This window comes from Dioscorea cayenensis, chromosome 1, assembly GCF_009730915.1.
Source record: "Dioscorea cayenensis subsp. rotundata cultivar TDr96_F1 chromosome 1, TDr96_F1_v2_PseudoChromosome.rev07_lg8_w22 25.fasta, whole genome shotgun sequence".
Lineage (NCBI taxonomy): Eukaryota > Viridiplantae > Streptophyta > Magnoliopsida > Dioscoreales > Dioscoreaceae > Dioscorea > Dioscorea cayenensis.
In genome coordinates this window covers 28,364,090-28,436,178 of record NC_052471.1, presented here as the reverse complement: position 1 = coordinate 28,436,178, position 72,089 = coordinate 28,364,090, and the positions used below count along the sequence as shown (strand labels likewise).

At 35.9% G+C, this 72,089-nt stretch overlaps 2 protein-coding genes and 1 non-coding gene across 3 annotated transcripts; 1 reads left to right on the top strand and 2 right to left on the bottom strand.

Moving 5' to 3' along the window:
• The first annotated feature begins 21,673 nt into the window (after positions 1-21,673).
• Positions 21,674-22,627, top strand: LOC120258329. The gene has a single exon (XM_039265707.1). The coding sequence runs from the start codon at positions 21,674-21,676 to the stop codon at positions 22,625-22,627; it is 954 nt and encodes a 317-aa protein (XP_039121641.1).
• Positions 22,628-35,942: 13,315 nt separating this feature from the next.
• On the bottom strand, positions 35,943-36,026 carry TRNAL-CAA. The gene has a single exon. It is a non-coding gene; the product is annotated as a tRNA-Leu (tRNA).
• Positions 36,027-36,323: 297 nt separating this feature from the next.
• On the bottom strand, positions 36,324-49,803 carry LOC120258990 (ATP-dependent helicase BRM). The gene is made up of 14 exons (XM_039266504.1): positions 49,365-49,803; positions 46,127-47,506; positions 44,613-45,953; positions 44,425-44,537; positions 44,102-44,189; positions 43,895-43,981; positions 43,509-43,601; positions 43,318-43,401; positions 42,270-42,473; positions 40,875-41,120; positions 39,204-40,793; positions 38,584-39,105; positions 37,688-37,924; positions 36,324-37,071 (listed from the first exon to the last, which is right to left on the bottom strand). Exons 1-14 carry the CDS (start codon positions 49,530-49,532, stop codon positions 36,361-36,363), a joined length of 6,864 nt encoding a protein of 2,287 aa, XP_039122438.1. The 5' UTR covers positions 49,533-49,803; the 3' UTR covers positions 36,324-36,360.
• Between the last annotated feature and the right edge of the window lie 22,286 nt (positions 49,804-72,089).

Sequence of the window (72,089 nt, the reverse complement as noted above, 5' to 3'; positions counted from 1 at the left end):
ATTGCACCATTGTCTTGCCCCTCTGATAGGATGAATGAAATGTGAATATATATGCAATTGTGTCTCCCTGTGGTAGCATGCACTGACATACTGTTCTGGTCTTTCTTGAGTAATGAACATTACTGCAACTGCATGATTACAAGGAATTCCACTAAGATCCCATTTCTTACATGAACAACTTTTCAACTCTATGTCCACCACATGTTGATCTGCTAGCCTACAAGAGACTTGATACTTTGGCCCACCAGCATGCCTAGCCCAACACTTACTTGATTCGTCAATCATTTTGTCAAGCTTTCTCTGAATTTTAGGTCACAAAAGTCCAGTGTACTTTTCAGCTGCTTCCTTCTTTATTGCAATCCTCTGCATCAATTGTGTCCTTATAGTCTCCATCATAGTTAAAATGGGTTTTCCCCTTGCTTCCAAGATGTATTTGTTGAAGCATTCGCACAAATTATTGAGCAGCATGTCACATTTGGTCCATGTGGAGAAGTGTGACTTAGACCAATGTCTTGGGTCCTTACCTTCCATCCATTTATAAGCAACTTCTGATAAACATCTCATTTCAGCCATTGCATCCTCAAACTCCTTCAAATATGTTGCTCTGGCAGCTCTCCACAGGCAATCTTTCAATGCTTTTCCTTTGGTGTTAGGTTGGGACTTGAAATTAGTGTACAAATGGCTCACACAATTCCTATGCTCAGCATTTGGCACCAATTCTGCTAGAGCATCAATTAGTCCCTACAAAGAATCAAGTTAAATAAAGGACATTGCAACGATGTATTTGACTAAAAATTTTTTTAAAAAAAATCATAAATCATACTACCTTCTGTTTATCTGACATGAACGACCAACTATATGAGTTGACTATCTCTAGATCTTGTATTAGCATATCAATGAACCATCACCAAGAATTAAAGTTCTCACTCTCAACAGCAGCAAATGCAATGGGGTACATGCAGTCATTTGCATCAATCCCCACTGCCACCATTAAGTGTCCTCTATAGTAACCCTTCAGAAAACATGCATCCAAGCTAATTATAGGCCTGCACCCAGCTTTAAACCCACTCTTGCATGCTTGTAGGCAAACATATATGCGTAGGAATAGTCTAGACTCCAACAAACAAATTGTTGTGGTGCCTGCATTAGTTTGCCTAAGCTCTTCCAAGTAGTCATAGATCCTTGCATATTGTTCCTTTGCATTCCCAAAGACCAACTCAAGTGCTAGCACCTTAGCCCTATAACACTTGCTTAATGGAACTAGTAGATTAAATTCAGTCCTCACATCTTGTTGCAAAGAACTGATAGAATAATTTTGGTAATTGGAAAACTTATGCAAGTAATGGGAAGCCATCCACCTAGAAGTGACATTCCTATTCCTCATCTCCTTCAAGCATGTATGCTCACCAACATAGGTTTTAATCTGCCAAGTGTTATCCGTTTTATCTTTTGAATTAAATTTTGACCCCCATAACACCCATGGACAGTCTTTTTTGCATATAGCTTTAACTCTTCTTCTGTCATTTCTTACAAACTTCAAGTTATACCTATTCATCCTTCCATATTGTTTCACTGCTTCCTTAAGTGACTCTCTCCTAGAAAATAACATTCCTTTCTCTAACTTAGGGTTGTTGATATCTGTTTGGTTATTAAACTCCAAAAACCTTCTACTTGACTTGTGTCCTGCATCATCAGAATCATGCACACTATGTAATGAATCTGAATGCTCATAGTCTGAGTCTTCATTGACTTCTACACCTTCTGCACCTTCAATCTCTATAGCACAATTTAAACCAGAACCAGAACCTAAGTTGCAATTCACACCACCCATATCCCTCTCTATCCCTAAATCAACAATAACTTCAAACACTTGGGTCATCATCATCATCCATATCATAATCACTCTCATTAAAATCAGAGTCTGAACTATCTGTATGAAACCCTACATTCACCTCATCTGCTTCAAAGTCAGAGTTACTATTACTAGACATTGAATTTTCAAAATTTTGTTGATCCAAGGCATCAAATTCCACCTGCAACAATTGAACACTAAAATAATGCTCAACAGCCCAACAAGATAAATTCCACATCTTAGTAGAGAATTTAAAAACTTCATGCAACATCATAACAAAATCAAGTTTCCAAAAGTAATAGTATTACTTCAATAACAAACAGAAACTATAATCTTTTTGACCTTGTTCAATAAACCTTTAAATTTAAAAATAGCATATTGTTAAGGCCATGAGGTTGGTAAATGAAATTGAGGGCATGTGACACTTATTAAAAGTTTTTGTTCAAAGGCTAAATTTTCCCCTATTTTCCCATGGCACATATTAAATCTTACACTTATCCAATATATAATTAAGCAATGCAAACAAAAGCTCATTTCCTTCAAAAGACCATTTTGCATATATTTAAAGAATCAATCCACATAAGCGCAATTCCTTATTAATGCTTAAACATCAAGCCACATAAGTGACTGAAATGGAAACACTTACTATAAACAGCAAATACACAATGTGAGCATGAGAATTAAAACCATTTGCATCAAACATATATTTATCAAAAAGACAATATATATATATATATATATATATATATATCATTAACATACAGGAACCATAGTTTGGATATCATGTTTATATCATACATAGCTAGCAAGTGTAGATAATAATACAAATAAATAATAAAGATCACAACAATCATGTGAGCCTTGAAATGCAAAAAATAAAATAAAATAAAATAAAATAAATTCTTCACCATTTTAAGTAAAAGTTTGTTCAAATTTGCAAGACAGTAAAACACATCATATAATGTTGTTCACAAAATTTACATCCTTATTAACAAACAAACAAATCCAATATAACAGAAAATCAACTAATTGCAATTTTCCATCAAGATCTTATGTAACAGAAAAACCCATAGCAATGATAACAATTTCGTGTGGTATATAAACATAAAATAAAACATCAATAATTCTACATAACCCTCAATCAAAACCAGGCCCAGTAAGCCATGTGGAAATTCATCTTTCCAACCTTACACACTTTCAAACCCACAAAGATATATATATATATATATATATATATATATATATATACATAGCCATTACAAGAATGGAAAATTAAATAGAAAGCAGAAAGAAGAATTGAAATGGGGGCACCGACCTGATCTTTCTCCTTCCCTGCATGGCCACATCTCATGTGATCCCTTTGTCTGTTGTTTGGTTCCATGGCTTGTGACAAAGATGATGAAAGGGATTTTAGAGGGATTAAGCTTTCGACTGGGCAAATAGGAGTTCCAGGATGAAGAGGAGGGAAAATGGTTGGAAGATAAGTTTTTTTGTGAGGGTTTCTTGGCGTCATTAGGCTTCTTGAAAATGGTGGTTCTCTAAGAGGCTAGGGTTTTTGGATGAGAAAGAGTGGTGGTTCTATGAGAGGCTAGGGTTTTCCGATGAGAAAGAGTACTGGTGGTTCTCAAGGAGGCTAGGGTTTTGGGATGAGAAGATAGGGTTTTCGAATGAGAAAAGGTGGTGGTTCTCTGTGAGGCTAGGGTTTTTAGATGTGAAAGAGTGGTGGTTCTCTGAGAGGTTAGGGATTTCAGATGAGAAAGAGGGGTTTTTTCGGTGAAGGTTTGTTGGGTCTTGTCACGAGGGAGAAAGGTCTTGTCACGAAGACAAACCATCTTGTCATGAGGAAAAAGAAGTGTTTTTTTGGCGCGAAACATAGAAGGGGTTACCAGGTGGCATGCTAATAGGGTTTTTATGTGTGATGTGGCATACTGATGTGGCAAGGGATGTGACATGGCAGGCCACGTGAGCACACCGTTAATAGAGTTAGCTCAAGTGACCTAATTGAACGTGAATCTAAAGTTAGGGTAGCTAATTGAAATTTTTGATAGTTCAGTGACTCAAATAGGAGTGACCGAATAGTTGGGTGACTATTTTAATAATTTACCCATATATTTTTGTGAACCGTGCATGTGAGTATACATGCCTACCGCTCTATTGCATGCTTCTTATCCTATCTCCTATATTATATATATATATTTGGAGCTCTAACTACTTCAAAGTTAACTCACACATAAGATCCATTTTATAACAATGCCCAGTAAACATCATTCACCCGAGAATAAAAATGGACTTTGAAATATGAATACATGGTCAACAACATTAGGAACTCACACTTCAGCTTTCTGAGTAACAATATGTAATAGTCAAGCACAAATACAAGGGTAATACTAGGTATTAAATGAAATTAAATGGTGGCTCTCCTACTTGGCCTCTTTGAGAGCAAAGAACACCGTGTATCTTACTATGGAGCACATCGGTGATATTTAAACCCATTTTGAGAAGGTTTGTCCGAATATCACTCACTCCCCTTCCTTCTAGAATTTTTGCTTTAAAGCTCTTTTGTTTTCATTAGTTCAGTTCAACATCAACAGGCAATTCATGATATTCATTTATATATATAATGGGTCCATCCATGAGATGCCAAGCCTTGGACTGCATGAAATGATCCAAAGCATGGGTCTCAGTTAGGCACAATTTTATAAACAAATCTTGGTATTTTTGATAATATATTATTTCAAAATTTTGCCTTTGCTCCGATCTTGTAATTCACTGAACACTTCAGCGTCTCAATTTTATCATCAAGAAACTTGTCCAGCGCTTGTCCGACTTTCGCTTGATGAGAAGGTTGCCATCAGTCAAGCTCTTGCCCACCATCAAGCTCTTCTTAATATGCACCATGAGATCATTAATGGTGTAGATCCCGACGTCCTGGAGCTTCTTGATATCTCCGACCTTGATACCTTGAGAAATCCAACTTGAAGTAGTCATCCTCATCAAAGAAGTTTATATGAGCAATCGTGTTCATGATTACAAAGATAGGATCTTGCATTGGTATCTTCATCTTTATCCATGTTATCTTTTTCAACATCTTTAATTCATCTCTTTCCTTCTTTAGCTTTGCTGTAACATGACATGCGGCATCATATTAACATAGAGCATGACTTAGCCTTTGTCGCGCAGATATGAGGCATGACATACAACATCGTACTGATATAAAGCATTAAGCATGACATGCAGTATCATGCTGGCAGCTTGCAAATGTCTTGGCTTTGATATTTTTTCTTCTTGACTGGTATAAGGTAATCCAATGTGAGCTCCTCCTTCATAATTGAGCCCTTCCTATACTCTTTGATATGCTGGTCGACCAAATGGCTGTTAAACTGCAACCTAGACTTCTTCGAAACCACCGGATCATCAAGTACCTTGTCGGACGGCGTGCATATTGTTGTAATCAATGTGTTAGGGTTTCAGCTTCGATGCAGCAGCAGTGAAGGAGATGACTTGTAGTGCAGAACGAGTGATGGGTTGGCTTTGGGTTTTGGCTTCGGTTTTGGCTTTAGCTTCAACGTCGCAGCAACGGCGGACAACATCGGCAGCAACAACGTCAGCATTGGAAGCAGGCAAGGGTGGCAGCGGCGACGTTGGCTCGCTCCTTCCTTCTTCTTTCCTTCTTGATTCGACTGACTTCTCTTGGTTCCTCATCTCTTTCTCTCTGGGAACGACAGCAACGGCGGTGGCGGTGATGGCCGCGACAATGCAGGGAGTGACCTCTTCTCTTTCTTCTTCTTTCTTCTCTCCATCCTTATCTCTTTGGCCGAGTTCCGTTCATCGTCCTTCTCTAGTTGGTCCTTCTCCATCTTCGCGGGTTTATCATCAAGAGTGACTGTAGGCGGCAAGCAAGAATAACAACAGCAGCCGTGTCGGCGATGGCGGCAGCTTCTCAGGCTTCTCTGTCTTCACAGCTTCACATCAAGAGCAGCAGGGATATGTATGGAGGTACAGGGAAGAGAAATCTAAGTGTTTCTTCTTCTTTCTTTTGGCTCCTTCGGCTCCTTCTTCGGCCGGTTCTCCTCTCCTTTGTTTCCCTTCTTCTTCTTCTTCTATCGAGAAAGCCCGGTCCTTTTTTAAAATTCTCCCCCCTTGCCCTTCTTTTAAAACGTGCAATTGCCCTCGTCGTAGACGATCGTGCTGGCGGTTGTTCAAACCGTGAAGCCGATGTGGATGGCGATCATCCCACGTTCTTTTTTCTTCTTCTTTTTTTATTCTTTTTTTTATTATTTTATTATCTTATATATGTATATATATATATATATATATCTATATGATTTGATTTTGATTGATTTTTTATATATATTATATTTTTTTAATTGAATTTTGTTTATTTAAATTATTTTATATTATCTGATTTAATTCAATTTATTTATTGATTTATTTGTTTAATTTTATTATATATTATATATATTATCCGATTTTTTTTACTTAATTAATTTGATTTAATTTAATTTATTTTGTTTTATTTTATTATATATATATATATATATATATATATATATATGTTTGCCTTGGTTTATTTTATTTTAATTTATTTTATTATATATACGATTTGATTTGATTTGATTTATTTTATTTTATCTTTGATCTTATATGATTATTTTATCTTATTTAAATTTTTTTTGTTGATTTAAATTTTATTTTATTATATATATATATATATATATATATTTGCCTCGTGATTTGTATTCACGGTTGATCCACGGTTGATCTTGCTATTGTGCTCGCCTCAAGATTGGTGTTATAGGCCAGTCTTGAACTTTGGATCGCCTCGAGATCGGTGCTCTTGGCTGATTCGGATATTTGAATATATATATATATTAGATCGCCTCAAGATCTGTGCTCTCGACTGATCTTGGGATTTGTATATTTAGATCACCTCGAGATTGGTGCTCTCGGCAGATCTTGATATTTGAATATTTTGGATCGCCTTGAGATCAGTGCTCTTAGCTTATCCGGAGATTTGAATATTTAGATCGCCTCGAGATCGGTGCTCTCGGCAAATCTTGATATTTGAATATTTTGGATCGCCTCGAGATCGGTGCTCTTGGCTTATCCGGAGATTTGAATATTTAGATCACCTCGAGATCGGTGCTCTCGACAGATCTTGATATTTGAATATTTTGGATAGTCTCGAGATCGGTGCTCTTGGCTTATCTAGTGATTTGACTATATATATATATATATATATATATATATATATTTAGATTGCCTCGAGATATGTGCTCTAGGCTGATCTTTGGATTTTTTTTAACATTTAGATCGCCTCAGGATATTAATTCTTGGGTGATCTTGAATATATCCAACTATTATGAAATTTATTCATCTTATCCACATGTTGTCCTAATTTGATTATGATCGGGTCGCATTTTTGTTTTAAAATTTTAATTTGATTTGAATTAGGACATGCGTAATTTTTTTATATAAACACTCAGTTATATCAAATAAACTCATCGTAGTCATTATAATATTCAACAATTTTCATTCATCCAAAAGGTATATATTCCAGCAGGTTCAAATTTAACGACCTTAACTCAAAGTCACAACAAGATTTTCAAAGAATTTAAGACAACATGCCCAAAGCCATTCTCATCTTAAATGTAACCTATAGAAGCTAAATTAACACCATATCAAACCAACCAAAACATTGATTTAAAAATACGATAAAACCATAAAATACTTTCATTAAATGATTAAAAACATTTAAATATCTTAATAGAATTATGCATTCAGCATAACCCACTCACAAACTTAGAAGACCAGATTTCCCCAAAGGGGTGCTACTCCTTCGTTGGCTTCTTCTCTCGAGTCGAGCTTTCACAACCTAACTAACATACACACGCTTGCACGTGCGCGCACACCCACAACAAAACCCAACCAACAAGAAGAATGAGCAACAAGGAAATAAGAAGAAGAGATGCATAAAGAAGAAAACCCTAAACCTATATGCAATGTAACTCTATAGAAGCTTGGATTAAACTTGAGTCTAATGAATTACAAGGAATTCCCATGATATCAACTACATTCCAAACCAAGGAAATACAAGAAAGGAGCAAGATTCACCCAAGCTAAAGTATTGATATAGTATACCCGATCTCAAGCACAATGGAGGTTCATCAATCCAACAAGATTGAAGGAAATGGATTACTCAACCTCTACTCAAGCTCTTAATATCCATAAACGAGAATGACAACCAAAAATCTCACCAATTTCAATAAATATAAACCCTGAATCTAGCATTCAAGAAATGAAATACAAGTAGAAGAAATTGAATGACTTAGCTTGAAACAATGATCCTACCTCTCACAAATAAGGATAAAGCAATAACTCAAGCTCCTCAAGCTCATCAATTACAATCCTAGTTTAATTCTACCAAGGATGAAGAATAAGAAGTAAAACAAGAAAAAGGAGGATGACATTATTTCATCAAGCCCTAAGGAGAAAGAGAAAGAGCACCACTAGAGCTTCTTCCAAGGATGAGGATGGAGGGATTCAAATAGAGATCTCTCATTCACGGGGAGAAGCTAAGAAGATGAGAAGGAAAACAAGGAAGAAAGATAAAAAGGTTTAGGGGGTGTGAAATTTGCAAAAATACCCTTGTGACAACAAGAAAGAAGGATGTAAGAAAATTCCACATAGGCTCTACTGTTTTGCACAAGCTATGTGGATCTTGGCTCAACAAAAGGCTTATGGCTGGAATTGGCATAGGCTGTGCAATTTGGCAGAGGTTGTGTAGACTCACACAAGCTGTGTGGATTTCAACTTGACAAAAGACTTCTGGCTTGAATTGGCATAGGCTATGCTGTTTAGTATAAATTGTGTGGATTTCAGCTTGACAAAATATTTCTATGCTAGAGATGGCACAGGTTGTGTCGATTTGCATGAGTTGTGCCGATCTCAGTTCAACAAAAGATTTTTAGGCTGGAGATGGCATAGATAGTGCCAATTCACATAGGCTATGCCAAAATACAGTTATATATATTATTCTACAATTGACAACTTCCCAGACCAAACAAAGTCCTACTGAGCACACTCGTAGTAGAGGATAAAACCAAAGAAAGATTCTTAGTATCACAGTAATCATTGACATTCCCAACTTGCTTCATGGCAAGCTAGGATTACAGCATGATTTGATGAAGTAGCTGTAAGAGTTTGCTTTGTGAAACACCATGAGATAGTTGTACTATTATAAGATAATATATATCTACTCTGAGATCGCCCTTTATGAGGATTAGACAGTTATGCGTCATCAGCGAAGCCTGTTAGATTAGATGAATATTGTTGTGGATAAAATAAACCTAGATTTGTAGTTCCTCGTAAATAACATAGAACATCCTTTACTCCTTTACCCATATCTATCGGCATTTAAGAGATGAATGAACGATTAGAATTAATTTGATCCAACAATCCAAAATATATTGATAGGTGGAATAGTAACAATGCAGGCGACTGCTACAGTATGTCAGCTACTACAATAGAATATGGATGCCTGTTGCAGTAATGTGGATTGATAAAGTAGCCATAAACTGTTTCTATAGTATTCATAACATCCTGCAGTTAGTTTTTTTTAAATAGATATTTTAGTAGACATGTTTTAATTAAATTTCATGGATTAAATAAATCTAATCATCTTATACAAATTTATATAATTTATTTAATATATTAATTAATTTACAAATATGATTGATTTTAATTTGAGTAATGCTATATCTTCCTACTAGACTTCCCCAATTGCTGAACAGAATGAGATGGCTGTTGATATGTAATCCAACTACTCCAAATATTCTCTTTCCTAATCAGCAGCATTTAAAATAAATAAAACAAAAATTGTTCGACGAATTGAAGCCCCAAATCTCGCCAGCTCCCAGTTCCCCTCTCACCATCCCGGCTCCTCTCTCATCGTCGTCATTTCGGCTCACACCTTCATCGTTGCCGTCTCGGCTAACACCGTTGTCGTCACATCCCAGCTGTCACTATCGCCGTATAACACCATCGTCATTCCGGTCCTATCTACCCTACGCCATCGCCGTCGCTATCGCCTATCTCCTTCTTCCAATGGCTTTGTCTACAAGCAGCATGGGCCCCCGGATTAAGTCCTCAGGTTCAATTTCACCTCCTTTTCATTGAAAACCTTGTGATTGTTTATGATTTTATTGCATTGATGTTCTATTGCTTGATTCCTGCTAGGATGGTTGAACTCCCGTCTGTCCTAGTGAAAGAGATTGTGCTCCTATTAATCCCTCTGATATCAATTGGATTGAAAGTATTACACTCTTATTTTCATTTTTTTTCTTAATTGTTTAAAATATTAGAGAAATTGTTGTAGGTTTTCAATCCTATATGCATATGAATCGATGACGTAATGCTTGTTTTATGTATAACCAGATGCTTTTTCATATGAATTGATACTAGTTGTTTTAAAAAAAAAAATCATACTTGACCCAAGGTGATGATGTCTATTGAAACGAAGAAGGTGGTTTCAATATTAGTGTTGTTGATAATGAAAATTATTTTAATACTATTGTAACATGCAATTAAATTGTTAGAGAAAACTGTATGTTTTATAAGGCCACAAGAAGGTGGTTGATAGAGGGAGTAGAATTCTAGCCCATATTCCATTGAGTGTTTTTAAAGTTTCTCATGTAGCTATGTTTGTGGGAAATGTTAGAGTTTGTAACCTAAAGTCTTCTTAGACCTGACCCAAAAATTCAACTTCAGCTTACAGTAGTAAAGGGTTCAACATGATAGTCTTGACATCATAAATAGGCCACCATTGATCCATTAAGGTGTAGATATGATAGTGTGGATCTAATCATTAAATATAGACAAAGAAATCATACCAAAGGAGCAGATGGATCTAATCTAATTTTGAATTTTCTACATAAATTCACAAGTTATTAGTTATTCTTTTCTGTTTATTATTTATTTATTTCAATAAACTATGTTGTCAAAGATTAAAAGAGTGATAGTTTGGCTTTGTGTTGGAAGTCTAAAACATGGATCTTATATTTTATTCTCTTCTTTAATAGTTATGATAGTATATTTAATTATACTACACTTATTTTATAAGTTTTTTTAAATCAATATAGATCTAAATCAACAATAATATGGCGGAATTGGAACATGTGTCTTCTTAACCGAGCAAAAATGGGACGGAAGCTGGATCTTCTAGTTTGGAAACATTAAACAAAGAGAGAAAAAATATTACAGCCAGAGGATTCGCAACATGAAAAATTGTTCCAAAGGCAAGAATAATACTCAATTCCGAAGTAGAAGTTTACAATCTCTACATTGAGTTTGCTTGGCAAGAAGGTTTCGGCATTACAAAACGAAGCACAAGATTGGGAGAAGATGGAAAATTAAAATATTATACACTTTCACGTGTAAGAGGTGGCAAAAGGATATCCACCGCCAAAAATGCTTTCAACCCAAGGTTATCCACCAAAATGAATTGTCAAGCCAAGATCGGTAATGATGGATGATGTACTATATCCCGTGTTAATTTGGAGCATAATTATGTACTTAGTCCACATAAATCTCATTTTCAAAAGTACAATAAAAAAATCGACAGATATGTGAAAAGGAGGCTTGAATTAAATGATCAAGCGGGTATAGGTTTGAGCAAGAATTTTCATTCTTCAGCTGTTGAAAGTGGCGGTTATGAGAACTTAACATACACTGAGAAGGACTGTAGCAACTATATTATAAAAGCAAGGTAGCTTAGGCTCAGAGTTGGGGATGCCGAAGCACTTCAGAATTATTTCTCTCTTATGCACCAAAGAAATTCAAATTTTTTTTATATGATTGATATGGATGAGGAAGGTCATTTGAGAAATATTTTTTTGGGCAGATACAAGGTCCAAAGCAGCTTACGAGGCTTTTGGTGATGTGGTATCATCTGACACAACATACTTAACAAATAAGTATGACATGCCTTTTGCTCCTTTCATTGGTGTAAACCATCATGGGTAAACCATATTATTTGGATGTGGTTTGTTATCATAGGAAGATATAGTGATTTCCTTAACATTTGGTTGAAGATGATAAAAGACTACAACATTGAAAAAAAATGAATGGCTAATTTTTTATATCAAAATCAGCAAACCTGGGCTCCGGTTTATGTCAAAGGAGTTTTTTGGGTAGGAATGTATACGACTCAAAAAAGTGAAAGCATAAATGCTTTTTTAATGGTTATGTTGGCCTTACAATATCATTAAAGCAATTTGTGGAGCAATATGACAATGTATTGAAAAATAAGATCGAAAAGAAAAACAAGGTTGATTTTTCTTCTTTTAACACATGCTTTCCAATGTTTACAGATTGTTATTGTGGTATTTCAGTTTTCTTTCTTATGTAGAGTGGTGCATTTTAGTCTTTCCTTGTTTGTTGATTCGATGTCTTGGTGGAATTCTTTTTATTTTTTTAGTTCGGGCCTTCTTGCCAAGAGTTTCTGTGCGTCTTTCGAGCATTTTAAAGGGGCGTGGGCTGTACACATGATGCTTGTGTGGCCACCTGTGTGACTGCACAAGGGGCCGTACACCCTAGCAAAGGGGTGTGAAGCTTGGTGTGTGGGCTGCACACCAGGACACACATCCCAGGCAGTGAGGTGTGTAGCCACTGTAGGGGCCGCACACCAGGCCGTGCATGCATGGTTTTGGTCTTTTTAAGCTCGTTTTGATGCCTTTTCTTGTGCTTTCTTCTCCCTAAATCTCGCCTATTCTTCTCCTTATATCCTTGGCCATTCTTGGGAGCCTAAAGGTTGGTTTTGGAGGATTTTCTCGGGCTTGTTTGTGGATCTTAGAGTTTGATCTCCTCTTGGTTCAAAGTAAGCTTCCATCCTTCCTTGTTCTTTGGATGGTTGAAGGTAGCGTTGGTTTGTGGGTTCGAGTTTGAGCTTGATCCTTGTTCTTTTCCTAGTTTATTATTGGTGGATCTTGAGAGGAGTGTTTGCCTTGCTTTGTTTGGTTTTTATCTATTGTAATCCTTGGATCTCCTTCTCCCTTGATTTCGGAGTAACTATAGCACCGGTGAGTTCTCCCCTTGTTTCCTTGGTTCCTTTGGTTTAGAAGGAAGCTTAAACCCTAGAGTTGATTACGGTTGGTTGGTAGAAGAGACCTAGGGTTTCTTCCTTGACTTTTGTGCTAACATTTGTTGGTGTTCGTTGTGCTTTGGCAAGGAGAAGAAGCGTTGGTCCGAGGCAAAGGATTAGCTGAGGACTAGCTTGCAAGGAAGAGGAATCACCAATCTTGTGGGTGGGATTGTTAAGCATAGCTTTATTTGAAGAATACCGATAGCTAGATGTGTACATATATATATATATATATATATATATGCATATATATTATGGCTTAAATAAATCCTTATTGGTTTATACTTGTTTTGCATTTTGTTGAATGATAGTTATTATTATTAAAGGTCTTGAATGTCTTATTGGGTGTTTGAATGTTCATGTTTGACTTGTGATTGAAATCCTTCAAGTAGTTTGTGAATTTTTGTTTTGTAAAACTTGGGATTTGTTGTGGAATTCTTTGATTTTGCGTAATCTAAGATTGAACTCATCTTGGGTTGTCTAAAGGAAAGAATTTCCATGTTGTTGCTCGTGTTGGATTTCTGGTGTAAATCGATTTGTGTTAAAAGCTTGAGTTTTTCTTGTGTTTTATCATTTCCTCATGGAAATGGCTGAGGTGTTGTTGATTGTTGGGAATTATTGGCTATTGTACTCCGTGTGGAGTTGTTCTTGTTGTTGAGATTGCTTGATGATATCCTACTATAGTAAGTGTTCTCCATGGCCAGCATTTTGAGGTGGTATGGTAAACCAGTTGATTTATCGGGTAGAGTATTGATTGGATATTCATCGGGAAGGCGGAGTCACTATACAGTGAACCGATGGGTCAACATCAAGGTCATGAGTACCTTGGCGGCTATAAAACTAGCCGCCATCACAATGAAGGTTTAGAGAGGTTTCTAGACCACTTCATGCTGGGTGATTGTTGGGTGTTGCTATATTCTGGGTTTGAGATTTATTCCCGTTGTGTTCCTTTTGTAGTGTTATCTTGTATTTGTGGTAAGTGGGCGAAGCCCAGTTGTCGTTCTTAGAAAGGCAGTCTCCCACATATTTAATTTGGCGCTAGTACTGTGTTTATTATTTTCAAACTCATATTATTTAGTTTGTTATACTTATATTTGGAACTATTTTGATTTATATGTTTTATGGTGAAAGATTGCCTTCATGTTTAACTTGTTTTCATAATTTCAACCTTGTGTTTTGTATTTGTGGTTTCGATCTTGTAAAACCCTAATTGAGGTAAAATGCTTTCTTAACTCTATCTTTTTGTTACTATGTTAAAGTTTGATATTTTATGCATTTATGTTCTAAACTAGTTATCTTATTAGTAAAATATCATTTTGAAGATTTATGTTTATTGTATTTTAGTTTATACTAGCAGAGTTGTGCTAACCAACCCTCACTGAATAACTGTGGTTGCTCATCCCCACATTCTTCCTCTCAGTGCGGCTGTGCTCCTGTATTTCCCTTTCAGTTCATGTATGTTTATTTTGGTCATGCTCATGATATTTGACTTATGGATCTACTAGGGTGTAGAGAACTCTGTTAAATGATTTTATATCTAAAAAACTCTCAACATTTTCTGCTGATGTTAGGGTTGATTCCCAGTGCATTTGTGAACCTCTTTATTTTTTGTACATTGTTGTCGTTGTTGTTGTGTTGTTGTTGTTGTTGTTGTTGTTGTTGTTGTTGTTGTTGTTGTTGTTGTTGTTGCTACTTCTTCTGTGTGTCATTTTTTTTTTTGCTTTGTATCTGTGCTAGATACTGTTGATTCCATGTTTGTTGGTCAGCTTTGCGGCATCCCGAGGGTTGAGTGGCAGAGTGTCCCTAATCAGGATTGTCACGGTGGTTGTCATGTCTCTTAGGTCCGTTGGTCGAGGCGTGATAGTTATTTTGAGAGGCAATTACAAGAAGCTTATACAAATAAAAGTTCAAGTTTTTTTGAAGATGAAATGAGCGGAATGCTATATTGCGATCTTACACTTGTCAATTCAAATGGGTCAATATTTACATTCCAGGTGACAAACATTTTCAGAGGAAAAGAAGACAGACTTAGCAAAGAAGTTGTATTCATTGTTTATGATAATGAAATGGAATTTGACACCAAATGCTCATGCCATTTATTTGAGTTTAGATGAATTATTTGCAAGCATATATGCAATGTTTTTATCAAGAGAAATGTAAAGACATTCAATTTCAATATATTTTACCCCGCTGGAGAAAGGATATCAAGCGTAGGCGTATATATCTGATGAATTGCTATGATAACACAGGAACTTGTGAGCAGAAAGTGCAATACAACGACTTATGTGCTCATTTTTGAAGCTGCTGAAATTGGAATACAATCCATGGAGAGATATAATTTTTTAATGAAATGTGTTGATCGGGCAATTGAGAAGCTGTTGGATAATACAATTTCTTGGGAGAGTCATTAAAAGCAACTTCTACCACTGGTTTTGTGGAAAGAAAATCATGAACAACTACAGAATTTCTAACTCCTTTAAAAGTACGGAGTAAGGGCCGAACGCCATCAAAAAGAAAGAAGTGAAAAATTGAAGAAATAATCATTATAAATAAGAAAAAAAAAATGATCATATTTTACATTAAATTTTGTCACTTCTATAATAATTTCTTGGCTCTAACATTAATTTTTATTTTTTCAGAAAAAACAAACAAAAGGAGATGCACAAACTACAAATGACACACAAATTCAACTTTGTACTCAAGAAAGTGTGTTAATGTTTAGTATTTAACATTTATATATGTTATGGTATTTCACATAATTTTTTTATGCAATGACAATTAAAATTTTACCCCTTAAGTGATTTCGAATACTCTTCCAAACACATTGAATATACATGTTGATAGCTTCACTTTGCAAAATCTAGGCATTGGTACTTTAGTCGTAGGCAACTAAAAAGGAACCCTACATGATATGTGATTTAGTTGTATAATGCCCTTCTTCCAAAGTTGAAGATTTATATTTTTTAGTTTATTTATTTTTATTTTTTATTTTTGGTTTAGATTGTATCACAAAGGGGGTTTGGTCCTCCCAAATACCCTTCTTCCATGTCCATATATTCAATTCCGTAGTAGGTATTTAACCATGTATTAGTGTTCTTACAAGATATTATATCTACACCTGAAGCAATGGAGGAAACATTAAAGAGCTTATTGTAATGTTAAGCTTGAGATGTAGTGTGGGTTTTGTTTTGAAGAGTTGTGAAGTTTGAGATGTAGTGTGGGTTTTGTTTTGAAGAGTTGTTAAGCTGAGATGTAGTGTGGGTTTTGTTTGTTTGTTTGTTGTGTGATAATTGAAATGTTTGTGATTGACTGATGTTGTTTTTTCTACAAATTGACATGTTACCATCCTTGTTTTCCTTGAGTTGACTATTCATACTATTCATTTGTTTACCATCACAACTCAAGTAAATCCATGAGAGTTTTCCTTAATACAATTTCAGTGATGAATTGTAGCAGTTGCTAAGTTAGATGAGCAGACATGAGAGTTTTGAAACTTGTTATTCTATATTGGATATCAGTACATCACCAAATCCTCAAAAATAATACAAACAATCAACAATCCTTATATCACTCAGAATCTAATTCAATGTGAAAACCTTGCTACTCCAAAACCAACATAGTTTGTAGATCAGTTGAAGTGATGGACATATGCTGAATATGAATATCCCTTTCCTTGGCTACTTGACAGGTAAGAATTAAAGCTTTAATGTTAGCATCAAGATCAATTTTTTTGTGAATGGTATTGCATCCTGCCAAAAGAATACAATAATTAGTATTGGCAATATAAAATCCCACCCCTCGTAGACATTCCTCATTATCATGAGTGTTGTAGAGAAAAGGAAAAGAACCATCCATGCTGGAAAAATTCATCAAAATGAAAGACCTATGTTTCATCAAAGCAGTATGATATTATCAAAATTAAAAGCAGTAAAATATTCTTAAACTTGACCAATAGATTTACTATGAATGAAATAAATATCAAAATGATCCTCCCTGAAGATAATATTACCCCTGTGTTTCCAAAGCACCCAAATGGTTGTGATAATAGTAGCACATGTATAATTATAAAGATTGTACCTGGAAAAGTCTAACCATGCATCAATTTCTTCATAGGAATAGAATGATAGGTGATGCAAATTGTAGGGAAGCTTATTGTAAGTGAAATACAAATGTACTAGGCTTCAGTCACATAAAGTTGATCTTAAAAATCAAAATATTAAAGAGTTAACAAGAGGCAATAAATGTATGAGGCTTCAGTCACCAAGTCTCCTATACTCTCTCTAGTGAAGTCTAATGGACTAACCTCAAATATTAATACTTCAACCCAAATCTTAACAATAGCATCCTTCAATTTGATCATTATTAAACAATTAAACACACAAGAATCACATAACATCAGTTAAAAGCGATGAGAATTGAGAGAAGACAATGAGAAACAAATATAGAGAGAGATAGAGAAAAGGATAAGGACCTTTTCTAAAATAAACCATGTATAGCTCAGTGTTTCTCAAATTTTATTGTGATTAAATAATAAGTTGAAAATTTTCAATTGCATAAAATTTGGCAAAACAGGTTGAAGTCTGAACATGCATTAAAATCAATAAAAGAAACAATTTGGTTTCAATAGACATCATCACCTTCGGTCAAGTATGATTTAAAAAAACAGCTAATTTCAATTCATTTGAAAAAGCATCTACCTATACATAATACAAGCATTACGCCATCGATTCATATGCATACAGGATTGAAAACCACAACCATTGCTCTAATAGTTGAAAAAATTAAGAAAATAATGAAAATAAGAGTGTAATACATTCAATCCGATTGATATCAGAGGATTAATAGGAGCAGCAATCTCTTTCACTGAGACAGGCTGAAGTTCAACCATCCTAGCAGGAATCAAAGTAATAGAACATCAATGCAATAAAATTATAAAACAATCACAAGGTTTTCAATGAAACAGAGGTGAAATCGAACCTGAGGACTTGATTCGGGGACCCATGCTGCTCATAGACGAAGCCATTGTAAGAAGGAGATAGGTAATGGCGACGGTGACGGTGACGGCGTAAGGGGTAGCCAGGACCAGAATGACGACAACGTTAGACGGTGACAACGACAGCCGGGACAGGATGGTGATGGCATTAGCCAGGACAGGGACAATGATAGTGTAAGTCGAAACAACGATGACGAGAGGAGAGCCGGGATGGCGAGAGGGAGACCGGGAGCCGGGCGAGATTTAGGGCTTCAATTCATCGAACATATTTTGTTTTATTTATTTTTTTAAAATACTGCTGATTATGGAAGAAAATATCTAGAGTAGTTGGATTACACATCAGCAGCCATCTCATTCGGTTCAACAATTCGGAAGTCTAGTAGGAAGATATAGCATTACTCTTATACCCTTAATTTAAAAATAATACTTATAAATGACACATAGGTTTATTTTAAATATTTAAATTAACGATAGGCATTATAATTATGTATTAAATTATGTAATCAATATTCAATCTAATTATTATAATTAATTATTTAAAATAAGTAAGATTTTTTTGTACATAATATCATGATTCATTAAATAATAATTTCTGTAGTGTGAAATATTATCATTCTTATTGTAATGAAATTAATTATTGTAATAAATTGTTTAAATTAATGGATTTCATTATAAATATACCAATACTCCCAAACAAGAATTACTCATCCCAAACACTAATTAAGCATAATACAAGATAAAATTATCACAAAACAAAATTATCTTGTTTCACACACTCATTAAATAACACAATAAACCATCACCTTGTTCCACCTATTGGTGCCGCATTGAAACACAAAAATGCAATTATACATATCATCATCCAAAGTATTTATAAGTAAATATCAAAATAAGAAAAGGCGTTCCCTTCAAACACTACTACATCATTGAGATGTTATCAACTGAACAGTTCCTTGCTTCCACTTTTACGTCTATATTTGCTATTTGCTCCTCCTTACTCCATAGCCAATCCAAAAAAAAAAAAAGTCAGCTAAGAAACATAAATATTATGTGAATGAAAAACATAAACATAAACACAAACACTAGCTGAAACTTTACTCTATAGCCAATCAATTAAAGAAAAAAAGTTAGTTAGGAAACATAAGCATAATATGAATGAAATATATAAACTTAAACACAAGTTGAAACTAAGCACTTACTAAGCATCAGACTTCAAATAAAGCACCGCTTCAAATTTTAGAGCTACATCATGGTCTAATCAATGGGTTCACACTTCAAAAAACATAAGGTTAACTCATTCTCCCATTTCATCTTCTTCTTCAATATCACACTTCAGCTTAAATTAAGCATCACATTGGAAAGAATTAAATAAATGAATTTGAAAACAAAAATTTACTTTTTCTAAGCAACTGAAAAGAAAAATTAGATTAGCCTCAAACAAATGCACACGGAAAGCCAAATTGAAACATAAAATAATTAATGATAAGAAATTTGTGAAAGGCAATAGAATATGCTTACCAAGTTGATTTACAGAACCTGAGGAATATACGGTATTTTGGCCAAAAAATATGCGACAGAAATGTAGTTTCTAGTCGTTTAGAAGGTCCTAGAATACCTGAAGTTGACCTTATCTTTTGCCAAAGCTTGCAACATGATTAGCACCTCATCATCATTAAGTCCGTCAATATTAAAAAAGTACTTGACTTAGTAATTTCTTTTTAAATTCCACCATAGTTTCTTCTCTAAGAGTTGCAATTTCAGTATTGCAGACAGTTGAGTCTAGCATGTCAGGCTACAGATTTTGTATTTCGTGTTACCACCTTAGCCAACATTTTAAATTCCGGACCAACCATTTCTATGAAACTATGAAAATTTGCAAATATTTTCTCCATAGTTGATTCCATAGCAACTCCTTTTCTCTTTTGTCGTAAGGATGTCTTTAAGCTGCTACCGTTCGATTCCATGGGTGTTGGCAAAGGAGTTTCATCATTTTCTTGAGTAGGCATAAAAATTCCTCAACATGAACTTGTGAAAAACCCGCATCTTCCTCCAAAATAATGTTATCCTCATTTTCATATTGTCTTGCACCATCTTCGATATTAGCCCTTGCATTGCCATAAGCTCTGTCTTTTGTAAAAACTACAGCAAGATCATTGAAAAATGGAAAAGACTTCCCATACATACCAGCTGCTTCCTTATGAGCCTGTATTACATTAGAACAGAAAATTGATACCATGAATAGCATGTATTGTTTATATGAAAAATTACTAAAAATAATTATTTATACCTTGCCATATTCATCATATGCACTTTTCTCACACACGATGGTGCTATGTTCATAGTTTCAATCAAATCCACTAACACGTTGGACTTGTATCAACGCACCCAAATACACACACACTCTAACACTATTACTCAAATTGCTGGAGATTTTTGAGATAACACACAATGAAATGTCTCTTTAATTTCAACAACACTATCTACTAAATACATGGAAGACCACTTGATGCACGTGCGATTCCTAGAAACACTACTACATGTCATGCAAACCCATGCATGACTTACACATCATGCAAACACCTACATGACTTACACAAGTGACACGTTATGCAAATACATGCATGAAATACAAGAGTGACATGTCCTAGTTAATTACAACAAAACAATCAACATACTTCTAACATGAAGACCTGGAAATGAACAAGATTAAACTTAATACTCTTCCTCTTAATCTTGTTTCCTTCCCTTCACAGCTTGCAATCCAATTTTGCCTTTCATCTCATGGAACTTCAAACGTCCGAGTGCTTTAGTCAGAATATCGGCAAGTTGCTCTTCAGTAGCTACGTGATCAATTGTAACCTTCCCATCCAACACACATTCTCTTATAAAATGATATCGAGTGTCAATGTGCTTACTTCGATCATGATGGACCGGATTCTTGCAAAGTGATATCGTTGATTTATTATCTACTTTGAGAACCACTTCTCTTGTTGCTTCCCCTTTCAAATCTGCTAACAAACGGCTGATCCAAATGCCTTGGTACACTGCTGTGGTTGCCGCAATGTACTCGGCTTCATATGAGGACAACGCCACCACCTTCTGGTTTTGAGAAACCCATGTAATCAGACTTTCCCCATAGAAGTAAGCAGCTCACGTAGTGCTTTTACGGTCATCAACGTCGCCGGCGAGGTCGCTATCACTATAACCAACCAGTTTTATCTTCCCCTGTTCTACTCTAGTATAGAAGCAATCAAAGTTAGTTGTGCCTCGTATATACCTGAGTATTTGCTTAACTACAACCATGTGTTGTGAGGTTGGCTTCTCCATGTATCGACTTACGATGCCAACGGCATACACAACATCCGGTTTCGTGTTAACCAAATACCTCAGGTTGCCCACTACACTGCGGTAGTATGTTGCATCTACGAGTGATCCTTCACCATTCTTGCTCAACTTCAATCTTGGTTCCATGGGAGTTTGACATGGGTTGCACTCAGACATGCCCATCTTCTCAAGTATTTTTTTCTACATACCCGGTTTGATATAGTGTAATCCCTTTTGGATGATTGAACTACCTTGATACCCAAGTAGTAGGATAATAACCCAAGATCACTCATGCTGAAATAAATTCATCATCTGCTTTTTGAATCGTGTGATCATTTGGTCTCAGAGCCAGATTATGTTCACCATGTCGGAGAGCAACGTCACAAGCAACGACGATGGCGCGACGTCTCGCGTACCTGTGAAGGAGAGCAGCAGCGTTTCCCTTCACTACCAGATGCTAACGAAGACAAATTACTCAACTTGGGCTATCAAGATGAGCGTGTACCTACAAGCACAAGGCGTGTGGGACGCCATCCAGCCTGGGACTGAAGTGGAGACGAGGAGAGATAAGATAGCACTTACTGCCATCTATGAAACCATCCCTGAAGAGAACCTCCTACTCATATCGGAGAAGGAGACTGCGAAGGAAGCATGGGAGACGCTCAAGACCATGTACGTGGGCGCTGATCGAGTTAAGCAGGCGAAGCTTCAAACTTTGAAGAGTGAGTTTGAAATCCTCCGCATGAAAGAAGCAGAGACGATAGATGAATTCGCTGCAAGGCTGACTGCTATAGTCAGTAAGGCTGCCGGTCTTGGTGGAAAGATTAAGGAGAGCACTATCGTTAAGAAACTATTGGTCACAGTCCCTAACAAGTGTCTGCCAATTGTCACATCAATCGAGCAATTTGCCGATTTATCGACGATGACGTTGGAGGAGGCAATCGGTCACCTCAAGACCTTTGAGGAGAGGATACGTGGTGCTGGTGGTGAGGAAAACGAGAGTCTCTTGCTCATGACAGAATGGAAGTCTCGAGGGAAGGAGTTTGGGCGTGGCTCATCATCCAACCCGTCTAAGGGGCACGACAAAGGTTTTGGAAGAGGCCGTGGCCGCGGCCGTGGTTGTGGACGCGACACTGGTCGTAGAAACCACAACTGTGACAATGAGTATGAAGAAAAGAAGAAGGTTGACAAGAGGAAAGTGAAGTGTTTTAACTACAATATCATGGGGCACTTCGCATCTGAGTGTCGATTAAAAAAAGAGGAGAAAGCATACGTCGCCAAGAAGGACGACGACGAGCCAGCCTTATTAATGGCATAAGCATGCGGGGTGGTGCGAGTCACCCAAGAGCCAGCCATGAAGATTTTGCTCAATGAGGAACGTGTGCTACCAGACAAGATAACTAAGTGTGAGATTGGTTCTTGGTACTTGGATACGGGTGCAAGCAATCACATGACAGGGAACAAGGAGATGTTCACTGATCTGAACGAGTCCGTGAGCGGCATCATCAAGTTTGGAGATGGCTCTGAAGTAGAGATCAAAGGGTGCGGTTCTATTCTTTTCAGTTGCCAAAACAGTGACCATCGTGCACTCACGGAAGTCTACTATATACCACGACTGCGAAGCAACATTATAAGCCTTAGCCAATTAGAGGAGAATGGGTGTTGCATGGTGATAAAGGATGATCACATGTGCATCTTTGATCGTTGCAGAAGACTATTAGCCAAGGTCAGGAGGTCTAGAAACCGTATGTATGTACTCGACTTGAACATTGCTGAGCCGGTGTGCTTGCTCACAAGTATCAAGGAGGACGCATGGTTATGGCATGCTCGCTACGGGCATCTAAATTTCCAAGCACTTCGGAACCTAGCCAGCAAAGAGATGGTAGTAGGGTCACCACACTTGGAGCATGTTAATCAAGTCTGTGACGATTGCCTCATTGGTAAGCAACGACGAGCCTCGTTCCCTCAAGAATCCAACTATTGAGCAAATAGACCATTGCAACTTGTGCATAGGGACCTGTGCGGACCAATTACACCACCCACACCTGGAGGTAATAAATTTTTTTTGTTGGTTGTGGATGACTTCAACAGGTACATGTGGCTTGTGCTGCTAAAAACCAAGGACCAAGCACTTAATGCTCTAAACAAGATAAAAACAATAGCTGAGATGGAGGTTGATCTTAAGTTGAAAGCGCTTCGAACCGATAGGGGTGGAGAATTCACTTCGAAGGAGTTCGAAGCCTATTGTGAGAAGCACGGCATCAATCATTTCAACATTGCACCGTATTCCCCTCAGCAGAACGGTGTAGTTGAGAGAAGGAATCAAACGATAGTGGCCATGGCTCGAAGTTTGTTAAAGAGCAAGAACATGCCGAATATCTTTTGGGGTAGGATATCACCAATTGAAGTAGTTTTAGTTTTCAACAATTTTACCCCAGATTCGATATTTGGCACAACTTTCAACATGGTCTACAGAATTTTGTCTGTTTTTATTCTCTCCAACTGAAGAAGACATCCACCTTAATTAGAGCCTTATCTTCTTATGCCGTCCAGTGCCATTTGTTTTGTCCTCGACCCCTTTGTTGCGAATCTGAGTCCATGCTATACAAAAACAAAAGGGAAAAAAGTAATAAAGTAAATGATATCATGTTTAAATCAGAAGCAAGTTAAAAATATATGGCACACAAGAGAAGTACAAAATATTTCAAACATGTTTGTCATACATAATATTAAATTGTAGGATTACAAAACCAACAGTTTGACAAAAGGAGATAGTTTTGTATAAAAGCATTCATAGTACATAAATATCCAATGAACCACTTAGCTTGATCGCCAAGTGTTGAACATGTCTACAACCATTTGATTCCTAAATTTAGTCCACTGATCTGTTGGTTCAAAGGCTGTAATATTATCAATATCATCTTCTGTGGTTTCTTCCCATGCTAAGAGTGACCATTTCATCTTTTGCAGGGTCTTCGATCATCTCCCTTCTAATGAAATTATATACCAAGCAACATGAATTAATAATACGCCGTTGGGTGGCTATGCTATAGAAGCTTGGAATAGCTAGAATTTTTCACCGAATTTTTAAGAGACCAAATGTCCTCTAGATTACATTTCTAGCACTAGCATGCTTCATATTAAATAATTCTTTTGGCGTTATTGGTTGAGGTCCATCAGTCCAAAAGGTGCAAGAAATCTTGGGTAATTTGCATATCCCAAATCGACCAAATAATAGAAACCTAATAAGCAACGATATTTGTATTACATACTATTTGTTTGGTGAGAATAATTTAAAAAAATTATAGAAATTTTGTATACCATTTGGAACCTTTAATCCATTAGGTTTCGTAATGGCGTTCCTAAGAACTCGACCATCATGTGAAGAACCCTCTCATCCGGAAAAGACATATATAAATTTCATGTCTTGACTATAGACGCTGAGTACATTAGTGGTGCTTTCAGTTTTCCTTGTTCTATATCATCGTCGATCAACTCTAGGCACATTCACTCGGATATGTGTTCCGTCCAATGCTATAAGGCAATTCTACATTAAAAAAAAAATATTACTTACACTATGTCCACTAATAATAAAATGAAATAACAATACAGACGAATGTTATTACCTTGAACCACTTTCACCTAAGATCATTTGAATTTTCATTGAGAGGTTCAAGCTTCTTAAGCAAAACACCATGGCAAAGAATAATTGATTTTAAGATAGCATGGAACTGTCGACTAACTATTTCGGCAAATCGCAAGAAGTCAAATTTAATTATTCTATTTTTTTATGGTGTGCTATAATGTTTAAAAACATTGCAACCATCTTCTCAACCATGACATTTTTTGTGCCCGCAGCCTACCGTTGGTGGTTAGCAAGCAACATAATTTATAAAAATACTAATGATCCATGCATAGTTTGTCGATGCATTTAATCTCGCTTTCGTAAATCACCTTGTTCAAGTAATCATACTATTTAGGACGTCTACTTAATAACTACTCAATCCTGCATTGAATCATTCTATCTTTGTTCTTGGTTTCCATTTTTGTACATGTAGCAATCATGATATTCAAAACATAAAAGTAGCACATATAGATTGTGAAGTATAGTCGAAGCTCATCGGTCTCATCCATTCTAGAAAACCAATTACACATGGGTTGTATATGCATCTCAACACTACCTAAAATCTTGTTTTGTACATATAATATATAAGCTTAAATGTAAACAAACAAAAAAAATTTAACAATTGAATAAAATAATGATAACATATTTGTATTGAAGGGTGATTATAATAAGACTTTGGTAAATTATTTTTTTGAAATACAATAATGCCTAGAAATTATGATGTATATATAGATATGTAAGGATAAACAATATGACACAAATATATTTATATGGGTGATAATAAAATGTTTTGTTCAAAAAGTAATAGAAATGGCTAAAATGGCTCAATTATTAGTATGAACACATACGCAGGCCATAATGTTAGTATTTTGGGGAATTTAAATACAAAAGAATATCAAATAAATAACATATTACTATTGTATAAATTTCCCAACATGAAAGCTTTTGACATAAACTAAATAACAACACATATTCGGATCCATGTTGATGCTTTCTAACATGAACCTAACATAAATCAATAACTCTATAAATGGTTGAGACTACTTGTGTAGTGTTGGTATTTGTTCAGTAAATGCACCTTCAATTAGTGATAAGAACCATGGAGGCACCACATGTTTAGTTTAGAAATGGTCCCAAAAACTTCTCACAAAATTTTGAATTACAAATTATTTGTTATGCAAGAGTTATCATTACAATAGCAACACCACAAAAAAAATAGATTGCTAGCACATCAAACTCTTCATGTAGCTTATCAATATAACTTGGAGACATTGTTAATGTTGATTTGAATTATATCGACCATATGCTTTGTAATCCTATACAAAAATATAACATTTACCTAGGAACAAACAATAAAAAAACACTTTAAAGACAAAGTCAGAATATGAATTATTAACTAAAACCTTGCTATCCACATTACTGAATAAAAAATCAACGTATCATTAGAGCAAAAACAATAACAACACTATTATGTAATCCAATTGTCTCTCTATGCAGAAGTATTTCTTATATACCAAATGCATCAACATCAATTCCATTCTCAACTCTTGCAAAAATACATGATACTTATCAGGTCAATTTTGCTAGGGAAACTCAAACAAGTACAACTACCAATGAATTTTCCCTAGTTCCATTATTGATAAGAATGAAATTATGAAATAATTTCATACCATATCAAAAACAATAACAAAAGAAATCAAGCAATGATGAGGAATTTAAAAGCAAATGTGCCATTTTGCAAAGGAAGAATAGAGCAATATAATCGATCAATACTCATATAACGACGTCATTCAAGCAATTCCAAATAGATCCAATGTCAAACAACACAATCAGCAAATTTTCCTCTTCAGAGACGTGTTAAATCACTCACTTTTTTTGGAAAATCTGATGAGGGCCTACTTGCATTTAGAGCTTGAGAAGGAACTGCACCTTTTTAAGAAGGGCTGGATGATCACCGGAGATGCTAAGGGGATCATTCAAGGGAGACTTTGTTGAAGATGATCGGGGAAATAGATTGATCAAATCGGAGCTTGCATCATTTGGCGATGATGAAGATTCCAGTTCCTCCAACAAGGGGTTGATCACTATAATAAGAGAAACTCGATCCCTCTTTTCAACTGGATTCACAGATATTTTGTGATGCAAAGGAGTAGAAAAGTTTCACTAGATCAGGAGGAATTGAAAAAGAGATATCTAAAACATTTAATTAGGGGACAAAAATGACTTTTCAAAAGAGAGGAATAGCCATTGACCACAATATTGGCGGCATAATAGCTATTGCCCTGGTGAGGAGAGTTATATTCCCCTCTTAGGGGTAATAATGCAGTCTAATGAATACCCAAACATGGGCATCCATTGGGATTAGAAATCATCCCCCTCCATAGGGGGATGATTACTTCAATCCATTGGGATTAGAAATCATCCCCCTCTATAGGGGATGATTACTTCAATCCATTGGGATTAGTAAATAAATCTAATCATCTTATACAAATTTATATAATTTATTTAATATAATAAATAATTTCTAAATATGATCGATTTTATTTTAGGGTAAACTACCTATGTAGTCCTCAAACTATAGGGTTGTTACCATTTTTAGTTACTAAACCTTAAAAAAAAATTAATTACATCTCTAAACTATTTATTTCCTTCCAATCAAGTTTCTTTGGTGGGTAGCCTTAACGGCAAGCTGACATGGTGTGTTATGTCACTGGTAACTTTCCATGTCAGCTTGCCTCAAATGCTATACAGCTTCCTTTCATTTTCCTCAATAGTAAAAAAATTTGTACTTTTCAAAAGTTCTTACTTTTCCTTTCGTTCATCCACAAAGGAACCTTGATGTTCATGGAGCCAGGTAAAATATCGATCAATTGCCAGACTGGTGAGTGTGTGGAGAATAAGGTTGAGGTAGGTGTCTTTTCCAGAAGCCCTTCCTTTACTCTTCCCTTGCCCCTGAAGTTCCTTATTGTTTGATTTCAGTTTTGATTTCTGTAAAGTTTGTTTTGAAAACCTGCAAGAATAAGGTGAAGTGAAATAGAGACCAATGGAGAAGAATCCAAACTTGAATTTAGATAGCTTAGGCTTTGACATTATTTGTAAAGAAATGATTGTAGGGATGTCAATAGGCCTGGTCCCGACGGGGAATCCGATTCCCCGCTTTGTCGGGCTGGGGTCGGGTAATTTTTTCGGGGAATCGGGGCCGGGTCCGGAGAAAAATTCCCCGTCGGGTCGGGGTCGGGGCCGGGTTAAAGAATGACCTCCCCGCCCCGCCCCGCCCCAAAATTAGTAAATATTTAATTTAAATACTATATATATATATATGTTATATGTTATAAATATGAAATATTTAAATAAAAATTGAACAAAAGGCAAAAAGCCCACATATTTATTTAATTAGCAAATTATTAATAATAATATTGCATTTTTTTAATTTTTCTAAATTTTGTAAATAATTTACTAACTAAATAAAGAGTTAGAGATTAAAATTGAGGCGGACCAGGCGATGAGTTCCATGGATTAAAAAAAGCTTTTTATTTATTATTTTTAAGTTGAAGATAATAAATTTGATATATTAACATGAAGCAATTGAATAGATCATTGCAACCATCCCATCCATGATCTCATTATATTAATTAATAATAAATTATAATTGAATTAGGGATTGTGAGATTAAGAGATGAGATTAGAGAATAGAGAGTCTCATTCTAATGAATAAAAGAAAGTTATGTATTTATCTTTAAAAAAAGTTAAAAGAATTATTTATATTAATTAAGAAATAGAATTGATTAACAATTTAGCATTTCAAAGGCGATAAAGCAATACCTTAGATGAAATAATGGATATACATTATAGACCAGATAAGATCAATGGAAATAACAGACTATTTTTTCAATAACATAATTTATTTTTTTTTATAAAAAACTAAATAAACGAAAAAAAATAAAAGATACAGTCTCTTTCCATCTCTCCCCAACCCAACAGACCAAATAAGTGATCAATCTAAATAACCAACTATTTTTTCAATAACCAATAATTTAAATTTTATAAAAATCAAATAAACCAAACAAAATAAGAGAAAGATATAGTCTTTTTTTCATCTCTCTCCTATGAATATTTATGATTTTGTTTATCTTTAATATACGTCTGATTTATGCACTTTTAAAATAAATTTTTTTATTTTTAAAAATTAAAATTTAGCACTCATAATGTATAGGGATATTTTAAAAATATCTCATTTGAAATAATTAATAAGTGAAAATATATTTATATCCTAATGATATTATTAAGCAAAAAGAATTTTTATATACATAAAAAATAAAAAATAAAATTTAAAGATCTTTGGGTTCATTTGTTAAAATTTTAGAAAAAAGATTAAAAATGTAAAAATTTGAAAATTCTTTGGATAAATTGCTACAGATATCGGGATCTTTTACCCGTTAACCCGAATCCATCATGTATCTTTACTCTTTAGCAAGAAAACAAAAACACAAAGACTAGATCTATCATTTATGTCCTCACCGATTCACCATCTCATCCTAACTTCTCTAAAAGCTCTAGACTTTGGAGGGGAGAGGAGACAAGTCTACAACCGCACACAAGCTCTCCTTCAACTCATCCTGCTTCTCGCCCACTTTTTGAGGTATGTAAAAATGAAACTAATTCAAAGATTGATAGCTTGTTTAATAGAACTTTGGCAACTAGTTGCTGCACTTATGGTTGTGAAGTTTTATTTAGTGTTGTTAAATAAGGTATTGCTTAGTCGAGTTTCTCATTTTCTGTATTTGATTATTTAGGTGTGATAAGAAGTGCACACATCTCATGGAGGAGCTTGAGAAGAGATGATGAACTCAAGGAATTTTCTTTATTAGAAATGTTTGAGAAGGATTTGAAACACTTTAAAGGCAGAGGTGAGTTGTCTGGACAATTTGTTTACTTCCAATGATGTTAACCATCTCTATTATTGTAGCTTTTGTTTTATTTATTGCATTGTTGTTGCATCTTTTTATGAGTTATGTCAAATTGTCAAAATCCATGTTGCATAGATGTTAAGGCTAGTAGTTGCTGTCTATTGGTTGCTAACATTTGTCATTTAAGCACTTATATTCTTGTTTGCTTATTTCTGATGCCAGTAATATCATTGAAATATTATGATGCCAGTAAGTTATTTCCATTCAAGTTAGATGGTAATTGACTTTTTTTTTGGGTCCATTATTCCGGTTCCCTTCTATGGATCATTTAAATGATGTTTATTCCTTTTTATTAGTTCAATTTGAAGGCATTTTGTTATATGATTTTGTTGTCGTTGTTGTTGTTATTATTATTATTATTATTATTATTATTATTATTATTATTATTATTATTATTATTATTATTATTATTATTTACTTTGAATGCTTTTCACTTTTTTTATAATGATTAGTATATTTTATCTTTTTTGGTTACTAATAAGTTCTAATTAAAATAATTAATTAACATATATGCATATATTTTCTATAGACAAATGATGGCATCTCAAGGTGGTAATTCTTCTACTCCGGTTGGTAGTAGTCAATTCGCTACAGGAACTGATGGCTCATTTACTCCACTTGATTCTCCTATAGAGTCACCAAATGAGTCACCTATAGACACTCCTACTCAAGTTAGTGAAGAAACAACACAAGTTGGTGAGAAGAGATTGAAATCAATTGTTTGGCAACATTTTAAAAAGATCAAAGTTGGTGAATCCGATAAAGAGGAATGCAATTATTGTAAAAAATTGCTTGGCGGAGGAAGTAAAAATGGAACAAGACATTTGCATGACCATCATAAAGTTTGCAAAATGAGGCCTTTTAACAACATAAGACAAAAAAAACATTAGTGCAACAACAATGGAAGGCGGATGGGAAAATGTGTGTAAGCAATTGCATGTTTGACCAAGAATCTTCAAGAAAGGATCTTGCTAGTATGATAATAATGCATGAATACCCAATTTCAATGGTTGAACATTATGGGTTCAAAAAATATTCGGCAAATCTTCAACCAATGTTCAAAATTCCTTCTCGGAATACAATTCGAAATGATATCATGAAGATATATGCTAATGAAAAATCCAAGATCATAGGCCTTTTGAAGAAGAATTTAAGTACAGTTGCAATAGCTACCGATATGTGGGTGGTTTCATATCAAAAGAAAGGATTCATGGGTATCATGCGACATTTTATTGACAACAATTGGAATTTGCAAAGTTTGGTTTTGAGATATATTTAATTTATTGACATTATAATAGTTATTTTATTAAATTTATTTTGCACTATTATAATTATAAAAGTAAGCTTATATGCTATTTTATTTCTTATAGTTATGCAATTTTTCTTAACTTGTTGGGTTTCTTTATGTGCCTTGTCCACATACGTCGGCCGTTCTCTCTAAAGAATTGTTGAAATGTATATTTGATTGGAACATAGAAAGAAAGTTGTCCACTTTGACAATTGATAATTGCACTACTAATGATGCTATGGTTGATATCCTAGTGTCTAAGCTCAAACCCTAATCATCTCTTGTTGCATGGAAAATTGATTCATATGCGTTGTTGTGCACAAATTTTGAATTTAATTGTTCAAGATGGGTTAAAGCTCATTGATGATGGAATAGAGAGGGTTAGAGATAGTGTTGCTTTTTGGACGACCACACCAAAAAGGCTACAAACTTTCAAGGAAAATGTGCAAATTTTGAACATAAACTATTCCAAACTATTGATGCTTGATTGCAAGACTCGATGGAATTCTACATATTTGATGCTTAGTGTTGCTTTGGAATATAAAGATGTTTTTTTATCATTTGCAACAAATGGAACCGCATTTTATTTCTACACCAACCGAAGAAGATTGGATGCTAGCCGAGGAGATTTGTAAAAAGTTGCATGTATTTTATACCCCTTCAAATGCATTTTCCGGGGAGAAAATATCCCACATCCAATGTTTTTTTTCCATTGATGTGTGAGATTAAAGTTTCTTTGATCACTTGAGTTAAATCTCCTATTGAAACTATTAGAAATATGGCCACAAGTATGTCAATAAAGTTTGATAAATATTGGGAAATGGTTCATGGAATCATGGGAGTAACTATCGTGCTTGATCCAAGATATAAGTTGAAATTAATGGAATATTTTTTTCCTCATCTTTTATGGAAATTTGGCTGATTATGAAATTCAAAGGATTACAAGTTATTGTTATGACTTGTTACATGAATATGAAAGTTCTACACAAATTAGCAAAATTACCAGGCAAACTTCATGTAATGGTCCAAAGGAGAATGATATTATTAATTCAAGCTTCCTTGATGGTTTTGATTCCTATGTGAGTGATTCAAACAAAAATATATTGAAGTCGGAGTTAGATCATTATTTGGAGGAAAAAGTCTTGCCAAGAACTTCGGATTTTGACATTTTAGCTTGGTGGAAAAGTTGTGGATTCCGTTATCCGATTTTGCATATAATTGCTAAAGACATCTTGGCTATTCCAATTTCTACAGTGGCTTCAGAATATGCTTTTATTACTAGTGGTAGATTGGTGAGTCCTCATCGTAGTAGGCTTCATGCGAATACTTTGGAGGCATTGATGTGCATGCAAAATTGGCCGTTGAAAAATATTGAAAGTAATCAAGTTTACTTGCAAAAAATTATAAATTTTATTTATTTTTGTATTAAATGAATATTATTTTGATTTATAGGAGAGTGTTACAAAAAAGAAGATATTTATGGCACTATTAATGAAGATTTTGAGAGTGAAGAAGAGATGGAATAAATAAAGGTATATTTTAATTATACTATGTTGTCATCATGGGAGTTGCATTTAGATGATTGACCTTGAATTATAAGATCATGTATTATTATTAATATTGTGTCTCATCACAATTTATTACTAATATATATAAATTTGTTCTTGTTGTTTACTACTACAACAGGTACTTGCATTACAACTGCAGAGTGTTCATTGAATCCATATAGGAATAAGTATTTTGAACTGGTTATCGTGAACCCATGGTGTTTCAAGTGCTTTGTTAAATTTATGATCTAAGGTTTTGATTTATGTTTGCTTTTACCTTTTCTGTTAACTATGTATGGGAGATGTTAAATTTTGCTTATTATCAGATGTTTTCATTTCAGCTGAATGAAGAAACTAGATTTACATTTTCTTTATCAGATATTTTTAATAGTTCCTTTGAACCATTGAATGTTTTTTTTCTTTCTTTCAACTATATAAGTTGTCTAACATGATTGTTCTTTGGCTTTTAAGGGTGTTTTTTTTATCAAGTAGAGTTGTTGAATTTTCATTGAGTTATGGGAAATTTATAATATAAAATTTATATTAAACAATAATATTTTAATTTATTAATCAGGGCCGGAAAATCCCCGAACAGAAAAATCCCCGCGGGAACAAGGACAGGGAAAAAATATTCCCCGTATTCGGGTTCGCGCCGGGGTCGAGGATGGGAGTGGAAAATCGGGGCCGTGGGGCCGGGGAATGTGTCCCCCGGTGAATCCCCACCCCGTTGGCATCCCTAAATGATTGCCTATCTAATTGTAATGTTAGTCAACCCAAAACTAGAAACTAAATGAACACTTCTCTAATGGAGCACAACTACAATAAGTTACAAACTTTATTGATAGGCTTCACAAACTATACAAGAAATACATCAAATATGCAGTAAAAATTTATAGCATAGGGATATAACGAAAAGCCAAATATTCCCCTTCAACATAAGGGCATCATACTTCGGTTCATTCTTTCCCTTGTACTTCATCTCTCTCTCTCTCTCTCTCTCTCTCTCTCTCTGCTCGAATAGTTCTTTCCTTAACTTTCTTCTTCAACAGCTCACTTCCTTTCTCACCTGGCATCATAGTTATTAGAAATATAGAAAGTAAATTAGGGTGTTGAGGTTTACATTGGGAAGAGATTGGGGGTTTTCACTATGGAGGGTAAAAACAAAGAAGGGAAGTCACATGGCGTTTGAAGTAAGTTGATGTGAAAAGTTACTAGTGACGTGACACGCCATGGCAATCTGCCAGAGGGACTTGATTGGAAGGAAATAAATAGTTTGGGGACATAATTGAAATTTTTTAAAGTTTAGTGATCTAAATAAAAACAACCCTATAGTTTAAGAACTACCTAGACAATTTACCTTTTAATTTATCAATCATACTATAAATAAGTCATCTCATGGCATACAAAAAATTACAGAAGCGTTCCACATCTAATTTGTTGGACGAACTACTTGCATGAAACCTTAATCACTATATATATATTACCAAAAGCTCGTTGCAACTTATTTATTTTTTTATACACTTTTATTTTTTTATTTTTTTATTTTTTTCAATCAAGCTTTTGCGTATTAATTTTTTTAATAAAATATTAAAAATATCTCGAGCATTGGAGAAATGAAGCTAGACATGATCATGCAACAATAGGGTGAGTGCACTTTCCTTGTGTCTAGCTGTAAGCACTATGGTACTTTTTGACAAAATGGATAGTCATGGGCATATACATAAAGTCAAGACTTCAACACTTTTGTACTCTCATCCTATGTAATCTGAAGTTTAAACTTGCCTTTTCGGTAATGATATGAACATCCTATGAAGGCCATTTGGTACTCATAGAAAAAGAGGTCAAACTGTAAGTGAGTAAAATAGGAGTAATTCCATAATTTTTACTATTATTTAAATTTAAAAATAAAAAATTCAATTATAAATATTTTACAAATTTAATAAATTTAAAAAACTTCTTAGAGAATTAAAAGAATTCAATAGACATGTTATTATTTTTTTAATGTACTCGTTTGGTAGATAGAATAAGGACAATAGGATAAGATAAAGTATTATATCTAACTATTATCTTTTGTTTGATGAGCTAATAAGATATGATAGTCTTATCCCATTGATATGCTTTATTCTACATATCACATGATAAATAATCCTATTTAGAAAGTTAGGATATATAGAAATGGGTAGGATAGAATAAAAATATATTATATTTTTATTTTTCCTTGGTAACTCTTCCTCATTTAGGGTTTTATTATATTCTCTTTTTTTTTATCGTTGAACTCAAGTCTTAGGACAAGAAGCTTATCAACAAATAGATAAGACACCAATTTTACTATTTTAAGTAGGGTTTCTAGCATCCAAAGGGGTTGAAGGATTTATCTATTGATCTCTTGCCTAAACATGTTTATATTTGAATCTCTTTTATGATCATGTCTTGCATTTTCTCTAGTTAAATGTTTTTATTCTAGTTTATTTTTCTTACAATGTATAGTATATTTATAGCCATCATTTATAGACTACGTATTAGTTTAAATAATTTAAACGAAACTAATAAATATACTGATAAGTTAATCATTAAAAAAAAAAAAAATCGATTAATCATTAAAAAAATATAAAACTATATTTATATAGAATTAATATCTAATAACTTATCAGGTACATATTAAACACAAATATAATATAAACTTAACATATTCATATCTTTTTCTATTCAAATTCAATCCTCATATCCTATGACTATCCACGTTTGTTATCTTCAGTAGACCAAAATACCCTCTATCCAAATATATATATATATATATATATATATGTTTTTATCCGTCCTCATCATATTCAGTTCACAAAACATGCCCTCGAGAGTGGGACAAAGATGATACTGCTACTAATTATTAAGAGAAAGGAAGGTAGGGAATTGAATGATGTGTGGGGGCAGAGGCTGAGACTTGGCAGGTGCTTTTTCCACCAACCACTCCTGCAAAAATCAAATGTAACTCTATACTCTATTTTTTTTATATTTTTGGCTACTAGGGAGTTAATGAAAACTTCTAAATTTTTTCTTTTTTAAGAAAATATTATTAATTAATCATTGTTATTTCAAGTATAGTTTAATAATTTGGTTTTGAATCATTTATTATTATTATTATTATTATTATTCATTAACTATTACATCAAAAAGTAATAAAAAAATATATAAAAAAATATATATATATTTGTCAGAAGTGGGATTTGAACCCACGCTCTCTCACGAGAACCAGAACTTGAGTCTGGCGCCTTAGACCACTCGGCCATCCTGACTATTGTGTGATTTTCTCTGTAATTGAATTAATTTATAGTTAGTCTACTCTTTTCCCCCAATCAACCTCACGACCCACGTACATATAGATTTGATATAACCCCAACAAAAAACAAAAACAAACACGTACACATACATAATAGACAAGAGAGCGAGAGATACATATATAGATTAAGAGATAAAAAAGATGATTACAAAAATGGAGGTGAGCACTGGTAGAGGAAGGGCTGTGCATATTCTTGGATTAGATCTAATAATGGCCCTGACCACAACTAAAATCATGTAACAACAGAATTATGTTTTTATATGTACACAGACACTATCCAACCCTCACAATCACAAATGACTAGGCCTCCTTTTCCCAGTATCCGTCCTCAATTTCTTTGCAGGTTTAGCCCATTGTACCTCTGCCACATTTGGGGAACCCCCTGCTGACCCACCACTCACCTGTTGTTGCTGCTGCTGTGATGCTTGTTGATGCCCCCATCCACTTGGATGTATAGATTGTTGGGAAGGATGTGTGTCTTTGTTGTGGAGTGGAGGGACCCGAAGACCGCCGCGGCTCATCGGGGATGCAGGTGCCACCGCCCTCCCCGGGACCGATGGAGATAATGGTCCTGCTCTGGCTGGATTTGATGGAGAGACCTGTCCCATTCGCTGCTTTGCCATCGTCTTGTCCCTGTCTTTCCTCTTCTTTTTGCAGATTACCAGCTCACCTGGATGTGCCAGGAGGAGTGGGTTGTGGGCACTTCCACTCGCGGAGCCACCACCAGATTCCCTTAACTTGGATGCATGACCGCGGGTCCGGCCATCTTCATCAGGTGGTGCCAGACCACAGTTTGTGGACCTGGCAGAGACCGAGTTTGGTTCCACTTCGCCAAACGAGTTGGGATGTTTGCTTTGTTTTGGAGATGGAACAATAGTTGCTGGTCCTCCCGGCACAGAGGACATGAATGAGTTTCTTGCTTCTCGGTAGTCTGTGCCTGGGAAAGCGATCTTCATGATATCGAGAAAAACGTCGTTGAGTTTTCTGGCTTCGTACCTTGCCTGCATCAAGAATGGAATCACTTGATCTAAATCTTCTTATTTTAGTCATATGCAAGTCTGAAAAGCAGAATGTGTCCTCTATATGCCCATGTAGAGTAGAGTGGTCCTCAATCTAGTGATGAATTGTACAACCAAATAATTGGGAATGAATGTTCTCTAACATACATACACACAATCTGGAAAGTTAGTAACTATTAGGCTGATACAACATACAACTACCAGGACCACAACCTTGATTAACGAATATCTGGGTTACAGGAAATAGTCCTCACTATGTGCATAGAATGCTAAGAATTGGCATAAAATCACTTCAGCAAAAGAGTATGCACTTAACAGAGATCTACTATCCCACACACCCAAAAAAACGAGCATTTGCTGATAGATGAACTGCGGTATCCACATCATTGAAAAGTGACAGATAATTACTATTAATAGGAGGCTAGTGAAGAATTGATACTTTTCCACCAAGTCTGACTACTGAGAGCAAATCTGACAATCTCTAGTGAAGTGTGCCTTTTAAGTTCTTATGAAAATTAGGTAAAACAATTAACGGTTGCTTGTGTATGATACTTGCAATCAAAACTCATTCACAGAAGTAGTGAGACCAAGGACATACCTCATGCGAGTAACCACAGCACTGGACAACATTTTTCAACATTAATTGCACATCAGCAATGAAATCTGGCACACCATCATACTCCAAACCGTCCACTCGCTGATCAATTTTTTGCAAATCTAACAGATCATCAGTAATTGATGATGAATTCCTCTTCCACCAATCAGATAGAACAGGTGCAACCTGATGACCATCTTTATCTATTCTCCTCTGGAGCTTGCTAATAACATTTTTATACTGCAAGAATGAAAAGAATCATGTGCTGGATGTACAGTTAAAGTAATAGGGTTGTCCCTGCTGAATTTCAGGAGATGTTATGGAAGTCAATTCATTGGAGAGCTGATGTTACAATAGCAATCATCTCAGGATATTCAGATAAAGTTAAGAAAAATACAAAATTTAATTAGCAATGACAAGTAATAACACAGATTTCTATCAAGTATAACATGAAACTCAACCTAAAAATACTGTGGCAACAATAAATCTAGTGATCTTGCATTGCAGAAAACACAATCCATATCCCTGGCTATTTCATCCTTCGGAAGTGTGAAAAGTCGGCTAACAGTTCTGAGGACTAACATGATAACAAAAATTAACCAAACCACATGAAATACGGCTTCTTCAATCTCAAACACGATTTCAATAGCAGAAGCATTTTCATCAAGAATTGTAACACCTCCAAATTCTAGTGTCTGAAACACGAATTGTGCAAGCAAGAAAGCATCTAACAGTATCCCAATAAATTATTCTCATAAAGTAGATGGTTCTGCTCCAAGTGAAACTGCCTAACCCTTTGGTTATTACCTATTACTAGCATCAATTAATCTAGATACAAAGACCTGGCCTGTATAGGAACATATCTTGCAAATTAGTAGGCATGATAAAAGTATGCATACCTTCCTTTGCATACTGTCTGACATTTTTGCACCAGCAAAACTGAGACCAGTATTCATAGTCCTACCATTCCAGCTACCCCTATTAGGTTCATTAGCATCTTCTGTAGACCCAGATAAGTAGCCCAACCTGCTGGCATGTTGTGGCATCATGGCATTTGAAGACTTTTTTGATGGTAAATTCCGTTTCTGTTTCAATGATGAAGTTCTTGTATCACGCCTATCTGAAACAGGTTCACTTGAAGGCTCAATTTCCGGTTCAGCCCTAAACTGTGTATCATAATCAAGGCTCCCCCTCATTGATGCTCGCGGAGGAAGCACCCTCTCATTGGTGGATTTTTCTTCAAGCTTCTCTACATTATATCGGGGTCGAATGCGTACACTGCGTTTGCGCTTTATGGTTGGTGGCTGCAGAACCTGCTCCTCTTCATTATCATCACGCTCATGATTCCAACTTCCTGATTGTTGAAGATCCATGTGGGAATCCCCAGATGCCGCAATTTCCCCTTCTTCTAGATCATCTGGCTGTAATATCAAAACAATATAAAGAAATATGACAAAATGTGTACGAAAGGTAACATTTTAAGACACTAAAAAAAAAGAAACAAGAGCAGAGCCAGCACCATGCTTCTTGAAAGAGGACCAGGTCTGGCATCCAGAGCAGAAAGTGATCCAAATTTCTGTGAAGACAAAGGAGTAGAAGGCTGATGTGTTCTTCGATTTCCAGAAGATGAACCTGAAGAACCAGCTTCTTCGAATAGATGACTACTTCTGTTGCGTTCTATTGCTCGAGGTAACTCAAAGCTACCACCATCACAAATTGGCCCTTCCTCTTCCGATTGATCTTTATTACCAGGCATTGCATCAACAGCACCATTAAATTCCTCATCTTCAAATTCACCTATTTCCCCCTCTTCTTCATGCAATGAATATGCATTCCTCTCCTCCGAGCTAGCATCAGAATTCTCACCATCTTCATCTTCCAATTCTCTATAAATAGAATATTTACCTGTTTGTGGAGCTCTAGTCCGCCCCCTTCTTCTCTCTGTTCTACTAGGCGATAATCCAGAAAATAGTTCATCAGTATCCAAATTAATATTGGAAGCCAAAAGGTTCTTTGATGGTTTCTTAGATAAATTTGCAATGGTTCCATTTACTTCTCGAGAACCAGCACGAAGCCACTTGGGAACTTGGTTGTATTTCATCATTTCCCCAGTCCAATCAAACTCCTCATCCATTTGATCAAACAATTCTATTTCTTCTTCACTACGGGCAATCATGCGATTAACTTCTTGCAGGGAAGGAACATCATGAACAGTTTCTTGGTATCTCTCATCGTCATGGAGTAGAGTCTCTAACGTCAGCCTTCTTTCTTCATGCGTTGTCCTTTGATCAAAACGACCAGCATTTATGACCTCATCCGCCATATCAATCTTATATTGTTGGATGTTGTTACGTATAAGGCTCTCAATGGATCCCATATACCTATCTTTGCCAGCTAGGTCATCCTCCTCTATGTCTCCTGTACCTCCATTCCTCAGATCATCTTCCTTTTGATAACTGGGAATTTTGTCAACAACAGCTTCCATGTATATGACTTTCACCTCTCTCTGTTGTCCAATTCGATGAGCCCTAGCCACTGCTTGCTCTTCATTTTGTGGATTTGGATCTGGATCGTATATCACGACTGTGTCAGCGGTCTGAAGATTTAAGCCTCTTCCAGCAGCCCGAATACTGAGCAAGAAAATGAAACAGTCTGAATTCGGACTGTTAAAATCCACTATCGCTGACTCCCGATCCTCGAGACTGGTTGTACCATCAATTCTTCTATACACAAGCCGCCTCCATTGCAAATATTCCTCTAATATATCAAGAAGTTTTGTCATGGTACTGAAAAGAAGAACACGATGCCCTGCCCTCTGAAGTTTTATGAGAATTCGATCAAGGATCCAAAGCTTCCCACAAGACCTAATAATGAAGTCTTTGGAATACTCATTAAAATATGGGTAGTTAAGCAAAGGATGGTTGCAAACCTTCCGCAGCTCCATACATTTATTATTAAGATTCTTATATATCTTGACCTGGTACATAGGGTTCTTCTGAACTCTACGCATCTCATCCTCAGGATCAACCCTAATAGTGCCGGTAGATTTAATCCAATCATAGATGCAACTCTGCATAGCAGACATTCTACACCGCAGGACAGTGGAGACCTGTGGAAATAGATCATTTCACTACTTCTGCTAACTGGAAGGAAAATTAAACTATACCCAAAATCAAAATGAGCTGCCTACCTTCCGTGGAAGTGAACCCTCCACATCTTCAACACGCCGCCTCAACATAAAAGGCTCCAGAATTTGATGAAGCCGGTGGATTATAATCACCTTCTTTTCAGTTTCCAGCCAATCATCCTCCTCTGGATTATGTGAGGGACCATCCTTCTGGAAGGGCTTTGAGAACCAATCATGAAATGCTTTGCGATTATCAAAAACTTCTGGCAGGAGTAGATTCAATAAAGACCAAAGTTCCTTCAAATCATTCTGCAGAAACCAATATCAGACATTCCATAGGCTGATGAAAACACCCTTTAAGCTATGACAATGCAATTGCAAAACAAAATAGCAAAATAATCTAATAAATAATGTACAAGTTGCAGATCAGCATTTTATAAACAGAAGGCATTATCACAGGCAAAATGGGGAAAAAAACAAGCAGAAAGCTTGAGCAATGTGTACAGGATTATATCATAAACTTGATTGATTCATAAAGCAGCCATAACACTTATTTTAAATAATTGGCACACCAAAACTTGAAGAACTTTAACAACCATGAGAATCCTGCAAGAGTTACATTCTTGATTGCAATGGAAAAATCTTTCAATAAAGATATCCAAAATGCACATTATTTAAGGAGTCTTGTTCTCCTGAACAGAGAACCTTTTCCACACTTGCAAAATAAAAATAAAAGGTATATGAATGGAGAGTGACCCTGCTGCACTTCCATGATAAAATTACTACCAAGAATGTACATAGTTATACACATAAAATTATCATTTGTTGTAAGAGCAAAGCTCTATAATTCTTTATTACCATCAGAATGGAATGATCAATGGGCACAGGCAAAGAGTACTGCCCAAAACAAATGATGTCTTTCAGTCTTTCTACTTGAGGTGTCAACAGGCCACGGGAAAAGTGAGGCCTAGCTGTGAATTATCAGGCTGAATATTTGCGTACACGAACCTTGGACAATTTAAGGGTAAGTGTAATGCAGTTAAGGCTTTCAGAATTTGGACCAACCTAAGGCTTAAGATACCTTCTTTGGTGTGAATCCAGATTAAGTGGTGCAGCTTTCAAGCCAACAAAAGCAAGTACACTTTGCCTATGGCCAACTTTACTTTCTATCAGCCAAAAGCATTATCAAAGATGAATAGAATTATCTCAAGAGCTACGAGTAATAAGAAAATCACCATCTATACACTATAATCTCTGATTATCGAGCATAGGTGGTCTTGCTAACTACACAGACAAGCAACACAATCCATAATGTCACATAGAAGTAAAGATAATTTTGCACACATCCCAACAGAATGAACAAAAAAGAACAAAAAGCAGACAACCAATTTTTCAAGATTCACAAATGCATATAAGCTTTCTCTTAATACCCCAGAATTTCAATTGTCAAAGGCAAACCTGCAATGGAGTCCCAGTGAGAAGCAACCGTCTCTGGCAACGGTACCTGTCAAGATCACGTGCCAAAACAGACTCCCTATCCTTCATACGCTGGGCTTCATCAATGATGATGTATTTCCAATCAATTTTTGATAGCTTTGAGCGATCATACATGATAAACTCATAAGTTGTTACGAGGACATTAAACTTTACAGCACTAACTTCCTGGAAGGCTCACAAGAAACAGAAGAATTTAGTGCAAATTCATTTGAAACTTCAACCCAAGTAAAAATCAAAGTAGGATATGAGATTGTCTATGAGATAATACTTTTCTTTGTTCAAATTAAAAGCTTAATAAGGAATTGGAAAGCACTGAATTTCAAGACAATAATCCCGTAAAGAAAAATTAGTGGTCATGAGATGGTGGCTCTGTTAAAGAAAGACAAAGTCGGGGATTCCTGACCAACCAGGCTGGTTCACAGTATGAGATCTAACACAGTCAGAACAGATTTATCAAGCCGAGACCCAATCAATGATTTGGGAAAAGCTAAAAAATAAAAATAAAAAAATAATTTGGAAATCTCTGAACCTTAGTATTCAAGTTTCCGCCTAAAACCCTTGGAGGGTCTCAGACCAGCCAGACCATTGTGGCCAGGCAAGCCCCTACTTCTCTTTGCCACGTTTAAGTCTAATTTAAAACCAAAGTATTGCAGGGAGAATCTTAAATAACAAATACATTGGAACTATAGTGTACAGCATCCATAACCTACCCTATAAAAACTAATATATCACTTGAACAAACCAGAACATTTATAGTTGAAGTGTTAAATAGTGCAAGATTTTCTACCAAATCGTCAGCAGAAAGGTTTGACAAAGACCAAGTCAAAAGTAACAATAGTACATCCGGTTACGTTTAAGGAGGATCAATTTTTTCTATAAGTCATTATACAATACCACCTGTAACCATTTTCCAGTGCTTTTATTGATACTTAACCCTCAAGAGGGACAGCTTTACTGAATTAACGAAGAAACTTGAAAACCAGATCAAAAGCATGGGGCAAAATCTTACATGAGAAAACAGCTTTGATCTTTGATCCTTGCTACCAACATAAAAGATGCATGACACAGAAGGAAGCCAGTTAAGCAGCTCGCTCTGGATATAAGGAACACAGGAAAAATCACATGAAAAGAAGAACCTCAAATAATGAGTGCTTGGAAATAACAAATCTTTCTAAAAATTTAAAAGAAATTTTTAAAAACCTTCCAATTTACTAAGACGGCATTTGGAACTATTATGAGATGTGGCCCATAGTTCCCCTTGAATTCCATCAAGTAAGCAATCACAGCCATCACCTGCTCCAATTGAAATAAGATCATTAAAAGATCATTTGCCGATTAGATAGCTGTTATATAACTTAACTATAAGCAAAGAATGCAACTAAAGAAGGGGTAAGAAACCTACTCAGACGAACATAAGAAATTAGAGAGAAGTACACAAATTTGTAGCTAATTGCCAAAGTAATTACTTGTAAATAAGTTCAATTGAGACTGATATTAAAACTCACAATGTATGAAATCACAATACAAAGTTATTAGCTGCTATTTGGGAAGCATGACCATGACCTAGTGGTTAAACAAAATCATACCTGTACAGTCTTTCCAAGACCCATCTCATCTGCCAAAATACCATTCAGCTTGTTGTTGTACAAGGAAAGCATCCATTGCAATCCAACCTAGAAAAATGATTGCAATCAATGTGAAACAATCAGCAAATTAAATGGAGTAAAATAATAGAAAATTCTAAAAATCAATATACACAAGGAATACGAAAACAGCTCGCAGCTGTGACATACAATCTGATAGTCTCTTAATGTTCCAGCTCGCAACATTGAGGGCTGCCTGATAACTCTCTCATTTACCGCATGAGCAAGGTTGTAGTACCTGTTACCAATAAAAGCAGTCTCATTTAAATGTGCAAAACGAAAACTTGGGACAGAAAAACAAGAATTGATTTCTATGCCATAATATTAAAGAAATCATTTTCCTTGATTTTATAAAAAGAATAGTTTAATTGCCTCATCACATGAAGGATAACGAGATGCATAATCCTCAACAGTAATGTAAACAATCTACAAAATTCTGTGTGATAAAAAGATTCAAAATGATTCAAACTTACTTGTTGACCGATGAGCTTTCTTTTGGTGCATTCATTTCAGAAAACCTATTTCTAATCATCACCTCCTCCCCTGCACATGCAGCTGCAGCCTTGATTTCTTCTTCTGAAAGACCCTGGAGCCACAGAAAATTTTGGACAACATACATCAACAACCATAAATAAGACAAGGGGTGCTAAGCATGCTCTACCTGGGATCGAGCAGCGGCTGCAGCAGCATTTGCTGCTTCTTCCACCTCTTGATGATTCTTTGCTGCTGTTATTTTTCCTCCAAGTTTGTGAAGATACTCTTCTGTCTGGGATAGAAAAGAAGAGAGAACAGAATATCGTTGTGCTGCATCACCAGGAATATTTGTCTGTTGTTCAAGCAACATTTCACGATATCTATCCACATCATTGTTCTTCAATGCTTCCATTCTTTTAGTTCTATCTTCATCCTTTCTTTTCGAAAATTCCCTTAGCATTCTTTCATGATATTTTGCAACTCCTCGGTTGCGAGCAGTCCGTGCATCTCGAATAGCCCAATGAGCCTCCAAAAGCTTCTTTCGCCACTGAAAGATGGATTTCAGTTGCTTCTCTCTAGTGGCCTTCTGTAACTGTTGAACCTGCCTTGCAAGCTCAATCCTTTGTCTTTCACACTGCCTAACGAACTTCCTATATGGTCTATCAGGCATTGCCATTATCTCCTGCTGTTGCTGATCAACTTCATCTCTCAGACGAGCCTGAAAATCTAAAAGTCGGAGCTTTCTTTCTTCTATTTGCAGTCGTAAAACAAGATCAGGCCTAATCCTTTTTCGCTCTAAGTTAACAGCAAGTAAACCACTGATCTTTCTCAAATTTTCTGTCCTTTTCTTGTTAAGCACATCCATGCCTTCCTCAAATAGCAGATCTTTCATGTCATATGCTAAAATAAGGTTGCTCGAATTGTTTGCCACCATTGCCCCCAAGGAGTCATGCCTTCTGGTAAAGAATGGAAAATCAAAAAGTGGGCCATGATACTTCCTTGTACCAATGTCCTTTGGAACTGGTGCACTTCCAGTGGATGCAGGCTTCCTTGTTTGCCCTGCATCAACATTGGTGCTTACCACTGGAACACCAGGAGCTTGTGCGGGAACAGACTTTCCCTTTTCAGGATTATAATCAACTTTGCTGGGCAACTTCAGATTTCCCCGTTCAGCCTCCTGCTCAGATTTGGCCAAAGTGGCACCAGTCTGCTCTACCTTTCCAACTGATCCAATTTGCATAGGTTCTTTTCTTGAACCAGCAACTCCTTGCATGTGAGTAACCATGACTGCCTTCTCTTCCACACTCAAGGGCTCCTCCTTTGGTGAACTATGACTTTTGCTGGAAGAGGTGCCCACTGGGACCTTCTCAGTGGTCTCTACATGTCTTGTGTGCTCTTCAGCAGCACTTGCCAAAGGCCTTTCCTGGTTAACCATTCCTGGAGTAACAAACATCTGCTGTGGCTGTAAATCAATTGGTGGTGGAACAATGGCTTGAAGAACTTCTTGGGGAAGGTTGCGCTCTCCACGCTGAAAATCAGAATGGGCAAAAAAAAAAATATAGCATATAAAACAAGAAACTCATTGAATTAATGAACATGAAAACTACAGCAATAATTTCATTGAAAGCAATAAACATGAAACCTTAGCAATAGTTTTATCTTCACAGAAAGGTGGGTGGATTGAAGAGCAGCTATAACTACCTTTAGGCGCCTAAATGCTAATATTTGCGCTTTAAGGACATGGAGCTGCTGCTTTGTAAACCCAATTCCTGCACGCTGGGGTGGTATCTGGGATGATCCAGTATGGGCCGGTGCTGAGTTTCCAGGAACCTCACTGGAAGGAATAGCAGCTTGAGACATAGCACGGTTCTGCTGCAAAGACCTGAAGTATTGCATTTGCAGGGTTTCAGGCCCAGGCCCAGGACTGGGTCCGGTAATTATATTTTTTGATTGTGAAAGGTCTGCACCCTGTGTCATGCTCCCAGATGATTGTGGCATATGCATAGTCGGTCCTCCATTTCCAGTTGCGATTGGAGGCCTCGCAGCTCTTTCATTCTGGTTCTCCCTACTACGACCGGCAAGTTGCTGCTGCTGCTGCATTTGTAAATTATTAAAATTCCCTGCAGGAGTAGCCCCACTACTTGATGGTGACCCTGAAGGAATTAGCTTTGGGCTCTTTACAGGCCCCATCTGCGCAGAAAGATCATTTAAGGAATTCCCATGAGCTGAATTTTCAACATTAACTGGGGATGGGATAAACTGTGGCTTTGATGGAGGCAGACCAGACTGTGATGCAGGAGCGCTTGCTTCACTTGACTTCTGCATTGCTTGCAATCTAGCAGCATGCCAAGCCGGCATCATTTGAGCAACAACATTCATATTTCCAGGAACAGAGAGATCAATATTATGTTCCTGAGCCCAATTATGCATCAATCGCAATTGCTGCATCAGCTGATTGTTGGCTATATTTTGAATGTTCACTTGTGACTGTTGAACAGGTCTTATCATGTTAGATGATAGTGATTGGCCAAGTGCAGCTATCTGCGGAGGCTTTATCTCATTTCGTTGATCAATACTGGTAGAACCCTGTTCCATCTTATTCTCACCCTGCCCTGAATTTTCAACAGATTTCTTAAACAAGGACATCTGTGCCTGGTTGGCCGCCTGCAGCGCCATGAGTTCCTGTATTTTCATACTATTTTGACGCAGATCTTGTTCCCTCACTGGTGGCCCACCCATGCCAATTTTTCCTTGTTGTGCCAGCAGATTCCCATGGGGCTTGTGCTGTGCAGCCTGCAGAGCAAATTGGATGTAAGGTTGATGAATTGGGTTCTGACCATGTTGTTCCAGGCCTTGCCCTTTGTTCTGGTTTTCCTCTCGGAGCTGAGGAGGCACTTGTTGATGAGGTAAATCATTAAACTTCCTTGAAGGTTGTGAAAGAGGAACAGCACTAGATGATGACGGGAAGTTGCCAGCAGCCATAACTCCATGCATACCACCACCTTGATAAGCAAGGAAGGCATTATCTCCTTCAGGCTTTCTTAGTTGCTGCTGTTGTTGCTGCTGCTGCTGCTGCAATGACTACAAAATGACAAAAAGAACAGTTAATCATGAGATCCAAAGACCATTCACATACCAGCTTTAAAAGTAATTAAGGAAGTCTTGCGATTTGACTGGATCAATACATCATTAGTGAGAGGGTATGGTGTTGAAGAAAGAAAAACAAAAAAAGTCCGCTGATTCACACTGGCCCACCTTAGTGCACACATCTGACAGAGTAAATGTAGAAAATGCGAAAGACACGGTTCAAGAATCAATGTAAAATACTAAAGTTTCCTAACAACTACTACCTGTATGCAACCAACAGCAAAATACAGACTCTAAGGAGGATCACTAACATACCTCCAGTATATAAAGTTAACAGCAAGGCATCAGTCCATACATGAGAATGAAGGCCCATTCAGGGTTACTTAGCATCTATAAGTTTACACCCAAACAGAGAGTGCTTAACACTTAACAGGAATACTTGGAACATACATGCTTCCTCCAGATAAAAGATACTAAATGGTGACAAAAACCTACCCAAACAGATATATGACAATAATCCAATAAAACATATACTCCAGTATCCTTTACCAAATCAAGGAATATGGCAAGTAAGTTTTAAATAGGTCGATAAGAAAAAGAATGGCCAGATCCATAGACAACTTAACCATTTGGTATATGTCAGCTAGTTATGAATCAGATGCAGAGAATGGTGTGATCTCTAAAGCATCAACAACCAAAACCACACTGAATAATGGGAATGAAAGCCTACCAAATTTTCAGTGAATGTACAATCTTTCACTGGATAACAGGAATACTTAGAACATATATGCTTCCTCCAGATAGAAGACACTAAAAGGTGACAAGAATCTACCCAAACATATATACGACAATAATCTCACAAAACATATGCTCTAGTATGCTTTACCAAATCAAGGAAGATGACAAGCAGGTTTTATAAGGCGATAAGAACAAGAATGGCCCGATCCATAGACAACTTAATCATTTGGTATTTGTCAGCTATTTAGGAACCAGCCGAAGAGAATGGTGAAATATCTCTAAATCATCAACAATCAAAACCACACTGAATCTTGGGAATGAACAGCTACCAAATTTTCAGTGAATGTACAAATCTTTCACTGAATACAGAATTCAATCGCCAACCACAAACTCTTGCTTTAACTTGCAAGCCAAAATGAATCAAAATGGGAGTCGACAGACTAGAAAAAGAGCCAAAAAGAATGAAGAGGAAAGAAGAGGATAACAACCAAAATGCTGAAAGGAAAAGAACACTAGCAATGCATTTTGTTGAAATTGATCTTCCATCTGATGCATTTGATCGTCCAAACAAGCACCCAAAATTATATCCTCCATCTTCTCAATCCAAACACAACTAGCAAACAAAATCAATCCAGAATCCAGCTTATAAAAGAACACAAGACAGGGCAGCATTACACGCGAGTAATTCAAAGAAAAAAACCAAACTTTAGGGTAAAACCAGGCAGAACAACAGAGACTGGAGTCACAGGGCAGCGAAGAAGAGAAAAGGGAGAGGCCAGAGAACAGCACGAGGTTGTTGGGCAGGGGAAGTACTATAGGAGACCCCAAAAAAGAGGATTTCAAACCAAATCATTGAAATCCGAAAGCGGTAGAAGCCGAGAAACCAGCCAAAGAAAAAACGCACGATGGAATCCACGCCGTAGAGTCCAGATCATGCTCGCAAATATCAAATCCCACAAGCAATTAAAGAAAACCCCCCCAAAGAATACCGCTTTCCCTAGATATGGAAAGCTCATCCCGCCGCCTTTTTCTCAAATCCCCACGCAACCGCCAGAACGACCCCAAGCTTCGCCCCCCAAAAAGGGAACCAAAAACGGCACGAAATCCCACTCACCTGTCTAAACCCCAACTGCTGCTGCTGATGCTGAATCGAATCAAACCCTAGATGCGCCGGCGGAGCTGAGACAGCCGACGATGACGACGATGGAGACGCAGACGACGAAGTTGAAGACCTCCCCGGCGGCGCCACCGCCGGATTCCGTCCTCCAACCCCGCCCTGCATCCCGGCAACCACCCCCACCTCCAATCCGAGATCCCCGCACTCCCAAAACCCTAGAAACACGCACCGATCTCCACGATCCCAACTCCAAATCCCAGATCCAACCCCAAATCGATCGCCGGAAAACCCCAATCGCCCCCACAACTCGTAATTTTCACTACAAATTCAAAAAATCCATCGTTTGCTTCTTCGGAGTCAAACCCTAACCCTAGAGGGCTCCATTTTTTTCCCTTTTTCCCATATTTTTTCCCTTTTTTCTTTTTTCTTTTTTTTTCTCTTCGTTTTTTTTACGAAGCTCTTGAGAAACGTCCTTCTTAAGTAAACCCTCGGGTTGGGTCCGCTAACCACGGTTAAAATTGCCTCGGGTTTCAGCTTTTCCGAACTAACCCCCAACGTTCTGCTTATTTACAACTGTGCCACCTATTATTATTTTTTTCCCGAAATTGCCCTTTTTATTCTTAGCTTTGTTCTTTTGCAGCTACACCCATCAAAGTTTTATATTTATTTACCGTTATTTTCTGCATTTTTTATATAAAATCAAATTTTTTTTTTTTTGGTTAATGATAGTGATAATTTCAAAAACTAGCTATTAGATATTTATTTAAATAATTAAATGTTTATTAAAAGAGTTTTGTGGAATTTTTTTAATCCATGAATATTTTATATGTACATATTTAGATACGTTAGATATTATGTTTATATCCTAAAATTAATGTTTGTTTATATTTTATAGATTTATAATTTTTAATATTAGCCCCACTCTGCATTACCCTTGAAATATGAATTAGGTAATGATTACTCCATTTAATTATATAAAGTGAGAATATAATAATTTTTAGAATTTGATAACTACTAATATTTTCATAAATATGACTATCAACTGATAGTAAATGGTAAGTTAACATCTGCGACAGAAAGTGAATTTGTTTTTCGTATGATAGCAAATCAATAAAATCTAAAAAAATATCAATTTTTTAAAAAATTCAAAAATAAGTAAACATTTATATTTATTTAAATAGGTAAATTTGACATAATTAATATTAATAAAATTTAAATATATTAAAATTAAATTTTATTTTTTAATAACAACAAAATATGTATTATTAAATAATTTGGATATTTATTTCAAAATATTATTAACTTTGATATATTTAATATTTATTAAATAAAAGTATTTTTCTCGTCAATGTGATTTCAGAATCATATTCCTGTTGTACTATAATATTGTTTTTGTCAATTAAATAAAAATTATACACATTCTCATCAATATGATTTAAGATATCATATTTTTATTATACTAATTTTTTCGGTAGTAATGTAACATTACGTGAACCAAATTGTAACTCACGCTTATGAAACTCCCTACATATGAGTGTAGGATATTTTACATATGCACCCCTGGTGTTTTTACATATTATTAAGGTGTCTGGGAAAATGTGTTTATTGTCTTAATTTGGTTATTTTACACGCTCGCACACACATATATATAAACCCCTATTAAATTTTGGTATCTTGTGAAAAGAATTTCTATTTGCAATTAAATCCATATAATTTTATCTTTTTGCTTAATATCATCATAACACTAGCTGTTACTTGTTATATATGCCCAATAGAATTATTTAAATAAGTTTCCATTTTAGCAATATTTCTTTTAATTTTATAATTAGCATAATTAAGTTAATACTTGGCTACAAATGGCATTATAATATATGAATTTTAAAATCAGGGGGTTATGAATGCAAAAGATCTTTTAATAAATTAGTATATTTATAAAAAATATTAATTTAACCATTAATTTGTTTAAAAATTGATTAGATTTGATTATTTCATCCAAAACATATCCTTTTTTGGATTTTATATAAATTATTTATTTAAATAATAACTCAGCATTTCATTGTACGTACTAATTCATGAATCATATATATACTATCATTTATTATGATAATATTATTTTTACTCAAATTATCTCATAAAATTAAAATATATATATATATATATATATTTTTATATTAATAATATTCGACATATAGTAATAATAGAACTTCAACTTTTTATTTACACAAAAATAATGTGATTTTTCATGAATAGGGGCAATGTTGTAATTTCATATATAAGTGGGGCCCAAGGAAAGTAAAAGCTCAAATTTACCAATAGGTCCATTTGATGGCATTTTAGTAAATAAAAGAAGAAGTAAGGGATAAAGTGGAAAAGTAAAAAATGGTGGGGCCACGAAACTTTTTCCTTTTAGATAAGAGAGTATGCTCATAAAGATTCTTGCAAAAATCATGCTTAATTTTTTTTTATATATATTTTTATAAATCTTATTTATTGATATATAAAGATTAAATAATCTTAAATTAATATTTAAGTTTTTCTATAAAAATAAAAAATTAAAATTAAAAAATTACTATCATAATGTCGTGGAAAGGGCAGAATGGTAAATTGGTAACCTGCAATAATTTTTATCTAAAAAGGGTGATGATACTGGGAAGCGGTTTACCGGCTACTGGTAAACCAGGTTGCAAAACCGCTCTGGATTTGGATTTGTCGTTTAGCGGGGTTGGGCGGGACCACTTTTGCTTTTCTTTTTTTTTGCCTTTTCTTTCTTTTGTCTCTTTTATTTTTTTGGATATATTTATTTAATGACGTAAATATACAAATAATATTTAAAAATTATTTTGAATAATTTTAAAAAAATAATCTATATATATATATATATTTTTTTTTTTACTAACAATGACTCAGTTTTTATCATTTGTTGAAAAGTAAATAATTATTAATAGACTGATGCTATCCTGGCTCCATGCTGCGGATGAGGGTGTGCCGGAGAAGATGGAGGATTTTATTACTGAGATCCGACAGAGCTTGGGTTTCCTTGAGGCTCGTGAGTGGAGGCGGGTGGTGCTTCAACTTCCGGGGCGGATCATATACGTGTCTCAGGCTAATCGGGCTAGGGGGTTGGTTTGAGGACGGCCATGGTCCTCTTTTTGTGGTGTTGTTTTTCTTTTTTTTTTGTGTGTCCGCTGTGTTCCCACTGCTTGTGGTGTTTGGTTGCCCTGGGTGACCGCTTTTGTAGGGGCTAATGCTCCAGTGTGATTGTTTACTTTAATTGGAGTGGTTTATCCAATTTTTCAAAAAAAAAAAATTATATATTTCTAAAAAAATATTTTTATTTATTTATTTTATTATAAAAAAATTAAAACAATATAAGAATATAAAGAATAATTTAGCTTTTCACTGAAATGTTTTAGTTAACATATGGTTCAAAACTTCAAAGGGTAGATAAGTGGATAAAAATAATTTACAAAGATATGTAAGTAATATTTCTTAATTTTGCCTGGTATATAAGAAAAAAAAACTTTATCCTTATTTGTTCAGGTAAAGTCGTTCATTTTTAAATTTTTGTATTCACTTATTTATTTGTGTAAAATTAATAACATATTGATTACTTTCTTTTAAAATAGCTACCTTCTAAAATAATAATAATATATATTTACTGTTAATTTTAGGGAAAATTACTGTTCACCCCTCGTAATTTTCAAAACTTCCCAAAAACCCCTCCTACTTTTTAGCACTACCGGACTGATTTCTTCCGTTAGTGTTTAACTTCCCTTTTACCCCTCACAGCTCACTTCAAATGGGTCCATGTTGTGAAATCCCATTTTTTTGGCCACGAAAAATGGTGAAAGGAAAACGCCAAATCACATCATGTTCAACCTTTTGAAGGGACTTTACGCTTGGTTTAACGTTTAAATATTTTTACTAATATGTTTAATAATTATCATATCCGTGTATACTTCCCATCTCCCGATTTTAACGTTGTCTTTACATGTATAACTATTCATATTAACGTGTAAATTCTCAAAAACTCTGCGTAAAACGGTGATCTTTTTCGTTTGATCCGAATTGCTGGCCGGTGACGTGTGCAAGTGGCAGGGTTATGGTATCCCGTGCATAAGAATTAATGACTGCATTAAAATTTATGCCGCGGTAACATAATTTTTCCGAACACCCGCTCGTTCTCATCGATCGATGTCGACCACCGTGCGTTTAACTTTTTTTCTCGGATATGAAGAGTCGACCGCTGTGGAATTCACACCATAAATAACCCGGAAAAGAACCCTCCCCATGGACAACCACTCCTCGTCGTCCTCATCATCCTCCTCCTCCTCCTAGTCCTCCTCTTCCCATGGACAACCACTCTATCTGAAAGGATGTTTCGTGAACCTTCTTCCTTATCTTGAGAATCATTTAGCCGTAATCACGCAACAGTTAAACTATCTTTTTCAGCCCTAGTCGAAATGCTCTCATAATTGCATCGAATCGCGAGAGGATTCTTCACCGTGGATGACGGCAAGCAATTAAGCGAGCATTTCGACTTGGGTAAGAAAAAGAAAAATTTTTCACGTATTTCGTGATCATGAGGATCTCTAGAGGAGGAGATCGAAACATCCTTTAAGACGGGGTTGATATTTATCACTGAGACTTTCTCATTACCATTTAAGAACATTACGTCGAGTGTACAACTATTACGTTACGTGTTTAACTATCGGGGATCTTCGTTTAAGTCCGACCACGACACATTGATTAATAGCCGCTTTTTCACTGAATGTGTGTTGTTTAACCTTTTTAATGTTAGACGTTGTGCAGATTCAAGTTGATGCGCATGTTATGCAGACCGCTGTGAGCATTCGAACGTATGCGAACACTTGTTTTCGTTATCACGAGGGTCGAGTCGTGAGTGTCCAAAGTCCGAGCGGACGTTGTAAATGTTAGTAAATCTTGTAAATCTTTTATAAATAAAAAGCGAAACAAGCTTATTTGACTGTGAACTTACGAAATTTAAACATAGACCCTAGTAAAAACAAACAATGTGGGAAACAAAAGAGCGTCATTGTAAAAGCGATAGAAAATACGTAAATATGTTTAAAGCAATGACAACGGTGTTTAAGAAAAAGTTACTCTTTAAACAATGACAACGGTGTAAACAATAGAAAAAGTTAAACACTACTCAAGTTACTCTTTAAAACAATGACAACGGTGTTTAAGAAAAATACGTAAAGATGTTTAAACAGGTGACCCGGAAGGTACCCATCTTCAACGCGATGTCGTTGAAAAGCATTCAATTTTAAACAATAACATATTATTTAAATGATATAGACTTTAGTTAAACAATTAACCGCTTTTTAAACACTATATGTATCCTGTTTAAACATAAAAAAAGCTTGGCGTTTACCACAGAGACTCATGTTGAGTTGAGAACTTTCATTCGAACGATGGCGAATATGTCTTCCTCCATGACGATGACATATATTTCCCTTTTTGCCCCTTGGGATGGAGGGAAAAATACCGCCCAATCACATCACGTCTAGTCTAACCTCTATGCATACAATCTGCACTTTTTGTTTGCCTTTTCGATCTTGCTTTTGTTCTTTACATCTTCTACTTCTTCTTCTTCGTCTTCTTTTTGTTCTTCATTTCATTTTGGTTTTGTACGATTTGGTTTTTCGACCCGATATATTATGGAGAGTTTTTGTGGTATTGCTAGATTCAACGGGGAGGGAAGAGTGCTAATGTTCACGGCTCGAGACTTCTTGGGAGTTGGTGTTAGGCGAGATATGTGAGCGATGGGGTCTCGAAGTTTCTCTTGTCGAGGGGTTAAGTTCATCACACCAGATGGATATAAAACGGTTTGCCCAATCGAAAACGATGTTGACTTCCAGCGGATGTGTCACGTCCATTCCATCTTCAAATGTGTCAGTAGTTGATCTTGTCGTCGGGAGCAGAAAAATGTGCCATCGCGAATCCTAATGAAAAGCGAGGTTTTACTCGTTGTAAGTTCCTTTTCTTTTAATTATTCCAGGTTGTGCGGGGTCGATTATTGTTTAAATATGTCACATCATCTGGGTTAACATATTATACTAGTCCTTTACGTTATTAGTTAATTGCTTAAGTATTTAATTTAACGTTTAACTATTGTCATTATCGCTTAAACATTATACTCTCCGCTTAACATATTGATCTTTTCATTTGACTGAAGTGTTGGCAGGAATTCAGATTCTGCGAGTGCTCCCATTCATCCCCATGGTGACCCTGGCGGTGTGGGATGTCTTCCTTCCTCGTCAGATCATTCTGAAGTGTTGTCGTTGGATATTGGACAACGTTTTGACGGTGTCGAACATTTCAGGGATGTACTTCGAAATCATGCAATCAAAAGGAATTTTGACTTCAAATTCATAAAGAACGAAAAACATCGGGTGACTGTGGAATGCGCTGCCGATGGTTGTCGTTGGCGCCTTCATGCATCAAAAGAGTATAACAAAAATACTTTCAGAATCAAGACAATCAACCCGTCACACACTTGCGGTGGTGGCATAGGTTCGGCGTCACATCCGAAAGCGTCCAAAAAATAGGTTAGCGCACGAGTGATTCGGGAAGCTCAAGGACCGTCCCTTGTGCAAGGCCATCGACATTCGGAAGGACATGTTGCGGGAACATGGTGTCCACATACCATACAGGCGAGCTTGGTTGGGAAAAAGAGCATGCCCGGGTGGTCCTCGACCAGCGGTGACATCTCCGGCTATGATCGTTTGCTTTGGTATGTGGATAAGGTGGTTGAGACAAATCCCGGCAGCGTTGCGATCGTGGAGAGAGGCGGTGATCGTTTTAAACGTGTATTCTTTTCTTTCAGCGTGTGTATTGCGGGATTTAAGAGGGCTTGCAGGCCGCTGCAGTTTCTCGATGGTACCCACCTCCTTGGAAAATATCGGGGTACATTACTTTGGGTACAGGGAAAGATGGTAACAATGGTTTTTCCATGTCGCCTTGGTATAGTCGACAGCGAGACCCGATGCCAATTGGACTTGGTTCATATCTAAGTTAGGCGATGCCTTATCACGAGGTGGAGATTATCATGAGATAATTACCTTCGTGTGCCGGACGAGTCCAAGGGCCTTGTGAGCGCAATGCGAGAGTCTTCCTTTCTTCGCCATATGCATCGTCATCTTCGACATTTGGAGGCCAATTTTATGAAAGCCAATGTCAGACTTGGGAAGGCATTGAGGGAGGAGTGTTGGTCTATATGCTTCCGCGATTGCGTGGGCATCCACGGCTAAAGATTTCGATGATACCAGTGAATGAACTGCGAGCCATATCACCCGAGCTCATCATCTGGTTGATTAATAAATCGGATATGGCACATTGGTGAATTATCCTGTTCGGAGGTGATCGTTGGGGTGAGATGTATTCGAATGTCGGCGGAGTCGTTCAATGCTTGGATCAAGGAAGCTCGTCATTTACGGTGGCGAAAATGGTCGACTCCATAAGGTCTCGCGAATGTTGGTTTTACACTTTCAACATTTAGTATTACCCTTTAAACATTCTCAATCTTTGTTTAATTACACTTGTCGACTTTTAAATATTAATCATTTCGTTTAAATAATTACAATAATGTTTAAAACATGTTGACTGAATTATTTAACCATCACCTGTCTTTGTTTAACCTTATTTGCGGTGTTCAAGTTGATGCGCATGTTATGTAACCTAGGCGTGAGCAAGCGACCAAATGGGAGAGCTACTTATGCCCGACATACATTCGAGTTAGAGATCATTGTTGAGGACGGTACGAAATCTTTGCGTGTTGGTCGTCAGTGTCGATGATCGTTACGAGTCGATCGACCAATGCAACGAACTCCGTGGATCTCGCCATCAGAACTTGTTCATGTCGAAGGTGGCAAGTTTATGGTATCCCTTGCAAACATGCTTGCGCAGCAATAATGCAGACAAACACCAACGTACATCGATTTATTAGCGGGTACTTCACCGTCGACAATTACAAACTGGCGTACAAGGAAGCTATATTCCCCATACCCGACGATGACGGGCCTCGGGACGAAATCGTGAGCTTCGTTTCGACCTCTGTGACTAGAAGGCGACTGGGCGGCCTAGACGAAGAGGATCGAGTCACAGGCGTTTGATGTCCGCTAGTTACATTGCAGCCAGCCGCCAGGATCCGGTCACGATCGGCGATCTTGCTAATGAAACTGTCGCCGACTAGGCATTGTATAATAAACCGACGATGACAGGGGAAACATTGTGTATTGATGGGAACCTTTCCACATTTAAACTCTTACTCTTTTACAACGAATTGAATGTATTTACACGTAGACATTGTTATTTTTAAACGGATACATCTGTAATTTGAAATATTTCAACTGATGTTTAAACAATGAGTGCATTTATTTAAACAGAGACAGTGTTATTTTAAACGAGTACACCGTATTTTGAAATATTTAAAACTGATGTTTAAACGATATATAGTATATTTAAACAATGAAAGTGAAATGTACACAATTACAACGTAAATTAAACAATGAAATAAAAACCGAATGGAATTTAACTCGCTTTTACTAATTCAAAACAAACAAAATTTACATTAAGATATACAAGTCATGTTCTTCGAACACGAAAAACAATGAATTGAATTTGTCCAGATTTACATTTGAAAAACAAAATTGATAGATCGACATACAGGACATGTTATTCAAAACAAAATTTAACCCGCTGACGACCCCCTTTGTCATGGACGCTCGGCCCTCCCTCCTAAGTATGCGGGTAACATACCGTATCCGAGGTAAGGAACGCCTGTCATGCAGTGGCCGTAACTTCTCACCCCACAAGAATTGTTCGATAAACCGCATGACGTAGACTGGCGCATGATCGACTTCCTTGTTTTTGGCTGGGGTTTCGTGGTCGTGCACGAGCGGGTACTTTTGTCCGCCGACTCGCTAACTCCATATCGACACAAAGGTCGAATAGATTCCACCGCCGAGATATGCAAGTCGAGATTAGAATACCGATTTAAATACCAAACAAATATTAATCGACATAATTAAAGAACTTACCATGTCCAACGCGTCCCTTATCGTACTCCCCGGGATACGAAGAATAATGCCTCAGATTCTTGTTTATCATTGTCGAGGACGACGACATGGAAGTGGCCATTCATGATTATCGGGAGGATGACAATTTGAACTTCATGCATGTTGCGCACACAGATCCCCGCGATCATAAAGCCATAATCGTGTCATGCGTCGTCCCCGCTTTGACATAAACAGTCAGAAGCTGGGTCCGGTGATGGAGACGCCCTCTTGTAAGGGATATGGCTCTTTGCTGCTGACTTTTTGTATGATGCATACTGAAAGCGTCCATCACATCATCGACGACCATCTCCTTCCCTCAAGCAGCTGTATAATCTGTCAGCGTGTGGTGCTCACAGGCTATTCTTCCACACGACGATACTTTCGAGGTTAAACGATAATGATATAATAAGACCATATTGTAAATATTTAAAATGATATTATCAATCATCACATGATATTATATATAATTAAACGATAAGTAGAAAAACTTTAAATGATAACATAAAGGTATTAAACACTATTAGGAAATAGTTAAACACTATAAGAAACCCTTTAAACAATAACATAAAAAGCGTTACACTTACCCGGGTCCATGAAGCAGTTGAGGAAGATCCTCATCAACTCCCGCTCAGATTTGTTAAGACGACTCGTGCCAACCCATTTCTTCTTCTTCGAATAAAAGCTTTCCGAGCCGTCTGGTCCAATTTTTGATTGGCCTTGATCATCTCTCTCGTTGCTCGGTCGGGGTCTTCATCAACATCTTCCTTCGATGCGGGGACGATGGCGACGAAGATCAACCGCATACATCCTTACATGGTTGTTCTTGTTGTGGGATTGTGTCCGGGCTTGAGTGCGTGCATCGTCGGGCCACGGCCACGGCCACGCAGCAACGGATTCGACGATCTTCTCAACCGTGACCATGACAACGAGATCATTGGGAGACACACCTCTAACTTGTTCTTGATCTTCGTGGATTGTGTCCATCTTTGATGCCGCATCTCGCGCCCCTGGGTTCCACCGGGTCGACGATTTCATCGAGAAGAGAGTCAACGACCTTCTCAACCGCGGCAACGGCCACATCATCTACGATGTCCTTCACCGCTCATGTCCATGTCATCAACGGCGATGCACTCAGAATAACAGATCACCGCCGATGGTGTTGCTATTGTTTCATCGCCACGGCCGGTGGAGACAGAGGCAGATTGTTCTCCTCTTTTTCGCAAGTCTCTTCGAATGTGGCCGCCTTTGGAAACGACCTTCCCGATGATGTCATCGCCGTCGAAATTCCGACGCCTCGCTCGTCCGGGTGCTTCCGCTTCTTTCGAGGATGGCGCAGTTGGGCCAGGAACGTCCCTTCCAACGCCTCCACACGAGCGACAAGCCGAGGAAACTCGGGTCATCAATATCGGCATGCCCGCATAAGAGTTGCGGTGACATCTTCGCCCTAATGTCACCGGTGGGGCCGCCACGGTCGGAGGGCTGCCATGGTCGGGGACCGCTCGTTGTCGTGGTAGGGGGTTGTTGCAATCTGCCGGGGTAGGGGAGGGCTCTCCGGCTGGCCGAGGAATGCGTGGCGCGTGGTGTGCTCGGAAGTAGGAGAACGGCGTCCGGCCGAGCACGATAGAGGCTCGCCTCTCATCCTCGCCTCGAGCAAGTGGTTCCGGAGAGCAATGGCATCCATCCGTCCGGTTGGCCCTCAACAAATATTTCTTCTTCAAAGATTCGACGAACCAGCTCGGGAAACTAACATATGTAAACCAAACAATTTCAGTGAGATCATTCATTTTAAACTATAAAAAAACTATATTTAAACAGAGTGTTTATATATTTAAACGTTATAGAATATAATTAAACGGAGAACAAAATATTTAAACCGGTATGAATAATAGTTAAACGGTAAATACTAAAGTTAAACGCTAAATAAAAATGTTTTAAACATTAAAGACTTATAGTTAAACATTGTCCATGATTTATTACCTCTTTTCCATCGAGCGATGACAAGCTCGCTTTCACCGTCAGCTGCTTCCGGTAAGTACTTTCACCAGTAGCACGACGATCCTGGGATCTTCGCTGAAACGGACTTTCTTCCCCGCTCCGTCACTCAGTAAAACCAGCAGCGTTAAGCGCACCGAGCAACCCTTAATGTACCTTGTGTTGGTCTTTTCCCGGCGCATCTATCTTGCACTCGGGCAGCCGCTTGTGGAATATCCTCCATAAGCCACTGTCAGTCGCCGCCGCCCATGCTGTGATCGCCCTCATGGTCGGGTAGATCATCGACGTAATCAACGATCCGGCTCGAACCGAGCATGATGTATTTGGGAAGAGGATCGTCCCCCATGAGGTACACCATCGAGTTTGACAAAATTATCTTCTTCTCCCTCTCGTCGAACAAGTTGCACCCTGAGTGCTCTTGATGGAGTCTCCGTGTCTCTCGTAGGGTCTCTGATAGATACCGCCTTCGAAGCGACCGGTTTTCTTCTTCCGAAAGACCACTCGCGTCGTCATCGCAACGCTACTCAAGAAACGAGGGCCAGCATCTTGAGGTTTTGAAACTCGCGAGCTTTCCCGATCATGAATTTATTGGTGCGACCATCGTACCTTTGCAAAAAGAGAATCAAGAAGGGCCCTCTCTTGGTATATGGCTTCCACCGATGAACGCGCAAACGGTGTCCTTCGAATAATCTCCCGATAGTCGAGGGGTCAGTGTTAACTTTCAATTCACCAAGGTCTCCACAACCGCTGTCAAATAGCAACGCCCATTAACTAGGTCGATCACCATAATCACAAGCCCTCGCGTAACAATAACAACACATTCAACATGCAGATTGACAAAAGTTTAAGCGGAAATATAAGGTTTTAAACGGTAGAACTCTCGCTTATTAAACGAGATATAAAATGTTAAACAGAGACCCATTTTGTTAAACAGAGACGAGAATACTTAAACAGTGGACAACAAATGTTAAATCAGAACATCTCATTTTTAAACGCTCAACCCTCATTTGTAGAAATCGCAACCTATATCAAACGAAACGGAAATGTACATTATAAATATTACACAAATCATAACAATCGAAAAACTAATTCGAGTAGTGTATACATACGAAAATGCAAAAACAAAACAAAAACCCCAAATGAGAAATCTCCCTCGCAGACTAACAAAAACCCCAAATGGAGAAATCCCCACAGACTTCAATATCTTCCAACAAAAACAGAGCAGCAAAACAAAACCGAAAAAAATCTTTTCTTTGTAATGTAATGCAGTTAACATAAAACCATACTCAATACCTTAGATTTCAAACCGATGAAATGCCAACTAGTTACGTGGAGGACTTCTCCTTCCGAGACACTGGGTGGAAAGGGAAAAGTCGATGAAATGTCGATTACAGAGGCTTCACGGTAGAGACAACTTCGGAGACGACTCGAAATAGAAAAGTCAAGACGTGAGTTGAGAAAAAGCAATTAAACGGCCCAATAAATTGCCTCTCGGGGGTTACCCTACGGAAAAACCGCCCCACTTCCTCTCAAATCGCCGAGATGGGTCTGCACCCACGACTCCCCATGCAAGGGCATTTTCATCCAAAAATTTGAAACTCACTCCGCTCACATCCGTTCATGTGGTTTGGGGGTTTGAAAAACATAGACTTTAAAAAGGAGGGGGTTTTTGGGGATTGCAAAACTAACGGGGTGTTTTTGGCAATTTTACAAACTTAAAGGATTTTTTTGGCAATTTCCACTTAATTTTATCACCTAAAATATCTCCTTCTGTAAGCTCTAATTTGAAAATGCATACAATGTAAACTCTTTATTTATTTTTATTGATTTTATCCGCTAACACCTTTCTTCTTAAACTTTTATTTATTAATTCTTTTTTTTTAGTTTTATATTCCCAATAATTTTTTCCCTATTTTTGTTCAGTGTGGCCATTAATGGTGCCCTTCTCTCTCACTCCCTACCCACTTCCTCCCTCTTTTAAATGAATAATGGGAAGTCAATATTTATAATTATTTATTTTATAATAATTTTTAATGGCCTAGTGGTACCGGGTCCCCAAGAGTTTCATGGAGGTCGTATATTCGAGCCTTGCTCCACGCGATGCTTTCTAGCTTGGGATGAAGGGTGTTATGGAGCGATGCTCTGGACGTCTGTCCTTGATTTCCCCCAGTGAGGGGACCGTGACGTTTATCGTTCTGTGTCAAAAAAAAATAAATAAATAAATGTTTCATTATTGTAAGTCACTCTCAATAATGTATAACATGTGTTTAATAAACGAGAATTGATATATTATAACCGATCTCATTCATCTAATGAAGTCAACCATTAAAGATTTAAGAATATATATATAAATGAGAGTATGAGTATAAAAAATCATTATGAAAACCAATAAAATAAATAACTTTGCTCAAATAATTTGATTTATTGTCACTTTTACCCATTGGTACACATGGGTTCGATCTCCCATTCCCTATATATATAATATAATTTATCATTGGTAACTTTTTTTTTTTTACTTTGTAAGACATAATGAAAATTGAAATATAAAAAAATTGTATCGCGAATAAATGAAAAGTTAGAGTTTATAATTAATTATTGAGTTATGCACAAATTGAAGAGTTTCTAATCTTTAACCTATTTAGTTTTTCTATTATTTTGACTCATAGAAAACTTAAATCTTTTTATTCGAGTTTATGTGATATTTTTCGCAATATTGTACTTAATACAACTTTGTTATCATGTTCTTTTGTTAAATATATTGATTTCATAAAAAAAAAAATATATGTATTGGTACATATATTCTCGTTCTAATTCTTTAGATTGTGTATTCCTAAAATAAAGATTGTATTAAATATATTTTTTTCTTACCAAAACAAATTATTTAATATTGCTTTAGATTTATAATAATGAAGTTTTAAGTTGTTAAACATATTTATATTCATAATAGTGGAATTGGGTAAAAGAAGGAAATTTTTTAAAGAATTAATACCTTAGATGTTTTTTTAATGATAAAATATCGTTGGGATTTATATTCAAAAGTCGGTAGTTAACAATTTATGATATGTGATACAAAATTTGTTTTATTATATGTGTGTGAATATTTGCTTTCAAATTTTTCAGATTGTCTTTTTTTTAGAATAAATTAAGATGAATGTGTACTATATACATTCATGATATTTTTTATCTTATCCAACTGAAATATTTAATATTGTTTAAGATTTATAATAATTTAAGATGTAGAAAAAATATAATAATAATATTAATATTATCTTCCGATGTAGAGTTATCTTCAAATGATGAAATTATAAACATGCTCATACATAAGTAATAAAACACCAAAACAAAAAAATCACTATAAATTTTGTATAGGTGGTACATTATGATAATTTTTTTTATTGAGATTTTTTAAATTATGTTAGCTAGTTACAGCATAAATTTAATAACTTCATATAAATTTTTTTATTTTTTTTAGTGGTGTTTATATTTAACAATATATATTATTTAATATATAATTATAAATTAATTAATATAATTGTTATTAACAGCCATTTCCTACTAACAAATAGGAATATTTATATAATTTTATAAAAAATAAAAACAAATTTGCATACTTGAATATATTATATGAAAGGAATAACAATCCACTTTCAAATCATGCATACTATATGTGGACTCCGCCAACATTTGTGGACCTACCCCTTTTCATTAAAACCTAGTTAAGTTGCTAAACTTTTTTGCTTTTCCCTTAACCCCTTCTTCTTCTTATTCTTCTTGTCACCTTGCTGGGAGAGTTTTGTAGAGAGAGAAAATTCCGGAGCGATTCCCTGAAGTCCATCCCATCGTTGTCTCCCTCTTGGCTGAGCCTTTATACCCTATGACCATCTCCCTCCTCCATTCGTCCATCTCTCTCCTTTCTCTCCATCCTCCCACTCCACCTTGCTCTCTTGGGACATTTGATGAGAAGTTAATACCATCGTCGGAGCTCATACTTCTACTGGAGATCTTGATGACCAGAGTCAAGGCTAAGGAGATCAACGAACTGCCGATGCTCTCCGGAAGTCTAGGTAGGTGTCTTGCTCTCTTGTTGGTGGTAGGGCTTGATGCTAGAATTGTGGAAGAAGCTTGTTGTATGTGAAATCTTAAGCATGGTTAGAGGTTATTTTCTAATAAGATGCATGTTTTGAAGCTCCTAGTTGCTTGTGATTATGCTCATGCAACCCTTGAGATCCTTATAGCTTGTTATCTTTTTCCTACTCCATGGAACTTGAAATATTTTTATGCCACCTTGGTCTAGTTGCATGTGATTTTAGTGGGTGATCTTATACTCTCATGTGCTCATGGTTGTCTTTGATGATGATGTTTGCTTGTAAAGCTTCACCTTTTTTATTTGCTTTTGGCTTATCCTTGCATGGAGCTATATATATATTTGCATGCATGAGACCATGGCTATTTATTGTGCAGAAAACCATGTTCTCATTTGCTTGAAACCATATGTTTACTGTAAGAAAAATCTCTGTATTTAGCATGTATTCAAGATATATTCAAGCATGTATTTGGCATTCAACAAGTATAAAGAGAGTTAGAAGTCTCCAGCCTGGGATAGGCATGCTAAAGCATTGCCGTAATGCTGAATTAGCCCCTCGTGCGGGTTTTTTACAGCCTCACTCCAAATGCTAGGATAAGCTAACCCAAGGTAGAAAACACTCCCCGCCTAGTACGTTCGGCGATGAGAAATAATCCAAGTGCACCCAGAAGATTCAAGCGATGATGAAGATTCAAGGGATGAAGATGATGGGAAAAGAATATCAAAGCTTCTCTAATCTCACAACATGCAGGTTTTTGCAAGAAAAATGATGATCATCATTGCGGCTTCTCATATCACTCTCTATATAGGAGTTAATCCAATGGCTATAAGGACCACAAAGGATAGCAATCAACGGATACAGCCTAGTTAATAAAGGAATGAAATATTTTATAACCTAGGATGTGAAATGTTGTGGCTTTTTAGGGAGAGGATGTGATAGGTCTGCAAGCTAAGGCATTTTAAAACAAAACCAATGATTTAGGTTTGGTTGTGTTGAAGCCATAGCTCCAACATTTACACCCTTGAATGTTAGCTTGCATGATCCATGCATTGGTGTATGGGTTTTACATGCATACACCTGCCCTTATATATATATATATATATACATATAAATATTATATTTATGTAATATGTGTGCATTACAATAGTGCTTAAGTAGCATGCATCTTGGTTGTGATAATGAGAATTATATATGTATTGGCATAGTAAACCACTATGTTGGTAGAGCATAAGTTGTGTTCAAATTAATTTTAGCTTTTGATGCTTTGCTTTTGTTACTTTCTTTGAATCCTTGAGTTCTAAATTGTGGTTAGAAAGACCATGCTTTGTTGTAGAGTATTTGTATTTTAGACTAGCTTATCATTAGCTTTTGTGCTTGAACTCTTCCAAGTATTCATGTCTATTTGGCTGGCTTTCCCTTGGAATATAGGACCACCCTGAGCAATAATCTTGGATTTCTTTTGAATTTAGAAGATCACTAAGTAAGTAATTCCTTGAACTCTTGTATTTAAAATTTTATTATTTTGAATTTAATTTATATAAATTTTCTGAAAATTAATTATGATTATTCTTTGAAATTTATTTTGGAAATGCCATCACATTCTATTATTTATGTTCTATTTAAATAACTCTTAGACTTAGTTGGAACCTTGGTTTTTATCTTGCCAATATTTATATTTGTTTATGTTTTCTTATCAACCAAATTGTATAATAATATTTTTTTTCAACCATCCAATCATGCAACATGATGATTTGGAATTAAAATCTTAGTCATTCAAACAGAATTAGAGGGTTGGAAGATTTTGAGTATTTATTTATTTATTTATTATTATTATTATTATTATTATTATTTATGAGATGTTTGCTTTTAGTGGAAATTAACTTTTCATTACCTCTTAACGTGGGAGTCTGGCAAGAATTGGAAGTTGGGAATCTTTGTCTATTTATTTATTTATTTTAATTATTCAATTGTTTTTTGTTATTACATGACATTATTTTGGCAAAATAATTGTGAATTGTTGTAACTATTCTTCAAAATAGTAACCCGGTTAAGGTTTGGAAAAGTTGGTATATTTTTTTTTGCATTTAATTAATTAATTAATTATAGATTATTTATTTATTTAATTACCTTATATTATTACATGAATTTTTGGAAGATACGTGCGGATATTCTGTATTCTTGGCTTTGAAATTTGTCTGAATATTTTGGGTCTCCAAATGAGCGATATGTAACCCTGTCAGTGGGGGATTAAACCCTGACCTTGTCGATAAGTAATTTTGAAAAAATGAGACTGCAATTTCGCACCATTTCCGTTCGGTGAAATAATCAACGGCCACCTGATATTCAGTCTCGGGTCACCGAGGGTAAATAATGACTTCTGCTATTCTGGCTCGGGTCACCAAAGATAAACAAATGATTTTTGGCATTTACAGTGAATTTGGAGACATACTCTAGAATATGTTATTTTATGTTTTACACTTTGGTTTTGTTTATACTATTTTGTGTTATTGATTTTATCAAGTTTCAGACCTAAACTTTTGCTTTCAGTTGTTTTTGGATTACTTACTGGGCTAGTGAGCTCATGGATTTATTTTAAATCCTTTTAAAATCAGGAGCAATAGACCCAGGGATCTTAGAAGGCTTCCAGTAGATGCCTTCCTTTGGAGTTGTATTTTTATTGTTGTATCAATTGTATGGTTGTTTAAGAACCTTCTTGTAGGTCATTCTGTATTTCATTTGCTTTGTATTTCAAGTTTGGTTGTAAACCTTAAGTTGTACTCATATTTGGTATTTCTGTCAGTTTATTTTCTGCTTCCAGTCTGTGTTTAGGTTTTGAGGTCTTGCAGGTTCACTAGCCCCCCTCCCCTCAACTCCTCCCCACTCTATGGGTCTGTGGCCATTTGTCAGTGCACCGGGTTCAAGGCGTGACACTATAGATGCATTATTATTGTATTGATGGGTTATGTATTCAAATGATTCAAGCAAAATTTAATATAAAACTTTCGCACCTTTGATTTCTTTGGTAATTTCCACGAGCGATCTGAAGACCTGTAATACTAAAAAATATTACTTGGTTTGGAACAATATAGCTACACAAATATAAAAATCATCAACAAAATAATGTTATTAAAGCTTAACCCTTCTAAAGATAAATTAAACATGTCTAAAAAACAGTTGGATCAATGTGCTTGATATTTTGTTTACTTTATTAATATATATTATATATAATAATTACGTGAAATCATTAAAAAAATATATTTATTTCTAAACAATTATGAGTACTCTTTCAAAGGAGGTTTGGTTTTATTTCTTCTTATTTTTTTGTCCAAATATATTCAAACTAGTGTGAGAGATCCGTGCTGACGATTTGAGAGTTTTTTCGGCATTATTGTTTGATGAGTCAATCTGTAAAAGAATAATATATTAGTTAATATATATTTTTAGTTAATTCATATGAAGTTGTTATTTGATAATTATATATAATATATCATATATATAATACTATATATTGTAATATATTATACGGAATTTTGCACTTTTCAAAACAACAAACGAAACTCTCTCTCTCTCTCTCTCTATATATATATATATATATTTTAAATATCAATATATATGGATAAAAGCAACCTTAACACCCTCCGTTCTCTTGCTTTTACACTCTCTTTCTTTTTGTAATTTTTTTTCTAAACAATATCAATATATATTATCTTTAAAGGGGGAAAATATAAATTAAAGTAAATAACAAATAAATACCAATATATATATATATATATTCAATACAGACATGATTATTACATATAATATATAATACTATATTCTAATATATATTATACTGAATTTTGGAGCTTTTCAAATTATTAATTATTATTTTATATATTTTGTTGTTTCAAATTCATGTATACATGTGTTTCTTCTAAAATATGTATTATTTATTGTTATATATGATAATATATCTTAAGTGAAAAAAAAACACAAATGATGATCTTAAGTAGAAATTATACTTCTTTGGAAGTGTTTGAACTGCTCAGAGTTTCAATTAGTTTTGATGGCACTTCTTCATGACATGGGTTGTAGTTCTATCATTTTAGTGGAATTTTTAACACATTAGCAATAATTATCAAAGAAACTAATAATTACTAAAAAAATTTCAAAAAATTTGTAAACATTACCTCGAATTTCTCAATTAGCATATTTGCATTTGAAGCAGAAACAATGATATAATGCGCATTTTGTTTTATGAAACCTTCCTGTACAGCTTGCTTAATGAATAACAGTAGTGATTTATAGTAGCCATCAATGTTCAGCAATCCGATCTGAAACAAAGAATAATTTAGTAATTTTTTTTTGTAATTTTCATCGTGTAAGTGTATAATTGGAATCAAATTACTAGTTTGTCATATATGCCTAATTGTGCCCAACTAATTACTTCAAAAAGTTCCTCAAGAGTCCTATAACCTCCTGCAAAATAATTAAATTTGACATGAGTGTATTTTTTTTAGTTATTTATTTCAAGAAAAAAACCATAATAGTTATCCAAGAGTGATAACAAAATGAAACATTACATAGTGAACAACAATATATTTAAAAAAAAACACATAATGTAGTGACTATAGTTTGTTGTTTAAAATTATTCCATACTTCTTTATCCATTAGAGTTTCGGGAATAACTCTGAGTAGATGGATAAAAATTTTGGTTAATATGTTAAGAAGTTCTTTATTAACTAAATGGGGTATGAATTTGCTTTATATAATACAATGAATGTAAACCATACCCAAGCAAATGCTTTCCACCATCGAAGATAGTTTGCGATATCCATTAACCTGATATTACATCCTCCATATATTAAATCAATGTTTCTCATTACCTGAATGACAAACATTTGTTAGTTTATTTCTCATATTTTCATTTATAAATTTATTTTTCAAACCAATAACAGAGGAGAAAGACAACAATGAAGAGAGATTGATGCAAAGAAAAACTTAAATAAAGTAAAAAAAGAAGGCAAACCAATTCTTTTCCAAGATTAATGACAGCATTTTGGTAAATTTTTTTTTCTTTCCTAGGTTACTACCACAAAAAACACAAATTGTTTTGAATTTTGATGTAGCCATTCTGTTTATATATAAATAATATAACGCTTGTCCTAATAAAATTCAATGTCCTAATGGAAATCAAATTCCAATTTAATTTAAATTCTAATATATCCTAATCATAGATATATTTAGAATTAAAATTTAAATGTCTTAATCTTAATCTTAATTGATTATTTGGTTGTCTTGGACTAGAATGCAAATTCCAAGGCAAATACAAAATTGCCCCTGAGAACATATCTCGAGGCAAATGGAAAATTACAAAAATTGCCTTTGAAATCGTATCTCGAGGCAAACTGCAAATTACAAGATTTTCCTTGAGAACACATATCTTGAGGCAATCTCAAATATTAGGATAGCTCAAATACACATCCCGAAGCACTCCCAATACATATCCCAAGGCAAATTGGGTTAATTTTTTAAAATAATAATAATAAATAATAAAATAAAAATAAAAATAAAAATAAAAAAACAAAAACAAAACAAAAATAAATTTTAAATTAATAAAAAAATTCAAATTTTGAAAATTTAAAAAAATAATAAAATTAAATTTTAAATTAAAATTTTTTTAATTAAATTAAAAAATAATAATAATAAAATAAAAATAAAATTTTAAATTTTTAAAAAAATACGATAAAAAAATTTAAAAAAATTTAAAAAAATAAAAAAATTTAAATTTTAAAAAAATAAAATTAATTAAAAAAATAAATTAATTAAAAAAATTATTATTCAAATTTTCAAAGGAATGATCCTATCCTATTTTGGTTTCATCTACTACGATTCTACGGGAGAAGTTAGGGTTGAAGATAAGAAGGAGAAGGTTTTCTTTTAAAATGGGAAGAATTGAGAAGGGAGAGGGGGAGGAGACTTGAAAAAAATCTCTGAAAGGAAAAGCTATAAGGTTTTTTTATCTCCTCCCCTATGCTACCATATATATAAACATATATATATATATAATATATATATATATAAAAAAAAATAGAAGAATTCCAGTCTTTCGATGTCAAATGCCTGACTACTTTCTGTCAAGGAGATCGCGGACATGGTTGAATGGCTGAAATAATGCCGCCAACCATGTCCGGCACCCGCTACCTCTACTGCCTGCCATCTAATGCTAGCCGTCGTTGATGCCGTCGCCGTTGATGCTGTCGCCGCTGCTGCCTGTCAAGGAGATCGCGAACATGGTTGAATGGCTGAAATAATGGTGCCAACCATGTCCGACACTCGCTATCTCTACTGCATGTCGATGCTGCTGCTGTCGATGTCACCGCCGTTGCTGCTTGATTGGCTGAAATAATGCCGCCAAGCAGTTTGACACTGTTGCCCGATGCCTGCCGTTCCTGTTGCTGTTCGCTGCCGAAACTACTGGCCAATGTTGCGATCACCCTTCACCGTCGTAGCAATTGGTCTTCTCACGGCTTAGTAGTTTGCAGCCGGATCACCATGGGAGGGGAAGGTTTGATGATGAGTATAATCGCCATGGTATGAAGAGAAGGAGAAGATCATCTCAACATAAACCTCAGCTATCAAGACGTGGGTCTCCTTTTGCAAGATCGAAATCACCCAGTTCTTAGAGGAGGAGATCATCTCAACATAGATCTCCATTAACCAGATGCAAAACACCATCTTCTCCTGTGAAGGAAGGGGCCGGTAATGGAGTTTTGTTGATGAATCATCCATTGTCTGATCTGTGATCAAGAAAAGAAAGGGACGATGGAGGATTGGGATTAGGAGACACTAGAGAAGATGGTCTAGGCTGCAATGAGAGGGCAAAGAATGATCAGATGAATGGTAGTGAGCTGTTCATGTCAACGGGAAGAATACATGAGATGGTAATAAAAGATCATCTTGAATCATACGAAGGAGCCTAGGTTGCCTTCCCATGCTTTCACCACCTAACTGATCAACAACAGAGTTAATAAGCATCAATGCAAACGCCTGCACATCCTCATCAGAGCTCAATGACCCCAATCCATCAGCAGACTCCACTACTATACCTTCTCTACATTCAGCAATAAAAAAAATGAAATATGTTCACCATGTACCATGACCCGTACTTCACCGGGACGATGAGGTCATCGACATCGTCGTCAGAGCTTGGGCATGCTCGGTCAGAGCTAGGGGCGAAGTTCAGGGTCTTGATAAAGGGTAAGCGGGATGGATTGGATGAGGTCATGCATAACGTGTCAATGTTAGAGTGTGATTGAAGAGTTTGGAAAAATACAGCTCTGGTCTGGGTTTGTAAGTGAAGAGATGTGGGTTATGTAAATAAGTCTCAGTTGTGTTTTGTAGTTCAGGTGCTTCTATTGATGAAGTGGAGGTATTAAAGTTCAAAGAAGTTGCTGTAGAAGCATCTCTATAGGAAATCAATGGCTCAGATTGCATCATCAAGCTTATGTGTTTAGTTCAAGGCAGCAAGACTGAATGGTAGCTTAGTGGATTGATTTCATTAGCTTTGGACAGGTGGCTTA

Excerpts from the sequence above, each read along its gene's own strand:
- LOC120258990 (XM_039266504.1), bottom strand. The coding sequence starts at position 49,532 with ATGCAGGGCGGGGTTGGAGGACGGAATCCGGCGGTGGCGCCGCCGGGG. Across the intron at positions 47,507-49,364 it reads AGCAGTTGGGGTTTAGACAG|TCATTGCAGCAGCAGCAGCA; the intron begins GTGAGTGGGATT and ends GTCATTTTGTAG. Across the intron at positions 42,474-43,317 it reads GATCAAAGCTGTTTTCTCAT|GAAGTTAGTGCTGTAAAGTT; the intron begins GTAAGATTTTGC and ends TGAGCCTTCCAG.
- LOC120258329 (XM_039265707.1), top strand. The coding sequence starts at position 21,674 with ATGTCGGAGAGCAACGTCACAAGCAACGACGATGGCGCGACGTCTCGC.